Source organism: Moschus berezovskii, chromosome 1 (assembly GCF_049115385.1).
Source record: "Moschus berezovskii isolate FMDL1 chromosome 1, NW_MosBer_1.0, whole genome shotgun sequence".
NCBI lineage: Eukaryota > Metazoa > Chordata > Mammalia > Artiodactyla > Moschidae > Moschus > Moschus berezovskii.
The window spans coordinates 69,520,215-69,592,303 of record NC_142460.1 but is presented as its reverse complement, the minus strand read 5'-3'; positions in this window follow the sequence as shown (position 1 = coordinate 69,592,303).

The window sequence follows — 72,089 nt, the reverse complement described above, 5'->3', positions numbered from 1 at the left end:
GTTTATTATTTACTTGGGTAATTTTTACTAATGAGATGATTTATTTCATTTTATATAGCTGATTATGTATTTTATTTAGGAAAGTTGCATTTAAAATATTTTGTAATGGACTAAATATTTTAATTCTCTTTTTTGAACTGTTCAGAGGTCCAATCAAATATACAATATTAAAATGTTTTCTCTTGTTTTTTAATATTTATTTCATTGTTTTACTTCATTTTGTCATTGTTTTAGGGTGATAGTGAGCTTCCTAAGTCTTGTTTTTTATTCTTTATAGAAATGATTTTCTCAGTGGAATATTTAAACATTAACCATGACTACTGCTTTTGGTTTGATACAATGCTAATTTTATTATGCTGGAGCAATAGCCTTTTCTGTTTTTGTTATATTGTTAGAAGTGAATGTTGAATTTGATCAAATCTATTTTTAGCTTGTTTAATCTAATTTGTAGTTAATGAATTTCCTAATTGGATCATCTTTGAATTTTAAGGATAAACCCAAGTTGATCCTGGTATATTTAATTTTTAAATGATACTAAATTTAATTCACAAGTATATTATGCAGAGTTTTGTCTGTGTTTTTAAAAATGCTTTCTACTGAAAAGGTATATGCTGAGTTCAAAAATGCAATGAGAAATAGTTTTAATTGGTCTGTGTGTTCAAGCAATTTTAATAACATAGGCTTAATCTATTGCCTAAAAATGTTATAGAAATCTCACCTAAAACAGTATGGACTCAGCATCATACAGGAATGTTGAAAGATAATTTGCTGTTGTGTTTGCTGATATTCTTATTGACATGATAGACAAAGTTTACTTATCAAAGAACTAATTCATTTTTTAATTCATAATTCATCAATTATCTTTTCTTAAACTATATACAGCTTACTATGATTTTCAAATTAATTAGCAAACTGACATAACTCTTTCATTTTTAAAATGTATTTAATCTATACAGCTACACTTCATCATTGATACTATGATGTGTTTGTGACTTTATTTTCCATGATTTATTTGTAAGAAATGCCAGGTGGTGCCAGTGGTAAAGAACTTTCCTGTCAATGCAGAAGACTTGTAAGAGACATGGGTTTGATCCGTGGGTGGAAAGATCCCCTTGAGGAGGGAATGGGAACCCAGTCCAGTATTGTTGCCTGTGGAACCCCCATAGACAGAGAAGCCTGGCAGGCTATAGTTCATAGCATCACAAAGAGTAGGACATGGCTGAAGTGACTTTGCACACACGCATAAAATTTTCAGCTTTTAGAGGACACATTTTCTGGATTTTCTATTTGTGCTACTTTTTGTCCTTTTTGTCTAAATTATTCTTTTTTTTTTTTTGCTGTTGCAATTATTCTGTTATTTTAACTATGCTGGATTTAAAGAATTTATTCCTTTTTATTTTATGTTTAAAATGTTTAGGATTATAATATTTCTTTATATATATATGCCTGCTGGTGATTCATCCAGTCTGGCATTTCACTTGATGTACTCCGCATATAAGTTGAATAAGCAGGGTGATAATATAGAGCCTTGATGTACTTCCTTTCCCAAATTTGAATCAGTCTGTTCTATGTCTGGTTCTCACTGTTGCTTCTTGACCTGCATACAGGCTATGGAGGAGATAGGTAAGGTGGTCTGATATTCCCATCTATTCAAGAATTTTCCATAGTTTTTTGGTAGACTGTGATCTACACAGTCAAAGGCTTTAGGGTAGTCAATGAAGAAGTAGATATTTTTCTGGAATTCCCCTGCTTTTTCTATGATCCAACAGATGTTGGCAATTTGATCTCTGGTTCCTCTGCCTTTTCTAAAACCAGCTTGAACATCTGGAAGTTCAGGGTTCACGTACTGCTGAAGCCTAGCTTGAAGGATTTTGAGCAGTACCTTGCTAGCATGTTAAATGAGCACAACTCTTCATTCTTTCTGGAGCTATTTCTGGGTTCTTCCTCGGTAGCATATCGGACACTTACTGACCTGGGGGGCTCATCTTCCGGTATCATATCTTTTTGCTTTTTTGGTTCTGTTCATGTGGTTCTCAAAGCAAGAATGCTGGAGGATTTTGCCATTCTCTTCTCCAGTGGACCATGTTTTGTCAGATTCAAAGGGCTGACTCAGTGGAAAAGACCCAGATACTGGGAAAGATTAAGGGCAGCAGGAGAAGGGGGTGACAGAGAATGAGATGGTTGGACGGCATCAGTGACTCAATGCACGAATTTGAGCAAGCTCAGGAAGATAGTGAAGGACAGGGAAGCTGTTGTGCTGCAGTCCACGGGTTGCAAAGAGTTGGACATGACAGTGACTGAACAACAACAATCCTCAGATGGCTATGAGAGAGGGGGCTGTTATTTCATATGTGAAGACAATCGTGTCATTGTGTTTATTACATAGAGAGGTGTTCTAAAGACTGAGGGAAGGAAATAAATCTAAAAGGGCTTCAGCAAGAGTGTTGGAAAATAAGTCATGTTTTTAGGGTTATAGGGAAAGGGTGGTTGATAATACTGGAAAAGTAAATTTATGGTTTTTGTTTTTTGTTTTATTTAGTAGTATAAAAATGAGGAATTTGACCCTTTACAATTTTAACTGAAATTAGACCATTAATCCCAAAATATTTTATAGGATAAAGAGAAACAGATCACAGGGGCTATATTGTAAAGATAAATTTTTAAAAATATATTATTAATATGGATAATATGGATATATAGAAAATTTGTGTAACTTAAAGTATGATAGCAAAGTACCTCTTTGAATGTTAGGGCCTCTAATTGATATTCTAGATTAATGGTATAGACTATGGAATGGCATTAATAGAGTTGGCGATCTTAAAAATTTAAAGGTGAGGGAACAAAAAGGGGAAATCTCTGGTCAATAACAGTTTGTACTGTAATGAATTTAGTTGTGCTGATCTTGGGATCAGTTAACATTTATTGAACATATACTATGTCCAAAGCACTGATCAAAGCAATTTATATGTGTTAGTTGTTAGTCTTCCAAATAACTGTATTAATATAAAATGGGTTCTATTATTACTGCAATTTAACAGTTGAGGGAATCAGCACAGTGAGATGAAATGATGTTCAGAAAATCATAAACTGCTAAAGTAGCATTTGAACACAAACAGCCTGACTCCAGAATCAACAGAATCTACCACCCTACTGCCTGACACTCTATATTACAGAGATCTGAAAATTAGATTATCTAATAAAGTATATTCAGTAGCAGTAACCTCTAAATTAGAGTGTTTTGAGAATTGGCCCCAGGTTTCTAGAGTCTTGAACTACAATGAGAGGCCAGAGGACAGTTTCATTATTTTCTTGGTAACCTCACACTCCCCCCAGGCAGTCAGGGCCCTTTTCAGTTAAGTGCTCATTGAGCAACCCAATAATTTGGAAATTTGGATTTTGGTATTCTACAAAATCTACAGTATTCTACCCTGTAGTTCATCAACATTTCCTGTAACTCATGTTCTTAGTGGTAATAAATGCCATGATTTCTATTGTGCTATTGTTTTGTAGTTGTTTTAGTTGCTAAATCACATCTGACTCTTTTGTAACCCTATTGACTGAAGCCCACCAGGCTCCTCTGTCCATGGGATTTCCCAGATAAGAATACTAGAGTGGGTTGCCATTCCCTTCTCCAACTATGCTATTATGAGTAATAAATAATACAAAGCCAGACAAATTAAGGTTCTGTCAAAAGCACCATATGAAATAAACATGTTCAAATTTGCTTTACACTGTTGTAATTATACCTCTGGGTAGATTAACTTGCTTTTCTCTTCATCCTGTCTCCTTACATATGTAGGACTTACAAGCAGGTAGTTTACTGCCAAATGGATAGTCTTTGGAAGCATGAAAATAAATATTTAAAGCCACAGGTAGATGGCAAGGGATAGGGGAAGAGAGTTAATTAAATGAATATCAGAAGTGTCACAAATTCCAGGGACATAGCAGTAATCACAAGAATTATGAATCAGGCAGAAATACAATTTGAGCTATTAGTCAGTTTCTTCTTTCCTTTTTGTTTTTCTCTAAAGTAGTTAAAACATACAAATGCATATCTAAGGACTAATCACAATTCCTTTATAAATTAAAAGCAATCCCCCCAATAGGCTACCAGTTTGGAATTGTTCTTTAAGAACTGGATCCTTCAGAAACAAGCTTTCATCATTTAAGTGGTTCTTTCATTCACGTTCCCTAAATTCAAGTCTACATTTAGTCTTATGCTGCACTTGTAGCATGTTGTTGATACTAATTCAACATCTTTGTTTGTAATTGAAAATCTCTTAATATATCTATAACTTATTTATTTTTTATAAAATATAACCATGGACTCTGTAATAAAAATAGTCTTTGCTTGCACATGAAAAATTTTGAACTCACATGCAAGTGCCATTAGTGCAGAGATTAGAAAACTTTAGACTGTATTATAATAACTGAGAATCAGAAAAAGAACAGCAAAACCAAAAGCATTAGGGAAAATATAGAACAAGTCTATATATGTAGCTCTCTGCAGCTGGAAGCAAATAGTGAGTAGAAAATATAATGAATATTCTAATGAAATGAAGAGAAAGGGGTAAAATTGTGTTTATTATTGAAAAAGTACTATCTGTGAATATTTGTAGGAGAGAGAAGGCAATTGATGGTATTATAAAAATCATGTTAAGGAAAAAGTTATGTATGAAAAAAGACACAGAAAGAGAGAAATCAAGCCTCATAATCATGAATTGTCTCGATCTGGAATAAGCAGTCCCTGGCCTCTGAAGAACAAATTTTTTTTTTATCTCAGGCTGTTTCTGTATACTGTGAACTCCAGACCAGTGACTTGACCATTCCAATGTTTTCCAAAAGTCATTAGACATACAATTTCCTTGTTCAGTTTCCCTTACTTCAGGTTCAGAAGTTGGTCGTATAACTTGCAATGCCTCTCTTTGCTCTGATTTTGGCTACTCCGGTCCTTGACTTTTGTTTGTACACTACTCTGTGAAACTCTGTGATCAGCTATATACATTGTTTAATTTTTCTTAATAGTTATATAATCACTTAATGGGTGACACAGAAAATTACATTGACCATAAAATAATACTGTTATCTGTTCTTTGTATCATTTAGAGATTCTAATTGTATTACTTTTTCTTGTAAATTCAAATACCTGTTTTCCCCAAAAAATTACTGGGTGAGAGGAAGTGGGGTAGAGGCATATCCAATGAGACTTTGAGGAATGTGCTCCAGTGCAACACTCTGATGTTCAGTTAGGTTCAGTCATTCAGTAATGTCCAACTATTTCTGATCCCATGGACTGTAGCAGGCCAGGCTTCCCTATGCATCACCAACTCAATGAGATTACTTAAACTAATGTCCATCAAGTCGGTAATGCCATCCAACCATCTTATCCTCTGATGTCCCCTTTTCCTCTTGCCTTCAATCTTTCCCACCATCAGGATCTTTTCCAAAGAGTCAGTTCTTCACAACAGGTGGCCAAAGTGTTGGAGTTTCAGCTTCATCATCAGTTCTTCCAGTGAATATTCAGGATGAATTTCCTTGAGGATTGACTGGTGGGATCTCTTTGCAAGTCCAAAGGGCTCTTGAGAGTCTTCTCCAATACCACAGTTCAAAAGACTCACTTTTTTAGTGCTCAACTTTCTTTATAGTCCAACTCTCACATTCATACATGACGACTGGAAAAACCACAACGTTGACTACACAGACCTTTGTTGGCCAAGTAATGTCTCTGCTTTTTAATATGCTGTCTAGGTTGGTCATAACTTTTCTTTCAAGGAGTAAGTGCATTTTAATTTCATGGCTGCAATCACAATCTGAAATGATTTTGGAGCCCAAAAAAATAAAGTCTGCCGTTGTTTCCACTGTTTCTCCGTCTATTTGCCATGAAGTGATGGGACTGGATGCCATGATCTTTGTTTTCTGAATGTTGAGCTTTAAGCCAATTTTTCACTCTCAGTTTTCACACTCATCAAGAGGCTCTTTAGTTCTTCTTCACTTTCTGCCATAAGGGTGGTGTCATCTGCATATCTGAGGTTATTGATTCCACATTGTGCTTCATCCAGCCCAGAATTTCTTATGATATACCCTGCATATAAGTTAAATGAGCACGGTGACAACATACAGTCTTGACGTACTCCTTTTCCTATTTGGAACAAGTCTGTTGGTCCATGTCCAGTTCTAACTGTTGTTTCCTGACCTGCATACAGGTTTCTCAAGGGGCAGGTCAGATGGTCTGGTATTCTCATCTCTTGAATAATTTTCCAGTTTATTGTGATCCACATAGTCAAAGGCTTTGACATAGTCAATAAAGCAGAAATAGATGTTTTTCTGGAATTCTCTTGCTTTTTGGATGGTCCAATGGATGTTGGTAATTTGGTCTCTGGTTCCTCTGCCTTTTCTAAAACTGGCTTGAATATCTGGAATCATAGTTCATGTACTGTTGAAGCATGTCTTGGAGAATTTTGAACATTACTTTGCTAGCATGTGAGATGAGTACAATTGTGTGGTAGTTTGAGCATTCTTTGACATTGCCTTTCTTAGGAATTGCAATGAAAAGTGACCTTTTTAGTTCTATGCCACTGCTGAGTTTTCCAAATTTGCTGGTCTGTGGAGTGCAGCTCTTCCACAGCATCATCTTTCAGGATTTGAAATAGCTCAACTGGAATTCCAACACCTCCACTAGCTTTGTTCATAGTGATTCTTTCTAAGGCCCACTTGACTTCACATTCCAGGATGTGTGGCTCTAGGTGAGTGATCACATCATCGTGATTATCTGGGTCATGAAGATATTTTTTGTATAGTTCTTCTGTATATTCTTGCCACCTCTTCTTAATATCTTCTGCTTCTGTTAGGTCCATACTATTTCTGTCCTTTATCAAGCCCATCTTTGCATCATATGTTCCCTTGGTATCTCCAATTTCTTGAAGAGATCGCTAGTGTTTCCCATTCTATTGTTTTCCTCTATTTCTTTGCATTGATCGCTGAGGAAGGCTTTCTTGTCTCTCCTTGCTATTCTTTGGAACTCTGCATTCAGATGGGTATATCTTCCTTTTCTCCTTTGCTTTTGGCTTTTCTTCTTTTCAAAGCTATTTGTAAGACCTCCTCAGGCAGCCATTTTGCTTTTTGCATTTCTTTTTCTTGGAGATTGTCTTGATTCCTGTCCCCTGTACAATGTCATGGACCTCCATCCATAATTCATCAGGCACTCTTGTCTATCACATCTTGTGAATCTACTTGTCACTTCCACTGTATAATCATAAGGGATTTGATTTAGGTCATATCTGAATGGTCTAGTGGTTTTCCCTACTTTCTTCAATTTAAGTCTGAATTTGGCAATAAAGAGTTCATGATCTGAGCCACAGTCAGCTCCTGGTCTTGTTTTTGCTAACTATATAGAGCTTCTCCATCTTTGGCTGCAAAGAATATAATCAATCTGATTTCGGTGTTGACCATCTGGTGATGTCCATGTGTATAGTCTTCTCTTGTGTTGCTGAAAGAGGGTGTTTGCTATGACCAGTGTGTTCTCTTGGCAGAACTCTTTTAGCCTTTGCCTTGCTTCATTCTGTACTGCAAGGCCAAATTTGCCTGTTATTCCAGGTGTTTCTTGACTTCCTACTTTTGCATTCCAGTCCCCTATAATGAAAAGGATATCTTTTTGGGGTGTTAATTCTAGAAGGTCTTGTAGGTCTTCATAGAACCGTTCAACTTTGGCTTCTTCAGCATTACTGGTCAGGGCAGAGACTTGGATTACCATGATATTGAAAGGTTGGAGACGAACAGAGATCATTCTGTCCTTTCTGAGATTGCATCCAAGTACTGCATTTCAGAATCTTTTGTTGACTATGATGGCCATTCAATTTCTTCTATGGGATTTTTGCCCATAGTAGAAGATCTAATGGTCCTCTGAATTAAGTTCACCCATTCCAGTCCATTTTAGTTCACTGATTACTAAAACATCTATGTTCACTCTTGTCATCTCCTGTTTGATCACTTTCAATTTTCCTTGATTCATTCCAGGTTCCTACATTCCAGGTTCCTATGCAATATTGCTCTTTACAGGATCAGACCTTGCTTCCATCACCAGTCACATCCACAACTGAGTGTTTTTTGTTTTTTTGCTTTGGCTCCAACTCGTCATTCTTTCTGGAGTTATTTCTCCACTGATCTCCAGTAGCATATTGGGCACCTACTGACCTAGGGAGTTCATCTTTCAGTGTCCTATCTTTTTGCCTTTTCCTGCTGTTCATGGAGTTCTCAAGGTAGGAATACTGAAGTGGCTTGCCATTCTCTTCTCCAGTGGACCACATTTTGTCAGAATTCTCCACCAAGACCTGTCTGTCTTGGGTGGCCCTACATGGCATGGTTCATAGTTTCATTGAGTTAGACAAGGATGTGGACCATGTGATTAGATTGGTTAGTTTTCTGTGATTGTGGTTTTCAGTCTTTCTGCCCTCTGATGGAGAAGGATAAAAGGCTTATGAAAGCTTCCTGATGAGATAGACTGACTGAGGGGGATACTGGGTCTTGTTCTGATGGGTGGGGCCATGCTCAGTAAATCTTTAATCCAATTTTCTGTTGATGGGTGGGACTGTGTTCCCTCCCTGTTATTTGCTGCTGCTGCTTCCCTGGTGGCTCAGAGGTCAAAGCGTCTGCCTCCAATGCGGGAGACCCGGGTTCAATCCCTGGGTCGGGAAGATCCCCTGGAGAAGGAAACGGTAACCCACTCCAGTATTCTTGCCTGGAGAATCCCATGGACGGAGAAGCCTGGTAGGCTACAGTCCACGGGGTCGCATAGAGTCGGACACGACCGAGCGACGGAACGGAACGGCTGCTGCTGCTAAGTCACTTCAATCGTGTCAGACTCTGTGAGACCCCATAGATAGAAGACCACCAGACTCCCCCGTCCCTGGGATTCTCCAGGCAAGAATACTGGAGTGGGTTGCCATTTCCTTCTCCAATGCATGAAAATGAAAAGTGAAAGGGAAGTTGCTCAGTCGTGTCTGACTCATAGCGACCCCATGGACTGCAGCCTACCAGGCTCCACCATCCATGGGATTTTCCAGGCAAGAGTACTGGAGTGGGGTGCCATTGCCAAACCATGGTGGAGGTAGAAGATAATGGTGACCTCCCTCAAAAGATTCCAGGCGTGTACTGCTACAGTCCATGCCCCCAACCCTGCAGCCGGCCACCACAGACCCACACTTTCACCAGAGACTCCTGGACACACACAGGCAAGTCTCCTGTGGGGTCATTGTTTCTTTCTCCTGGGGTCCTGGTGCACAAGGTTCTGTTGTGCCCTCCAAGAGTCTATTTTTCAGTCCTATGTAAGTTCTGGCAGCTCTATAGTGGGGTTAATGGCAGCCTCCTCCAAGAGGACTTATGCCATACACACCCAGAGCCCCTGTCCCTGCGGCAGAACACTGCCAACCTGTACCTCCACAGGAGACGCTGAAACACAGTTCTGTCTCAGTCTCTTTGGGTCCCTGGGTCCTGGTGCGCACATTGTTTGAGCCCTCTGAGTGTCTCTGGCGGGAAAGGGGTTTGATTTTAAATGAATTCGCCCCTCCTACCGTCTTGCTGGTGCTTCTCCTTTGCCCTTGGACATGGGGTAGCTCCTCACAGCCGCTCCAGTGCCTACCGTCTTACTGGGGGTTTTCTGATCTTGGACGTGGGGTATCGCCACATCGCTGCTCCAGATCTTGAACGTGGGCTATCTCCTCAGGGCCGCTGCTCCTGACCTTGAATGTGGGTTATCTCCTCTCTGCCGCTCGCCGCTCCAGCGCCTCGCAGCCACGCTGTATAAATGGAGCCAAATGACTGAATTTTATCAAAGGAATGAAAGTAGAAATGATGTGGTCTCAGTCAAAATGGCTAAAAGTAGATGTGCTTTCTTTAAGCTCTTGCTCTTTTCCAGTTATCTAAGGCTTCCCTGGTGGCTCAGAGGTTAAAGCGTCTGCCTCCAATGCAGGAGACCCGGGTTCGATCCCTGGGTCGGGAAGATCCCCTGGATAAGGAAACGGTAATCCACTCCAGTATTCTTGCCTGGAGAATCCCATGGATGGAGAAGCCTGGTCGGCTACAGTCCACGGGGTCCCAAAGAGTTGGACATGACTGAGTGACTGAACGGAATGAACGGAATGCTGCACAACAAATCACGTCCAATTTTAAAGCTTTGAAACAATTTTATTACTCTCATTGTGTCTATAGTTTAGCAATGCGGACAAAGAATATCAGGGATGGTTTGTCTGTGTTTTGCAAGTCTGTGTCCTTATTTGGCAACACTAGATGGCTGGAGATGATTCTATATCTGGGAATTCATCTAGAACTCTGTACCAGAAGACTAAAGCATTATCACTTTATGTGCCCTTGGCTTCCTCACAGCACAGATGTTGGAGCATCCCATGCCAACCAGACTTAACTTTGAAAGTCACAGTCACTCTGGTCATACTTGTATATATACTCAATTCAAAGGAAGGGAAACAGATTCACCTCTGCTTGAAGATATGTCAATATCACTTTACAGGAAGAGCATATAAAAGGGGAGAAAAATTGTTGTGGTTTGTTTTTGAAAATAATATCTACCACAATCTTTTTCCTTATTACCCAGGTGAATGCAGATGATAATAAAATTGGAAGGATCCCCCTCGACTGATTCACACTGGTCTCTGATATGTCTGAGAAAACAACTTTTATTGAGTTAAGCCACTGCAACTCTCTGGGTTTTCCTTTTTGTTTTGTTTTTATTACAACAGTACTCTATTTGGATTTACATAGAATTCCGGGAGTTGGTGATGGACAGAGAGGCCTGGTGTGCTGTGATTCATGGGGTCACAAAGAGTCAGACATGACTAAGCGACAGAACTGAACTGAACTGAACTGAAGGATGGAGAAGACTCTTAGGAGTCCCTTGGACTGCAAGGAGATCAAACCAGTCAATCCTAAAGGAAATCAGTCATGAATATTCATTGAAAGGACTGATGCTGAAGCTCCAATACTTTGGCTATCTGATGCAAAGAGCCGACTCAGTGGAAAAGACTCTGATGCTGGGAAAGATTGAAGGCATGATGAGAAGGAGAAAACAGGGAATGAGATGGTTGGATAGGAGGCTGAGTAAGCTCTGGGAGATGGTGAAGGACAGTGAAGCCTGGTGTGCTGCAGTCCAAGGGGTTGCAAAGGATCGGACATGACCAAGCAACTGAACAACAACAAGAGTTAAGGATAATATATAATGGAAAGAAAGAGAAAGAAAATGCCAGCCACTCACAGATGTTTTTGTCAAAACTTAATTCACAGAGCTGATAAATTTTAAAGATCTTAAGAAGTAAGGGAATTTGCCATATAGATATCAGGTAGTAGGAAAAGAAGCACAAAGATATTAAGTGGGAGTGTCAGACTAACTGCAAAGAGGACAGTATGGGTGAAGCAGAGGGTGTAAAAGGGTGAGTCACAGAAGATGAGAGAAAGCAAGTAACAAGACCAGATCACTGGTGCTGAGAGGGAAGGCAATTAGAAGAAAATCATGATCTGACATATTTTAATAGGTTCACTTTGGCTATTGAAAAAGAAGTTGCAAGGGAACAGGAACAGAATCAGAGAGACCTGTTAGAAAATTATATTGTAGGAATTCTAGCAACAGATGATAGTGATCTAGCTTAGGGTGTTGAGAGTGATAGCAGTTAGGAGTGGTCAAAAATTTTTTTTTTAATACTTGCTGAGGGTTTTTTTTTTTTAATTACTTTTAATGGTAGTGAAATACACATAACATGAAAATTACAATTTCAAACATTTTTAAATAAACAATTTGGTAGAATTTCATTCATACTATTGTGTGACCAACCTCCAGAGATCTTCTCACTTTGCAAAATTGAAACTCTGTACCTTTTAAACAACAAGTTGGATATATTTTGAAGGTAGAAATTACAGATTTTGTTGAAATAAACAAATGTGGCAGTTGAAGAAAAGACGAAAAAGAGGCATCAGAGATGACAAAAATTTTGGATTAAATAACTGGAGGAATCTTGTTGCTATAAACTGAAATTTTAAGACCTAAGAAAGTACAGGTTTGGGATATAAGGGGAAAGCACAATTTCAGTTTAAACATGTTAAACTGGAGATTTCTATTATATATTGAAGTGAATATATCTGTGTGTGTGTGTATACTTACATACCACAAACATAGATCTATGTATTTCAATTTCAGGACAAGGTTTTGGGTTGAAGTTATATATTAAGTATTCACAAACATAAATGGTATTGAAAGCCATGCACCTAGATAGGCTCACCAAGAGACAGAATATAGACAAAATAAATAAGAGGTATGAAAACAAGCACTATAACATTTTAGTATTTAGAGGTTTGAGAGGTAAAAAAGTACCGGTGAAAGAAATTGAGAAGGCACAGAATGTGTGGTCTCCCAGAAACAAAATGTTAAAGTATTTCAAGGAGGAGTGGTTAATTGATTCTATATAATGCTATCTGCAGGTCAAGTAAAATGGATACTGAGAATTAACCAAAGGCTTTAATCATTTCAGAATCATTGGTAATCTTGGGAAATACAGTTTCTCTCATTTGTTGGATTTAAAACCCTTATTGAGTGGGTCTAAGAAAATTCCAAGGAAAAACCTTGGAAAAAGTAAAGGTATATAATAATTTCAAGAATTTGTTCTGAAAAGGAAGAAAATAAATAAGGGAGTTCTTGGATGGGGAAGTGGGGTCAGAGTTCAGATATGCAAAAAGTAGTACATAACTTCACAACATAATTACTTTTATAAAATAAGATCTTGAAACATAATATACCCATCACAACATTTTGAAATAAAAGAGCAGTACTGATGAACAGTGTCTGTATCACACAATGGTAAATTAATGATCTCATGACAAAGTTTTTAAAAGAGTTATTGAAAATAAGATGAATTATGCTTTTCTAAATTTGCTGATCTTTTCTATAATGAAAATAACTATAATTTTTGACATAGCAGTGCTTTTAAAAAATAAACATGATCTGTCCCATGGTAAAGGTGACATTTTAACAATAAATGAGAAACTAACTGCTCTTTGAAATTGCTCCTTGTGAATAATTTCCTTTCCAGGGTGAGTATCAGTTCAGTTCAGTCGCTCAGTCATGTCCGACTCTGTGACCCCACGAACCACAGCACACCAGACCTCCCTGTCCATCACCAACTCTTGGAGTTCACACAAACTCATGTCCATCGAGTTGGTGATGCATTCCAGCCATCTCATTCTCTGTCGTCCCCTTCTCCTCCCACCCTCAATCCCTCCTAGCATCAGACTCTTTTCAAGTGAGTCAACTCGTCGCATGAGGTGGCCAAAGTATTGCAGTTTCAGCTTTCATCAGTCCTTCCAATGAACACCCAGGATTGATCTCCTTTAGAATGGACTGGTTGGATCTCCTTGCAGTCCAAGGGACTCTCAAGAGTCTTCTCCAACACCACAGTTCAAAAGCATCAATTCTTCGGTGATCAGCTTTCTTCACAGTCCAACTCTCACATCCATACATGACCACGGGAAAAACCATTGCCTTGACTAGACGGACCTTTGTTGGCAAAGTAATGTCTCTGCTTTTTAATATGCTATCTAGGTTGGTCATAACTTTCCTTCCAAGGAGTAAGCGTCTTTTAATTTCCTGGCTGCAATCAGCATCTGCAGTGATTTTGGAGTCCCCAAAAATAAAGTCTGACACTGTTTCCACTGTTTTTCCATCTATTTCCCATGAATTGATGGGACCAGATGCCATGATCTTTGTTTTCTGAATGTTGAGCTTCAAGCCAACCTTTTCACTCTCCTCTTTCACTTTCATCAAGAGGCTTTTGAGTTCCTCTTCCCTTTCTGCCATAAGGGTGGTGTCATCTGCATATCTGAGGTTATTGATATTTCTCCCAGCAAACTTGATTCCAGCTTGTGCTTCTTCCATCCAGCATTCCTCATGATGTACTCTGCATATAAGTTAAATAAGCAGGGTGACAATATACAACCTTGATGTACTCCTTTTCCTATTTGGAACCAGTCTGTTGTTCCATGTCCAGTTCTAACTGTTGTTTCCTGACCTGCATACAGGTTTCTCAAGAGGCAGGTCAGGTGGTCTGGTATTCCCATCTCTTTCAGAATGTTCCACAGTTTATTGTGATCCACACAGTCAAAGGCTCTGGCATAGTCAATGAAGCAGAAATAGATGTTTTTCTGAAACTCTCTTGCTTTCTCCATGATCCAGCGGATGTTGGCAATTTGATCTCTGGTGCCTCTGCCTTTTCTAAAACCTGCTGGAAAATCTGGAAGTTCACGATTCACATATTGCTGAAGCCTAGCTTGGAGAATTTTGAGCATGACTTTACTAGCGTGTGAGATGAGTGCAATTGTGTGGTAGTCTGAGCATTCTTTGGCATTGCCTTTCTTTGGGATTGGAATGAAGACTGACATTTTCCAGTCCTGTGGCCACTGCTGAGTTTTCCAAATTTGCTGGCATATTGAGTGCAGCACTTTCACAGCATCATCTTTCAGGATTTGAAATTGCTCAACTGGAATTCCATCACCTCCACTAGCTTTGTTCGTAGTGATGTTCTCTAAGGCCCACTTGACTTCACATTCCAAGATGTCTGGCTCTAGGTCAGTGATCACGTTATCGTGACTATCTTGGTCGTGAATATCTTTTTTGTACAGTTCTTCTGTGTATTCTTTCCACCTCTTCTTAGTATCTTCTGCTTCTGTTAGGTTCATTCCATTTCTGTCCTTTATTGAGCCCATCTTTGCATGAAATGTTCCCTTGATATCTCTAATTTTTTTGAAAAGATCTCTTGTTTTTCCTATTCTGTTGTTTTCCTCTATTTCTTTGCACTGATTGCTGAGGAAGGCTTTCTTATCTTTCCTTGCTATTATTTGGAACTCTGCATTCAGATGCTTATCTCTTTCCTTTCCTCCTTTGGTTTTCACTTCTCTTTTCACAGCTATTTGTAAGGCCTCCTCAGACAGCCATTTTGCTTTTTTGCATTTCTTTTCCATGGGGATGGTCTTGGTCCCTGTCTCTTGTACAATGTCATGAACCTCTGTCCAGAGTTCATCAGGCACTGTATCAGATCTAGACCCTTAAATCTATTTCTTACTTCCACTGTATAATCAAGGGATTAGATTTAGGTCATATATGGTCTAGTGGTTTTCCCTACTTTATTCAATTTAAGTTTGAATTTGGCAATAAGGAGTTCATGATCTGAGTCACAGTCAGCTCCTGGTCTTGTTTTTTCTAACTATATAGAGCTTCTACACCTTTGGCTGCAAAGAATATAATCAATCTGATTTCAGTGTTCAGGCCTTCCCTAATTCCCATGACATGTTTGGATAGCAGTTAACAATTAAAACAGGTCTTTACTAAACACATGTGGGTAGTAAAAGGGAAGTATGAAACAGTAAACCGATATAATTGCTACATGTGACATATTCTGCTCAAGGGCCCAGTCTTTTATATTCTGGCTCCCCGAAACCCTAAAATTTAGACAGCTCACCTCATCCCACACATCCCTCCCAGAAAATGTTCCAGGCCTTCCCACCTCTTGGAGTCCACTGAGACATATTTATCACAGGCCCAAAGATGGGAAAAGGTTATCCTTCACCTAAACTTCAGGATATAGAAGAGAGCCTATGTGTGTCTACAGAAAAGCACACTTGATTCCTTCCAGAATAAAACAAGGGAAATGTCTGTTTACTTCATCACAAAGTCTGGTTTGCTACATAGATATGAAAATTATAAAAATAGTTTAGCACTTGTATATTTTCTTAAAGCACCAACTTCATTCAATCTCTTTATCTACAAAATAAACATTATTATTTTGTGGAATGACTTTGGCCTGTCAGAAGAGAAAAATAAAGTACTATTTAAAATAAGATTTTACTGGCAATAAATTTCAATTTCTGGCATGTCTTTTGACATCTATCATATCATTTTCCAAATCTATGTAGAAGTAGAACATTAAGCTTTTAAGTGTCTTAGCAATGTTACATATTGGTTAAGAGAAGGACATAGAAGTCAGCCTTTTACTGGGACAAAATCACTGTTCCCTCACACAGAGCTTTTTCTCTCATCAAAAACTTCCTGACCTTTAATATCAGTCATAATACTATCTATTTCATGAGCTCTTGGTAAAAATAAATATGATGATGGAAATATCATCTGAGCTTTCAGAATAGGGTCTGCCACATTGTAAATGATCAATAATTAGTATCTGTTATTGCTAATGTTGTTTTCAATACTGTAGAATCCTCTAATTAACTAATGCTTCAGTGTTTTCTCCTATAGAGCTACCATATGACGCAGCAATCACACTCCTGGGCATACACACCGAGGAAACCAGAATTGAAAGAGACACATGTACTCCAATGTTTATTGCAGCACTGTTTATTATAGCCAGGACATGGAAGCAACCTAGATGTCCTTCTGCAGATGAATGGATAAGAAAGTTGTGGTACATATACACAATGGAATATTACTCAGCAATTAAAAAGAATACATTTGAATCAGTTCTAATGAGGTAGATGAAACTGGAGCCTATTATACAGAGTGAAGTAAGCCAGAAAGAAAAACACCAATACAGTATACTAAGGCATATATATGGAATTTAGAAAGATGGTAACAATAACCCTGTATACGAGACAGCAAAAGAGACACAGGTGTATAGAACAGTCTTTTGGACACTGTGGGAGAGGGCGAGGGTGGGATGATTTGGGAGAATGGCATTGAAACGTTGCCGGGAGCCAGCGAGGGAAATCCTACCCGTGGCAAAGGTCAACTGGGGAAGAGGCCTGACGGGCAAAGGCTAATCAGGACTCGAGGAGCCCCCTGGACCTACCTGAGCATCTACCCCAAAGAAAACCGGAATCTGACTGCTTTACTATCTTACGCCTCTTACCAAGTCCTCTAATACTTACGGGGGTTTTCCCCCAACCACCTTTCTCTGAAAACATTAATTCAGAGCTGTAGTTTAAAAGTTCTCCTCGGCTTAATAGGAGTGTTCCAATCCAAGCCCCTCTGATAGCTTTCTAACTTGCATGACAAGTTTGTCCGGGCTCTTACAACTATGAGTGTGACTGTTTATAGCCTCCCAGCCATGCAAGGACAGAAAGTCTGATATTCTAAAATACAGAAATCTGTTGAAGAAGTTAAAATCATTAGAATAGTACTAAAAGAGATTTCATTGTTGAATCAATGCTTGCTGCAAAGTTTCCTGTATCTGTTGTATCCTTGGAAATATATTAATCACATATAGAGAATATAAGTAGTAGCCTTTGATTTAACCACATCAGATCTTAAGTTAATAAATTCCTTTCTTGTAGCTCACTACACCTGTACCTTATAGGAATGTAACCTTGTCATGTGTATAGCACCTGACTTTAGGAAAATCAACTTAAAAGAATATAAGCCTTTTTCTAGCTAACTAACCTTTGTTAGGAGAGAGGGCCATAAACTGTTAGCAGGCCACCTGGCCAGAAGATGATGTAAACCACCCAAAACTTTTGTATATCACGAGACATACAAAAATGAGCCCTGATCCTGATAAGGGTCAAGACTGCTGACCCCGCGTGATTTTGGCGTGACTCTATACCTCTCTTTCTCTGTTTTTTATGTGCACAACTTAGGGTATAAAAGCAGCACTGGAAAATAAAGTTTTGGGCCTTGCTCACTGAAGCTTGGTCTCCCCGTGTCGTTCTTTCTCTTTTTCCATCCTTTTCTCTATTCTCCTTTTTCTGGTTGAGATCCTTGGAGCGCTGGGCCCTCTGAGTTTACTTATCTGCCTGGGCTTCTAAGACCCACTCGAGGGGGTGCCCTGGTGGGGTGCCTCAAGTGATTCGAGAGGGCGCCTGCGGCCTACGTAAACAGAGCAAGCCCCGTGCTTGGGTTTTATTGGTTTCCAGTGTAAACCAAGGAATCATCAGCCCCTGTCTCTCTCTCTCTCTCTCTGACGCCGACGCCGTTCATCCCGAGGATACCCTGGGTCATATCGGGGCTGGACCCCGATAAAACGTGTATAATATCATATGTGAAACGAATCACCAGTCCAAGTTCGATGCATGATACAGGATGCTCGGGGCTGGTGTACTGGGATGGACCAGAGGGATGGGATGGGGAGGGAGGTGGGAGGGGGGTTCAAGACGGCGAACACATGTACACCCGGGGCAGATTCATGTCAGTGTATGGCAAAACCAATTCAATAATGTAAAGTAATTAGCTTCTAATTAAAATAAATAAATTTTAAAAAATTAAAAAATAAATAAAATTAAAAAAAAAACTTTCTTAAAAAAAGAGTTTCTGCTAATGGAAAAGGAAACCAAATATTTTTACATGAATCTGGAGCCTAACTTAAACCTTCTCTCCTTAGTTCCATTCACTCATAATTAGGGCACTTGTAAAAAGTCTCATGTTTCACCTTTTACAAATTGTGTTAATTGAATCTACTAATCACTAAATGTGTGTTTGCATTGATAAATGTCTTCCAACTCACTTATTAAATATACTATTTTATTTCCTCCAGATGCTTAAGTAAACACAATCCAGAAAAACTAATCATGCTTATCATGTGTCCTATAGCTTTATTCCCAAGGATTTCCACATGCCTTGTTTGAAAAGCAAGAACCTCCATCATACAGGACACTCGTATCTACATAGCATTAATGCCCACATCTGTCACATGGCACCTCAGTGGCTTTATATTCTGACATTTTCCATCTTCTCTTTTACTTTCCACTTGTGTCAAGTTGCCTGCACATTCCTAACTCTGTTCTTTCTCCAGCTCTATATATTTACTCCTGCTATTCCTGATGAAAGCACAACTCATCCATATACTTGATACTTAAAAAAACAGAAATATATTTTCTCACAGTTCTAGATGCTGCCTCTGGAGAATTGAGCAGAGAATTCTTCCTTGCCTCTTCCAGACTCTAGTGTTCTTTGATTGCAACTACATAACTCTAATTTCTTTCTTCATCATCATATGTCTTTCTCCTTTGCATGTGTCTCTTCTCAGTGTCTTTTTTTAAGTATGTATTTTAATTGGAGGATAATTGCTTTACAATATTGTGTTGGTTTCTGCCATAAATCAATGTGAATCATAGGTATATATATGTCCACTCTGTCTTGAACCTCCTTTCCACCTCCCAGTTAGTTCTACTCCTCTGGGTTGCTACAGGACACTAGATTTGAACATACTGTGTCATACAGCAAATTCCCACTGGCTATCTACTTTTACATATGGTAATGTGTATGTAATTAAAAGATGCTTACTCCTTGGAAAGAAAGTTATGATCAACCTTGCTTATTTAACTTATATGCAGAGTACATCATGAGGAACGCTGGGCTGGAAGAAGCACAAGCTGGAATCAAGATTGCTGGGAGAAATATCAATAACCTCAGATATGCAGATGACACTACCCTTATGGCAGAAAGTGAAGAGGAACTCAAAAGCCTCTTGAAGAAAGTGAAAGAGGAGAGTGAAAAGGTTGGCTTGAAGCTCAACATTCAGAAAACAAAGATCATGGCATCTGGTCCCATCACTTCATGGGAAATAGATGGAAAAACAGTGGAAACAGTGTCAGACTTTATTTTTTGGGGCTCCAAAATCACTGCAGATGCTGATTGCAGCCATGAAATTAAAAGACGCTTACTCCTTGGAAGGAAAGTTATGACCAACCTTGATAGTATATTAAAAAGCAGAGACATTACTTTGCCAACCAAGGTCCGTCTAGTCAAGGCTATGGTTTTTCCTGTGGTCATGGATGGATGTGAGAGTTGGACTGTGAAGAAAGCTGATCGCCGAAGAATGGATGCTTTTGAACTGTGGTGTTGGAGAAGACTCTTGAGAGTCCCTTATACTGCAAGTAGATCCAACCAGTCCATTCTAAAGGAGATCAATCCTGGATGTTCATTGGAGGGACTGATGCTAAAGCTGAAACTGCAATACTTTGGCCACCTCATGCGACGAGGTGACTCACTGGAAAAGACTCTGATGCTGGGAAAGGTTGGGGACAGGAGGAGAAGGGGACAACAGAGAATGAAATGGCTGGATGGCATCACCGACTCTGTGGACATGAGTTTGAGTGAACTCTGGGAGTTGGTGATGGACAGGGAGGCCTGGCGTGCTGTGATTCATGGGGTCGCGGAGAGTCAGACAAGACTGAGCAACTGAACTGAACTGAACTGAGATAGCATATTAAAAAGCAGAAACATTACTTTTCCAACATAGGTCTGTCTAGTCAAGGCTATGGTTTTTCCAGTGGTAGTATATGGATGTGAGTGTTGGACTGTGAAGAAAACTGATCACTGAAGAATTGATGCTTTTGAATTGTGGTCCTGGAGAAGACTCTTGAGAGTCCCTTGGACTGCAAGGAGATCCAACCAGTCCATTCTAAAGGAGATCAGTCCTGTGTATTCATTGGAAGGACTGATGCTAAAGCTGAAACTCCAATACTTTGGCCACCTCATGCAAAGAGTTGACTCACTGGAAAAGACTCTGACGTTGGGAGGGATTGGGGGCAGGATGAGAAGGGGATGACGGAGAATGAGATGGCTGGATGGCATCACTGACTCGACGGTCATGAGTTTGTGTGAACTCCGGGAGTTGGTGATGGACAGGGAGGCCTGGTGTGCTGTGATTCATGGGGTCGCAAAGAGTCGGACACGACTAAGCGACTGAAATGAACTAAACTGAACTGAATGTGTACGTTTCAAAGTTTCTCTTTCAATTTGTCCCACCCACTTTTTCTCCCTCTGTGTCCACAAGTCTGTCCTTTATTTCTGCACCTCCATTGCTGCCCTGCAAATAGATTCATCAGTATCATCTTTCCAGATTCCATATATATGCATTAATACACAATATTTTTCTCTTTCTGACATATTTCACTCTCTATAATAGGCTCTAGGTTCATCCACCTCGTTAGAGTTGATGCAAATATGTTTCCTTTTATGGCTAAGTAGTATTCCACTGTATATATATATCACAACACCTTTATCCATTCATCTGTGGATGGACATCTAGGTTGTTTCCATGTCCTAGCTATTGTAAACAGTGTTGCAATGAACATTGGGATACATCTCTGTGTCCTTTAATGATATATATCATTGGACTTTGGGCCTACTTGTGTAACCCAGAATGATCTCATATCAATTCTTTTGACTACATCTATAGAGATCCTTGACATTCAAGGTTCTAAGGTTTAGGACATGAACACATTGTTTTAAGATTACCATTCAACCCACTGTAGGAGAGATGATGACTATATCTTTTATAGTTAATCTGATTCTTGAAAGGTTATAGGATATTTTTCATATACTGCAGACAATAATCATGAAGAGACAAATATCACTAAAAGTACATTTGCTTGGCTCATGGCCAATTATAATAAAAATATACCTCAATATAAAATATTTAAATATTTAAATGTCAGAATAATGGAAATTAGCACTGCAAAAGAAAGTTTAGAAAAAAATATGTGAATTTTAAAGTGATGAAAAATATTAACTCAATAAGGAATAATGATGATGAAATTTGACTTCAGAGGAAGAGATGGTTTTCAAACATGTATTTTCCCTCCAATAATTGACTTTTAGTATTCATACACTGTGTCATAATTTATCTTTTCACCGGAAGATGGTGTACAGAAGTCATGAATCTTAATCAGAGGTTGTCCCATCTCCTCAACACTTTTATGGCCTGGAAAACACTTAACCATTGTAAGAACCTGGTAAGGCAGGGAACTGACTCCTGTGTTTGGATTGTCTTAGAATAGTCCTCAGCATAGTCCCTTGATTTTTCAAATGGGATGTGCAGAAAAGGGAGTGATAGGAAAAGTCTCAAATGAATGATTTTGTTGAGTTTTTCAGTCAAGAGAAAAGGGAGATCTCCAGAGAGGAAGTCAATAATTAGCTTTCAAAGCTTTCTTGGTAGCTCAGATAGTAAAGAATCTGCCTGCAATGCAAGAGACCCAGGTTCAATCTCTGGGTCAGCAAGATCCTCTGGAGAAGGGCATGGCAACCCACCCATGTATCCTTGCCTGGAGAATTCCATGGACAAAGGAGCCTAGCGTACAACAGTCAAACACAATTGATTGACTAATACTTTCTGAAACTGCAAGATTTGGTAGACTTCACTTTGATCAGAAAAGTCATGTCTGCTATTGTTTAACTCACAGTGAGTTTTGAAAGTCTCAGAAAGTGTAACAAATAGAACTGGCATAAGGGGCAGGGAAGGGATGAGGCAAAAGTCATGGACACAGTTCAAAATCAAGGTGGATATTCTAAAATACAGAGCATATAAAATGACTACAGGGTGATGTCAGGAGAAAAATCAGAAATGAAGCAATGTAAGTTAACACAGTTTTACTTAAAAGTTAGAACTTTAACTTGCAGAGTCTATATGTATCAAATAAAATTAACCTGCTATACATAAAATAAGAACATAGAGAACCAATGGAGACAGACTGATAGCAAGAAAGAGTAATAAAAGAAAGATGTGGTTCTGTTGGGAATAACTGCTCTAATTCCCTCCCACTCATTTCAGTAGTAAAGAAAAAAAACTGACTTTCTTAGCACCATCTGAATCTGCTAATTAGCAAAATAATTCCGGCCTGATGTTCATTGTCTCAGTAATGGCTTTCCTACATTAACTCTCAGTATAGGAAGCAAGCAAGTAAGCATGAGGTATGGAAACATCTTAAGCGATTTCTAAAGTTTTAGGATATCTGGACTGAAAGTATACTGCTATTCACGAATTAAAAAGAAAGTCAAGCATAAGAAAATATCTTCAGTCAACAGACAGAGAATATAGAGAAAGGTAAAAGAGGTAATAAGGGAGTGAGTGATTCTGTTTATAGAATTGACTAGCATGCAATTATGGGACCTGTTTCCAGTGTGTTTTCTGTAACAAGAATTGGTGTATACCACATTGGGATCTGTTTTAAAAAATGGGATCTCCTCAGGAGGCAGAATAATGACAGCATGGAACAGCAGCATAATTTAGCATGGTGAGTGCTAGATGTGGACACCATTAGCTGCAGCATTTCTATGGCACACAGTACTTAGAACAACTGCTCTGCTTGGATAAGCAGTGCAAAAGGTAAATGGAATGGCAGCTTGTTGTGTCATGGGTCCAAATGAGCTAATTAATTAGTCTGCATGTCTGCATTAGCAGTGTCTCAGCAGAGTGCTATGGAGATGGGAAGACAGAAAAAGCTTGCTCTTGAAGAAAACATACATGCAGACAATGGACCACATACTGAGTACAGCTCAATGGCAAAAAGATAATTGGAATTTTTTTTTTAAAAAAAAAAAAGCAAATGTAAAGGAACCTGTCCATTGGGACAGTAGGGACAGCTATTTTGATATAATATATGTTGGTTATCCATATAATGACATAATTTATTGTGAAATCCCCAAATAAGGATAAATCAGTCAAAGCAATAAGAACAATCTTTATTGCATTTGTTCTCAAACTTAGACTGACTTTAGATACTATCTGGGAAACATTAAAACTACAGATGCCTAGGTCAAACCCAGGGATTTTGATCTAACTGCTGTGAGTTAGAGTCTGTCTATGGGGATCTTTTGAAGTTTCTGAGGTAATTCTTAAGTGTAACCAAGGTTGAGGACCACGACTCTAGTTTGTTCAGTTATCTGCACCAAATGAATGGTATGCAACCTTCCTGATTTGTTAAAATCACTTCAGTTCAGTTCAGTCGCTCAGTCATGTACGACTCTTTGTGACCCTATGAATCACAGCACACCAGGCCTCCCTGTCCATCACCAACTCCTGGAGTCCACCCAAACCCACGTTCATTGAGTCGGTGTTGCCATCCAACCATCTCATCCTCTGTTGTCCCCTTCTCCTCCTGCCCTCAATCTTTCCCAGCATCAGGGTCTTTTCAAATGAGTCAGTTCTTCCCATCAGGTGGCCAAATTATTGGAGTTTCAGCTTCAACATCAGTCCTTCCAATGAACACCCAGGACTGATCTCCTTTAGGATGGACTGGTTGGATCTCCTTGCATCACAGTTCAAAAGCATCAATTCTTCAGCACTCAGGTTTCTTTGTAGTCCAACTCTCACACCCATACATGACTACTGGAAAAACCATAGCCTTGGCTAGATGGACCTTTGTGGACAAAGTAATGTCTCTGCTTTTTAATATGCTGTCTAGATTGGTCATAACTTTCCTTCCAAGGAGTAAACATCTTTTAATTTCATGGCCGCAATCACCATCTGCAGTGATTTTGGAGCCCAGGAAAATAAAGTCAGCCACTGTTTCCACTGTTTCCCCATTCATTTGCCATGAAGTGATGGGACCGGATGCCATGATCTTAGTTTTCTGAATATTGTGTTTTAAGCTAAAATTTTCACTCTCCTTTTTCACTTTCATCAAGAGGCTCTTTAGTTTTTCTCCACTTTCTGCCATAAGGGTTAAAAACAATCAGATTTTAATCAAATTAAAGACTGAGTTTTGGAAGTATTTAAAATTATTAATTTATTAAAAGACATGTAATAGTTACCAAAATGCACCAAGCTCCACACTTAGCAATAAGGAAACAAATGCAAGTTTGCTCCTTGTTCAACAAATGTAAGTATTTCTAAAGTAGTTTATGGTTTAAAAAGAATTTATAATTGATAGGTTGAAGATTATTGAAAGATGATCTCTGCCTCTTGCACAAGGACTATTCCCATAGAAGTATTTGAAAAATGGGGAAAACTTTTTGAGACATACTATCTTATGATTACAAATCAGATTATAAATCAGAAAGGCAGAATGAAAGTACAGAGAGCTCTGAGTGGGAATTAGACAGATCTGACTTTGCCACTAGTTTGTTCTGCATCTTCAGGAAAGTTATTTGATTTTAGATTTATACATCAGAGAAACAATGTTTTCTCCAACTATCACACAATCCTGTTTTGGATATTGAGTCAATTCAATCAAATAAGGTAAATGATATCTAAATGCTTTGCAATAGATCAAGATTTACAAAAGTATTTTCATGATTAATGTGAAAATGGTGATAAATCAGACCAAAGTCATGAGTTTGCTATTGAGAAAAATCCATCAAACTGATAAAATATGTGTGCTGTTTATCATGACACCCTCTCATTTCAAAGTACTTCCATAACTTGCTACATGTACTAAGATTAACATATGTTTAATATCAATTATATAGTATATTTAAATGACTTCATGGTGGTGTGATGAAACTTTTATATTAGCATAATAAATTACTTTTAATTAATTATATAGATTATTATTAAACTTGTTATATGAAATGTTTTGTTTCAAGAACTAGCAATATATAGTTAAAGCACACTTTCTGTTCTTTAAGAATCATAGTCTAGTTTGTTGATATATACACACACATTTATCTATTTACCATCTATCTATCTATCTAATACTACAGTGTAAAATTCAGTAGGTGATATGAATTAAAGGGTTAAGGAACCAGAGGAGGTAAAACTCACACTTTTGGAAGCAGGTTTCACAGATAAAATGACATTCAAATTGTTCTCAATAATGAGTGGGAGTTTGCCAGACAGGACAAAGAGCCTCCTAAATAGGAAAAACAGCAAGTGAAAACACAAGGAATAGTAAAAGTGTACAGTGTGTCTGTAATGTCACAATCCTCCTCTTGAAACTTTCTTTGATATGGTTAATCTAATCTAAACTGTGTGGATTTTTTCCAAGCATCTTTCAAATGGACTGCTACTTTTATGTCTTTATGGATGGTCTGTTCTCAAGAAATTAATTGTTCAAATATTGAAATAAATTTTACATTTTAGCCAAATACCTTTCTGACTACTGACTAAATATTCCAGTATACTTTGTAGGTCAACTCTTGTGGTAACAGCTATCTAATTTGACCTTGAGCTCAACTCTACATCATTTGGAAACATCTATACACACATGGAATGATTTGGGAGTCTGAATGACAGAATCTGAATGTAATGCATTTTAAAATTATACTTTATTAACATGAACATACAGAAGGCAGTATGGTAGTTTATTGATTTTGTAAAGGTATAATCATAACTTTTCTACATATGTAAACTGATACATATACAATTCACGATCACTCCAATCTAGCAGCAAGTATGTTTTTTTGCCTTGAATGGAGATTCCCCATTGAAGAAGAGGCAACAGTATTTTCATCAACATATTGCCCCTTAGATTTCTATGAGGCTGTAGTTCTGTACCTGGCAGATTGTGCATATAATATATTTAGAAAGAGACAAGATAGAATTGATAAAAATGTAAAAAAAAAATACTACAACCATTTAGAAGTATAAATATAAACAGAACTCATTGACAAGAAAACTATGAAATACTGTTGGGAAATGTTTTCTTTCATATTAATATGGAATGAAGAGATAAATCCAATTTTTTGAATTGGGTTTTTACAGTTCTAAAATAGGTAGATGTGGCAATTAGAGAAAGTAGATCTGTTCATTAGAAAAAGTTACCTACAGAGCCATTAAGTTACAGTTGCTTTATTTCTTTACTTCCTTTTTTTTTTGCATTTGTGAATATATATATTTATTTTTTGTGTGTATTTCTTTTATATTATTATCATTATTTAATTTATTTATTTTAATTGGAGGCTAATTACTTTACATTATTGTATTGGTTTTGCCATAAATTGACATGAATCTGCCCCCAGTGTACATATGTTCCCCATCTTGAGCTTCCCTCCCACCTCCCTCCCCATACTTTACTTGCTTTAATTTATGAAATATTTGTAGTTGTCTAAAAAGTTTTATAATAAAGATCAACATTTTGTGGCTGTAATCTCTACATGCCTGGTCTCAATTTCCAGTTATAAGTTTCTCAACATTTTTTTCACTTTTCCTATCATGTTCCTTCAGTTTTCCAGATATTTTGCTAATGCTGTTATTTTATTATTTACACAATCTAGAAATAATATAAAAGTTTTAATATGAGAATGAATTCATCTTCATAGTTCTTTTATCCTGTTTCTTATCTATGTTCACCAATCCCTAGCAGTACATTTTTAAACTTTTTCTTTCCTTTATTGTTTATCACTATATCATTATATGATATACAAGTGGGATTCTAGAACCAGTGTCTTAAGCAGTGGTGGATGAAACTGTGGTCAACTTCTCTGTAGCTCTGACAGAACTCCCTTCTGCCATGCTTCTGTACTTGACTGGGCTGTTCTGACTACCAAGATTCCCTCTATGCCCACATTCCAAATTGATTCCTTATTCCAGTAATTCCAGTATGAGCTACTACTACTATTTCTATATTTTTTATTTGCTGAATTATCCATGATGATTTGCATTTAGTGTATCATTTATTGCTGTGGTAGCTTACTTTTTGGATAAAAATAATAGCTGGTATCTTTCCTCTAAAAAATATTTTAAAATTAGGATTCTTTCATCTTCTGTCTTTCATTTCTAGCTGACTAAACAGACCTTATTCTACAGAGAGGCTCAGTCTTTCCCTTTCAAAAAATGAAAAGAGAGAGAATTATCAATTGCTCAGCTCTTATAATAGCTCAGTTGGGATATAATAATATGAGTCCAAGTGAGAGAGTATTGAATAGAGAAGCAAGTGACAGAACTTTGAGGATGAGGGGAAAAAAAGGAAAAAGCAAAGGAAGAGAAAAAGATCATCCATAAAGAATGAAAATAAACTAGGGGAACATGGTTCATGAAAGTCAAGAATTCAGATAATTATAAGAACAAAGAAGAGGTCATAAGTGATGATTTCCAGAATTTTTAAAGAATATAAGATGCTGAAAGAAATTTTAGCCTTCAGTGACAGACACATCCTTTGCTACCATCAAGAAAGGAGTTTAAAAAAGAAATGTGGTAGCAGAAGACAGATTGCAAATATTGTGAGGCATATATTGTATAAGGTAGTGTAGGGAATAACCTTGCTACTATAAAAATAATAAATGTGACAGTGTGATATGGAGTGAGGCAGAGTTATATCTAAGCCCAATTCTACCACTTACTTGTGACATTGGGCAAATCAATTAACCCCTAACCCTCTAGACCTTAATTAACTCATCAGTAAAACTTGAAGTATTACATCAGCTACAATGGATACCTAATGTTTTCAATAAATACTTATTGCTCTCCTTAAATGGAGTGACTGAAAGGAACTTCCGACCTTTTTCTTTTCTTTTAATAGGAGAAATGAGCATTTTATAGCTGATTTGGGGGGCAAAAACCTGTGAGAATACAGAGTGAAGAGGAAAAAAATAAAATAGAAGAGAAAAAGGAGTGTGGTAATTGATGGAGTAAGGTAGGTGTAAAATTTTAAAAGCAATCAAAACTAACTAAACCAATAGCTCTGTAAATAAAGAGATGTTTTTTCATGATGCAGGAAAGATGAACAATCTATTGATAAAGATAAAAATTTACAAAAGTAAGCTTAAGGAGTCTCATATTAAATGACTTCTGTCTCAAATTTAAGAAATAATGCCAACTATATGTATGAAAATTAATAGAATTACTGAAAATGTTTGTAATAAATGGTGTAGGGAATGAAAAAAAATTTGGAATAATGGTGACGGCAGAATTATTACAAAGAAAATGGTAAAATGTAGTAGTAGAATCAATGATCTTTCTAATAATTTTAAAGTATATTTCAGTGTAGATTCATCTATCTCATGGTACAATATTATAGCAACAGAAAAAATTGGAAGCTGCAATACCTTTTTAGTGGTTCTAGCACACATTTGGATATTGATTTGTTGACTAAATTCTCAGTTACAATCTTTATTTTAAAATTTAATTTTGTTTTGTTTAAGGTTAATTGTACAACATTCTGAAGGAGGATCTGAAAATGGACGTTGGTATCAAAGTTTCTTAGACAGTAAAAATAAATATTTCTCAAGATACACTTATGAATAGAATAAATAGAATTTGGAGTATGAAATCAAGGGTTATTTTCATTGCTTCATTTCCAGTTATAATATGTATTTTCAACTGGTAAGTTTCTGGAGAATCTGGATATGGAAAGAGAAATTCCAATTTTCCTAATTATCACATTAAATAACACAAGCTATACTGATTTGCTATACACTTGTCTCTCTCAGATATTGTTGATAATCAACTTGATGGGTTAATAGGGTTAAGAATCAGTTCTTATCTCTTTCTCTACTTGTCTCTTCTTTGTTTTCATCTATCTTTATCTTTTCAGCTGATTGCATTTCTTCATACTATTCATTTTTTTAAGTTATTGAAGAGGACAGTTCCTGATTGGAAAAGTGCTAGTGATTAATGAAAATAAAGACAAATATAACATTCAGTAAAAACAAAAAAAAAATAATCATGTTTGTTTTTATTGTACTTTTAAATTATTTTTCATGTTTTCAAATCTCCTATTTTTCTTGTTCCTTAGTCACTGATTTGCAATAAGTTAACAAAAATTTCCTTAGTTATTGTTATTAAATCACTTAGAGGTAAAAACGTATGTTCATCTATTTAGCATTAGAATGCTTATTTTATATCATTTCCTCAACCAGGTGTATAAATAGAAGAAAACAGGTATGGAATATTTAGTTCTACTTCATACTCTATCTTCTGATTTTTTGAAACTCAATCATGGAATAATTCTGCTTGATTAGAGGGAAGATAAAAGACAGATGAATATACCCTTTATTACACTGGTATCTTTTAAGTTAGCAGTCTTGAGAAGACATTCATTATCTATTGCTCTATCTAGCATGCTTCTTCTTTATAGCTGTTCTTCAAATAGGACCATGCCAAATCTGGTAGATTCTACAACATTCTAGAAAAGATTTTTGGAAAGCATACATCTTTAGTTATTTAGAATATGTAATTTCATTAAAAAAATAAGACTCTAGAATCAAGTTGGTAAAGAAAATCTGAGGAAGAAGGGAATTAGGTTGGAGCTCAAGGTGAAGATGGGTTAGTTTTGCCTCAGCTCATCTTTAACAGAAGCACTAGAGTCAGTGATATTGTCAGTGTTTTCCATCATTTTATACCTCTTGTCATTGTGATTATGTAACCAGTAATGATTCTCTTTAAACAAATAAGATTTAATAGTCCAAAATGGTGTATCGGTTTTAATTACCTTTTATTTGCTTATAAATGACATTGTTTGCTGTACCATATCTGTTATTAGAGCAGTATATTTTTCTTCTTTTATTGATTTCTTACTTTGTCTGGTGTCGTTTCTACTTTAGTTTTGTCTTATTCAGGTGTATGAGCACTTTTATAGACATTAAAGTTGTCAACTCTTTCCTTGCAGTGATTTCCCAAGTGGGAATATTCTAATGATATAATTTTCAAAGTTATATTATAGACATTATCAAAACTTTCATTCTGAATTTTTAAAATATTTTGCTAAAATATTCCCTATGGTATAGAAATTTAATAAATATTTACATATGGAGTCCCTTGGACTGCAAGGAGATCCAACCAGTCCATTCTAAAGGAGATCAATCCTGAGTGTTCATTGGAAGGACTGATGCTAAAGCTGAAACTCCAATCGTTTGGCCACCTCATGTGAGGAGTTGACTCATTGGAAAAGACTCTGATGCTGGGAAAGATTGGTGTCAGGAGGAGAAGGGGACGACAGAGAATGAGATGGCTGGATGGCATCACCGACTCGATGGACATGAGTTTGAGTGAACTTCGGGAGTTGGTGTTGGACAGGAAGGCCTGGTGTGCTGTGATTCATGGGGTTGCAAAGAGTCTGACATGACTGAGCGACTGAACTGAACTGAAATGAACTGATGTAATGTTATATATCATCTTATATGTTTATAATTATATTACAGTAATACATTTATATATAGTAACACATTTATACATAGTAAGGAAGTCTTCATATTTCCAAACTATATCAAATTTTGGAAAAATAATTTTGTCCTCTGAATTACTTTTCCCTGATAGCTCAGTTGGTAAAGAATCCGCCTTCAATGCAGGAGACCCCAGTTCAATTCCTGGGTCAGGAAGATCCGCTAGAGAAGGGATAGGCTACCCACTCTAGCATTCTTGGGCTTCCCTTGTGGCTCAGCTGGTGAAAAATCCTCTTGCAATACAGGAGACCAGGGTTCAATCCCTGGGTTGGGAAGATTTCCTGGAGAAGGGAAAGGCTACCGACTCCAGAGTAAGACATGACTGAGTGACTTTCTCTTTCATTTCATTACTTGTATTTTTCATTTTTCGAGACATGCTTGTGTCATCTTGTTAATGTTCTTAACAATAAGAACAATAATGTTCTATCAATAAGAACTGTTCTTACTCCCACCTAATCCCAGGGAGAAATAAATCCTAAAGGTTTTATAAACCACTGAGAGTGCTGCAATTTCCTCTGAGTCTATACTTCTTACATTAAGATTTGTAGCCTTAGTGCAGGAGTTGAAGAAGTGGTATACAAGAGAAACACACTGAAGCGAATGGGAATGCCAAAAGGATATCTGGGATCCAGTATCTAACATCTTAATTTTTCACTTTAAATAAATTAGCATAAACCTCTCTCCAAATTCTGTCCAAACACAATGATTGGGCAAAAATGTAAGTATTATACTTCTTCCATTTTTCTCTTCTCCTTTATATCTAACTAATGTATTTATTTTTTCCTGGCTTAACTTTTATTTCTACAGGAGGATGATTATATACTATCAAATAATATATTTACATTGCTCCCTCACCAATAACCTCACTTACATCTTGCCCTCCAGCTGCTGGGGGCTGCTTCTCTCCGTTAAGGGCTCACTTCCCCAGAACTTTGAATAACATTACTATTAAGAATGCTATTATGTTTAAACTACCGCACAATTGCACTCATCTCACACTAGCAAAGTAATTCTCAAAATTCACCAAGCTAGGCTTCAACAAGATGTGAACTAGAACTTCCAGACACAAGCTGGATTTAGAAAAGGTAGAGGAACCAGAGATCAAATTGCCAACATCCACTGGATCATCAAAAAAGCAAGAGAGTTCCAGATAAACATCTTCTTCGCTTTTATTGACTATGCCAAAGCCTTTGACTGTGTGGATCACAGCAAACTGGAAAATTCTTGAAGAGATATGTATATTAAACCACCTTACCTGCCTCCTGAGAAAGCTACATGCAGGTCTAGAAGCAACAGTTAGAACCGGACATGGAACAACGAACTGGGTCCAAATTGGGAAAGGAGTATGTCAAGGCTGTATATTGTAACCCTGCTTATTTAACTTATATGCAGAGTATGTCATGCGACATGACGGGCTGAATGAAGCTCAAGCTGGAATCAAAATTGCCAGGAGAAGCATCAGTAACCTGAGATATGCAGATGACACCACCCTTATGGCAGAAAGCTAAGAGGAACTAAAGAGCCTTTGGATGAAAGTGAAAGAGGAGAGTGAAAAAACTTAAAACTCAACATTCAAAAAAGGCTTAAAGTTCAACATAAAAAAAACAAAAAAACTAAGATCATGGCATCAGGTCCAATCACTTCATGGCAAACAGATTGGGAAACAATGGAAACAATGACAGACTTTATTTTCTTGGACTCCAAAATCACTGCAGATGGTGACTGCAGCCTTAAAATTAATATTCTTGCTCCTTGGAAGAAAAGCCATGACAAACCTAGACAGCATATTAAACCACAGAGACTTGACTTTGCCAACAAAGGTCCATCTAGTCAAAGCTATGGCTTTTCCAGTAGTCATGTTTGGATGTGAGAGTTGGACCATAAAGAAAGCTGAACGCCGAAGAATTGATGCTTTTGAACTGGGGTGTTGGAGAAGACTCTTGAGAGTCCCTTGGACTGTCAGGAGATCAAGCCAGTCAGTCCTATAGGAAACCAGTCCTGAATATTCATTGGAAGGACTGATGCTGAATCTGAAGCTCCAATAATTTGGCCATCTGATGCAAAGAACTGACTCATTAGAAAAGACCCTGATGCTGGGAAAGATTGAAGGCAGGAGGAGAAGGGTATGGCAGAGGACAAGATGGTTGTATGGCATCAACGACTCTATGGACATGAGTTTGAGCAAGCTCTAGGAGTTGGTGATGATCATGGAAGCCTGGCGTACTGCAGTCCATGGGGTCTCAAAGTATCAGACACGACTGAGTGACTGAACTCAACTAAACTATTAAGAAAGCCCTTCTACACAAGTGCCCTGTTAAATTAAATATCCTGATAATGAGACAGGTTAAATCTGCTGTAACGGCCTTTAATTATTTTAATATGCATCAGTGGATTTTAAAGAACCAAAAAAAAAAAGTTGGATCTATATGGCTCTTGGATAAAAATGGGGGGAAAAAGCCATTCAAATTATATTTTAGTGTCAGAGAGTGAAAGAAACGTGGTTACTACTTTAAAAGGCAATAAAATATGTACATCTCCAGGTGAAATTGCACTGAATGACTCATGTAATACATTAAAAATATAAATGTACAGAGTTAATTTATTTTCTAATTAAACATCTATGTTTGCTTTAAATTCTAGGGCCTCTAGAGTCATATCTACCTCTAAGCTGTCAGATCATCCATAAATGAATACAAATTACAACTGTAACTATTATCTTAAATCTTGGGTCTCTGAGACATTTGTTATATTTAAATATGTCTAAAATAATTAAAAGCACATGTCACTGAATAGGAGATAAAACATGGTGTAAAGTTCCATATAGCTCCTTTAAATGTGTAAAATAAAATCTGCTTCATTTTCTGGTTGAGGTCATTCACTCAATCAGGCAATGGTTAGACCCAGTATCTGGGTAAGGAAATGAACACAAACTAGGAAATGTGCATGTTTATTTATGGTAACTAAAAATATCAAAGTCACCTGGAATGTTTTGCAGCTGTGACCTCCATGGCAATTTCTTTCTCTGAAACCAGGAGTAAAGTACTAACCAGTAACTCATAATCATACACATTCCAAGAGATAGAGCTGTTTATTTCTCATTCTGTCAGGTTAGATTTCTTGGCAACTCAGAGTCTAAATGTGCCTTGAAGCAGTAAAACAATTGAAACTTCTAACCTATGCATGAACTCCCCAAGGCAATGGGAAAAATTATGGTAGACAATGTGGCGGGGGCAGAAGGAAAACACAGATTAAGTGAACTACAGTAATTCACTATTCAGCAGTGATGAACAGCACGTAGCAAAATTTTAACCATACTTTTAAGGCCAGGCAATGCTATAGTTCAGCACACTGAAACTGCTCATGCTAAGAAAACACCAAAATATTTCTTCCTGGGCCCAAGTCCTTTAGTCTCCCCAAAGTAATTAGAACCACTGTTGCCTGGATAAGAGAAATTTTAAGGGGGCATATCCACAGTTAGTTCTCAGCTAATCTGCTTAAGTTCCCTTTACATCTTGTATAACATAATGTTTCTTGAGGCCCAAGTCTGGGCTGAGAAAATGTAATCCTCACAAAATCTTACAATGTGGAGTGCATTAGTTTCCTATTGTTGCTAACAAATTACCATAAATATTGTGGCTTATAAATTTACTGTCTTACATTAATGGAGATCACAAGTATGAAATAGGTATTACTGGCTAAAATCAAGGTGTTGGCAGGGCTGCCATCCTGGAGACTCTAGGGAAGAATCGATTTCTTGACTTCTACAGCTTTGAGAGGACACCTACATTCTTTGGCTCAGGGTCCTTTTCTGTCTTCAAAGCTCACAAAAATGTGTCAAATCACTGCAAGCTCTATTTCTGTTGTTACATCTGCTTCTCTGACTCTGCTTCTCTTGTCTCCTTTATAACTAATAAGGACACCTGTCACTACAATATGCCCAACAGATAATCCACGATAATCTCCCCATTTCAAAATTTTTAGTAACCATGTCTTCTAAGTCCATTTGCCATGTAAGGCAACAAACTTGTAAATTCTCAGGATTGAAATGTGAGCATTGTTGATGGCCCATTATTTCCCCTTTTATAGGGTACCCCCACTCTTGTATAGGAAATGTTCCAAGAGAGTTGAAGTGACTTGTCACTCAGTCCTTAATTCTTAAAGCCAGAGGACTGCATGACTATATCATTTTTGTACTTTCTATTGCAGTGCTTCATGCATGAGGTGCTTTGGTCCAATCCTCTGGCAACCATTAGAAGTTCTAGTTTGCCCAAAAGTTTACAATAAAAGGAAAAGCCAAGAAAATTTGGAGTCCAGCTTTAAGGCTCTGTGTGACCACCCATATTTCCTGTGAATTTTTCTGACTACAGCTCTATTAAAGAGTTTTCAGATATCTGATAAAACCATATTGACACAAAAAAGATGACTCTCTCACTGTGGAATACGTTTGTCATGAGCAAGAGTAAAAATATTCGATAATCATTTTTGAGTTAAGTTTTGGCATTAATCTGTTGGAACAGGTAATTTTCCCCTATAGATAAATAATAAAAATAAAATGTGAAGGATATTAAATTGCACAAACACAAATTAATAATTGTATTTCTCATTTCTTGACTTCCAGAAAAGGTTAACATTAACACTGAATTTATAATTTCTCCTTATTTTGCCAAATTAGGACATCATAAAATTCCTCTGTTTATGTCAAGAACATAAAATATAATTATAGTACCACATAATACTCATCTTGAACTATAAGAATTACCAAGAGTAAAATATGATCAGGAAAAGGAAAGATCTATTTCTCCTAGCTAAATCATAGGTTTCCATGATACTTAATAAATTTTCAAAAATATGATGAATTCTAAACTTGACCTCCCATTTATTGAGACTATTAAAGTACTATGACAAAATGTAAGGGCACTTTACTCTCCATGTAACTACATGCTGTACATGTCCTTTGTTGAAGCTATTACTAGGGATGAATCACTAAAAGAATAAAAGAAGTATTTAGGACAATCTTTTTCTTTATACACAAACACATATTTTTAAAACTTTTACAAGGCCTAAAGGTGATTTTTAAAGAGTGAATTGTAGCTTTTATATATCATTTTGTACATGGTCTTTATTAAAATGGCACTAGAAGCAACATTTTCCAAATTCAAGGGGAATATGACACTTATGGTGGTTAAAATGAATAATGTGATCACATTAAGTATTATGATGACTAGAGTTTTAAAAGGTGATGATGTTTTAGAGTACAGTCAAAGAATCTAATTAAACAAAGGTCTCCCTGTACCTAATCAATAGAAACTGCTCTGGTTTCATTTATTCTTAGTTGTAACTTATGCTGAAGGATCATTTCAGGAAGAAAAAAAATGGCTTGGTACAAGAATTCTGATCTTATATTAGGATTACAACATTAGTTACCAAGATAATTATAAGGTACATATTTTCCTCATATAAAATGATTGTATGTATCGGACTTCTATTTTGTCCAGAATGTGGTCTTGAGAATGAACTATTTAAGAATGTGGGCAGTTCACACAAAAGATTTAGAAATTGATGACAAACAGTAAATTAGAAAATGAAGAAAATAAAGAGGATTAGATGTTTTATTTCTGTCATGTAACTCTGAAATGTCTCTTTTTCCAACAGCAGTGTCCAATTTTCAACAAGTATATTCATTATGCCTATCTGGAAATAATATTTATAATAATGGTAAACATCTTTTCTCATGATAGAACTATCAAACATAAAGCCTAAATTATTATCATGTTTGTTTCCTTCCTTTATAATCTTTGTGAATGACTATTGCACACATAAAAAAAATCTAAGAAATTAAATCATAAAAGAAATCTCCTTTTTATACCAAATTATTATACACAGTTGCAGAGGGACAGACACACTTAGCAACGGAGCACGCATGCATTATACACACCCTAGTCCCCATCACCTGTCTCACCTCATCCCCTAGCATTTTTCACATGCCCCACCATCCAGTCATATCAGCTTGCTTTCTCACACTCAACAACAGCTAAACACAGCACACTCAGTGCCTTTACATTTCTTGTTTCCTCTGTCTGGAATGTTCTGTTCATATGGATATATGGATATCTTGTTGATATCTTAATTAAAGTAAAATATTTTCAGAGAGATTTTCCCTAGCCTCACTATCTACAATTGTCTCATTTCACTTCAGAATATCACTCTCTGTTACTCTGTTTGGGTTTCTTTTTTACCACCAGGTCTGGTTACATAACTTGCAGGATCCATTGGAAAAATAAAAATACCAGAATCCTTGTTCAAAAACTACTAAGAATTTTAAGACAGTGAGAGCAGAATATTAAACAAAATGCATAGCTTTTCTAGGTACAGATTCCTATATGTCTGCTCAGATTGTAAGCCCATGAAACCAGCCCTCCATAGTAATTACCACTTGAAATTAACCTCTTAATCACACTTGTTTAATCTGACTCATCTGTTAGAATGTGCACTCTGTAGAGCTCAGATCACAATTGTCATACTATTATATTTCACATGTTTTGAACATCCTCCAAAACCAAAATTATTTTCTTTTCAGCAAACAAATGCAGACAGGCAGAGAGAGGAATTCTATCTCATTTAACCCTTTTCATTCTACGGACAGATTAGATGAGGTCTACCCACATTAGGGAGGGCGATTTGCTTTTTTCATTCTACCAATGCAAATGCTAATGTCATCCAGAAACACTCTGACACACCCAGAATAGTGTTCAACTAAACAGGGCACCCTGTGGCCCAGTCAAGCTGACTCATAAAATTAACCATTGCAAACTTGTTGTTGTTCCATCACTAAGTTGTGTCTGACTTTTTGCAACCCTAAGGACTGCAGTACTTACCAGGCTTCCCTGTCCTTCGCTATCTCCCAGAGTTTGCTCAAGGTCCACTGAGTCAGTGATGTTATCTAGCCATCTCATCCTCTGCCACACTCCTCTTTGGCTTTCAATTTTTCCCAACATCAGGGTTTTTTCCAAAGAGCTGTCTCTTCACTCAGTTGATCAAGGTATTGGAGCTTCACTAGTCAACCATACTCATCTCCTTAAACTCCCACTTAACTTCCAAATAAAGACAACAACAAGAAGGGTTGTAGCCAGGTTGTAGCCTTGGTAAATGGAAGTCAATGATGCTAAACCCATGCATAATCTCCATCCTTGCTATCACAGTCACTTTGTTCATGAGTCCATTGGATATAATAGAAGTGGCTAGGGAAAGAAGAAATTGACTTGTATCCACAGAATTGGTGATGTTATCTACTTGATTATTGAAGTCCTCCTCTGCTGAGGTGACTCTCCAGTGAGCATTCACATGGAACACAAATATCTTTACATTATCTGACTGCTCAGAGGGGAATATTCACATACCTCTTTCCCAAATTTTCTTGTCATCTATTTTCCAATCCTGAAAAAGGCTTTCATCATAACTTGACCCTGATCTTGGATTTCCAATCATCAGAACCATGAGAACTAAATTTTTATTGTTTATAAGCCACCCAGTCTGTGGTATTTTGCTACAACAGCCCAAATGGACAAAGACATCTGATTTCAGTTTCAGTACAAGAGAGGAATTTTGCCTCAGGATGAATCATGTCTCCAGTCTTACTCATATTTAATTTAGATGATATTTACACAAGAATGTGGACTTAAAATTTTAGATTTGATACTGAAGTAAGTTAAGAATTTTGGAAATGCTGTTAAAGAATGAAATTATTTAATATGTGAGAAGGATGTGAATTTTGGAGACTGTCATTGACCGAATTGTGTCCCCCCAAAGGTATACGTTGAAGCCTAAACCAGTGTGATGGTATTAGGAGATGGAATCTTTGAGAAATAAATAGGTTTAAGAAAGACCATGAGCTAAGAGTGGGGCCCTCATGATAGGAACAGTGCCATTATATGAAGAGGAAGAGAACTATGGCTTTCTCTTTCAGCCAGGTGAAGACACAGGCAGAGACACCTGTCTGTCTGAAACCAGGAATAAGAGAGTACTCACTCAAATCCTACCATGTTGGCATTCTGATCTCTGCCTTTAGAACTGTGCAAAACCACTTTTCCATTGTTTAAGCATTCAGTCTATAATACTCTGCTATGGCAACCTGAGCCAACTAAGGCAGTTACTAGCATGCTACTATGTAATTATGGCAAACTGTAAGTATAAGCATTTTCTTATCAAATCAAATAGACTGTGGCTAGTCAAGATCCATGATTGTTAATTGAATCAATCAGAATGTTCATTTGTAAGATGGTTGGGAATACTATACTTTTGAAACAAATCTTAACATAACAAATCGGGAAAACAAAGCACCATTTTTGTGTATTAAATAAATCACACACCTAATTACAGAAGAATTAATTTCTCTTGAAGGCGGAAAAATAAATTGCAGGAATTTTTTGGAATTCATCTCTGATTAACTTACTCTCCCTGCTCATGTCAAAGTATACTCATTGTTTGGTTTTCATCTCAGTGGGCATCTAGTTTAATCCTAAATTCTAATTTTCTTTCCTGCACAAAGGGATTTCTACCAAGTCTTTATACCCAAATAAATATTTTTTGGAGCTTCCCTTGTGGATCAGTGTTAAGAAATCTGCCTGCCAATGCAGAAGACATGGGTTCAATCCCTGGGCCAGGAAGATCTCATATGCTGCAGAGCAACTAAACCCAGGTGCCACAACTACTGTGCTCTAGATAGACCCCAAGCGGCACAACTACTGATCCCAAGTGCCATAACTACTGAAGCCAGCATACATAGAGCCCATGCTCCACAACAAGAGAAGCCAACACAATGAGAAGCCTGTGCACCGCAACTATAGAGTAACCCCACTTTCTGCAACTAGAGAAAAGCCCATACAGCAACAAAGACCAGCACAGCCAGAGATAAATAAATTTAAAAATAAAAAATAAGTAAATATTGTTTAAAGTTAGGAAACTCAACATTTTCTAGGAAAGCTCATATTTTCAGATACTGCAAATAACTAAAAATTTTTATTGCTTCCCTTTTTCTTAAACTATAGTCCCCAAGTATGATAGGTATGTGCCTATTTCTCTCACTATAACAAATGAAGCATTCCAAATGAAGCACATTGACAATAATTCGATAATAAAAACACATATTTGCAGAATACCTTAGCTAAAAGTTGACCTCAATTATATAAACAACCAGTTCACATTTACTAGCAAAAACATTAATAATGTGAAGTGTAACTTCACAAGTTGAAAACATGATTACTTGAAAGAAACAAGAGCTAAGGGTTAAAAATTGCAAGAGAAACAAGAAAATGAATGTCCTTAATTGATAATACCTTTCTATTTGTTTTAGGGAGTGCCAGATTAAGAATAAGAAAAAAGTTATCAAATTTGATTAGACATGTATGCTAATCCATGCTTTGAAAATTTAGTACTTTGAAAAGAAAATCTTTTAAAAAAAACAAAAGTAGAAATCTAACACCCTATTTCAAGTGAACAAATGTGTTCATTCATTCAGTTGAGATTTCTGAAACCACTTGATTTTAGTCCAGACTCTCATTGTCTCTGATATTTGCAGCATGTCTTTTGCTGCTGCTGCTGCTAAGTCACTCCAGTCGTGTTGGACTCTGTATGACCCCACAGACAGAAGCCCACCAGGCTCCCCCATCCCTGGGATTCTCTAGGCAAGAACATTGTAGTGGGTTGCCATTTCCTTCTCCAATGTGTGAGCTCCTCCATCCATGGGATTTTCTAGGCAAGAGTACTGGAGTGGCTTGCCATTGTCTTCTCCGAGCATGTCTTTTAGTCAGTCTTTTTGTCCAGATCTGCTTGCTTTTCTTGTTACCCACTACTTTATAGGGGGTAACAGATTAGATTGCCAGACCAATCTGCTGAAATAACAGTAAATATGATGACACTGATCTTTAGTCACTTACAAGAACATCCTATGACTGACTGAGTCAAGTGTAAATGCTTCTTGAATTTCAAAATATTCTGAAAGTTGTTCTTCCTTTATCTACTCAAACCCTATGTCCTTATAGGAACTTCACCTCTACATATATTACACATATTCTACTCAAGGCTTACTCTGGGATAACTTACAATTTTTATTTTTAAACTCATTCTCATTTTATTTCAAAATCCGGTCTTCTCTCAGTCTGCTTTGGAATTTTTATTTTATAAACTTCAGTTTTACTTATTATCTATGTCATATAATTTAGAAGTTATTTTCTAATTAAAAAAGTATATTTCCCTTTCAACTAATTTACAAGCTTTTTGAAAATAAACAATCACTTAATTCTACAGAGGCCTTCATGCACAAAACATGGTGAACTTATTTCACAGCAAATATTTCATTGTGCTTTAGGAGCTAAGAACTGAACTGAACTGAGGATAATACAAAGACAAAAAAAAAAAAAAAAAGAAAGGAAGTGTCCTCAATTGGAGTGTAAGTGGAGAAAACAGTAAGTATAAAACAATGCTTGTGATAATTCTTAGTTCAAATTCTTAAACATAAGATATTACAGACTGAAACAGAGACAGACATGGATACTAAGATAAGAGGAATGAAAACAGTAACTCATGATTTCTGATTTTTGTATAACAAATGGGTTAATGATGATGATGATGAACAACCCAATTTTCCATGGAAAACATAGCTCTTCTCCTTTTAAAATGAAAGTTACGTAAAACACATGCATGTATGTTAAGACACTTCAGTCATGGATGTTAGAGCTGAACTCTAAAGAAGGCTGAGCACTGAAGAATTGATGCTTTTGAATTGTAGTGCTGGAGAAGACTCTTAAGAATCCCTTGGACAGCAAGGAGCTCAAACCAGTCAATCCTAAAGGATATCAACTCTCAATATTCATTGAAAGGACTGAGGCTAAAGCTGAAAGTCCATTATTTTGGCCGCCTGATGCTAAGAGTCAACTCACTCTAAAAGACTCTGATGCTGGGAAAGATTGAAAGCAAAAGAAGGGAGCAATAGGTGAGGAAATGGTTAGATACCATCACTGACTAAATGGACATGAATTTGAGCAAACTCCAGGAGATAGTGAAGGACAGGAAAGCCTGGCGTGCTGCAGTTCATGGGGTCACAAAGAGTCAGACATGACAGCAACTGAACGACAACCGCAAGAACAATAAAGAAGAGGATTTTAGGGTTTTTAATATTAAATTAAACATATGACATCTGCTTTACTATTTAAAGCTTATTTATTGTATTTACTGGGAACAAACCTGGAACTTTTTGAAATTACGTAAACTAAGCCTATTGGTCAATATTTGCTCTATGACTTAGCCACACTGATTAAGAAATTCAATTTTATTTAACATGTAAAGAAAAATACAAGGTGATGATAACTTGTAGTCATGTTTTATCAAATGAAGTAGACTTATTAAATTTATATTCCAAATATGCAAAGTTCATATTAAAATAAAAATTCAAATTTTTAATTATAAACTTGAATTATTAATCATTGGAAGTGCCTGAAAATAGTACAGTCTACCTTGTGATTTGATGAGTTTACTGACTTTGAAAACGTGAGACAGTCTATGGTTGTGTGCTCAATGAGTGGTGTAGATAGTAAGTGGTCAAGGGAGGAAATTACCACTTTCCATTAAGGAAAGCAAAACACTTTCATTGAAGAGGTCAGAATTGATCTGGGCTTTCTTTTAAGTTGTTCAAAATTTATAGAAAATTAAAAGCCAAATTTGTTGAAACTCATGAAAACATTTAGGAATTAAAGAAAGTAAAGCTGAGAGACAGATAGACACAGAGACAAAGAGGCAGAGGAAGAGAGATGGAGAAAGACAGTCACAGAGATACAGAGAGACAGGACAGTTGTCAGCTTCCAAGGGTAAATAGTTAGATGGAATTGAGATTTGAACACTGGTGGTCCAACACCTGAGTTCAAATCCTTAACCTCTATTCTGTACTACTTACTAGGCTGTATGTGCAAGATATAGTAGGTAAAATGGAGAAAAGAAAGATCAAAAAGCTTAGCACAACAAAAGTAGAGCATACCCATTTGAAAGAATGGAGAAAAATAATTGTAAATTATGTTGGGACCATATTGCCAGTGTAGATCAAAATGTCCTAGCACTACAAAATGTCACAGTTGTTCACTATGTTTAAGAGTTAAGCTGCTGTATTTTGCACAGTGTAAAATGTCTGGAGGTTTTTCAAGAAAAGTGTCATTTGTATTAGTTTTCCAACTGAGAGTTAACAAAGACCAACATACCATTGGGAAAACTGTATCTTAGATATAGCAAAACTACATACCAGTGATTTCTTAAATAAAAGAAGGTACAAGTCTTGCCAGCTTCCCAGGTGTAAGAGCAACAACAAATATGAATCAGATGTAAAAGCAAAATGGGAATTTTGACTTCTTGAATACTAGACTGTTTTTCTCCACTAAACCTTTGCCACTTTCACTTTTGTCAGAATTGATTTTCAACTGATTTCTCATTCAAGCAGTAACAAAGCCCTTGCTTAATTTGGGGTTCTTCATTAAAAGAGATTGTAATTCACTCTACTTGTAAGGCTTGCTAACTATGTGACTTTGAACATGTTGAGGAACCTGTTCAGCTGTGTTCTTTTTAAGTTCTTATCTCCTAGATAAGGAAATGAATATAAATTATTTTTTCACAGATGTGATATATGTAAAGTACTCAGCACATATTTAATGTAATTATTATTATTTTCTTTTGATTTTCTTGGACTTTCCTGGTGGTTCAGAGAGTAAAGCGTCTGTCTACAATGTAGTAGACCTCTGTTCAATCCCTAGGTCAGGAAGATCTCCTGGAGAAGGAAATGGCAACCCACTCCAGGATTCTTGCCTGGAAAATCCCATGGATGGAGGAGCCTGATAGTCTACAGTCCATGGGGTCGCAAAGAGTCAGACATGACTGAGTGACTTCACTTTCTTTCTTTTGATTTTCTTAAGCTCTTCAAAATTAATAAACAGTAACTGATCCATGAATAAGTTTGGTATTAAGGAAAATATGTGGATTAAAAATAAATTCTAAGACTAAGATTCCAACCTCAAGAGTTAAACATACTGATCAAAATACTAGTTTTCTCAAGAGAGTAGTATCTCCTCAATCATACTGCTAAAAGACCAGTGAATTTGTCTGACAGTATCTCGCTAAAACCTTGCAACATCCCTGTGAGGTAGGTATAAAATAGTAGATATTATCCTGGTGTTACAATTCAGCACACTGAAAAAATTTACCCAAGGTTCTAGAAAAGTTAATTAGAGGCAAGTATCAAATCTTCAGATTGCCAGCCCAGTATTTTTTCATTTGGCTGAAACCTTGTGTATAATGTGAAAACAAGATCAAACGGGGATCTAGATAATCTCTGGAATATTGCACAATTTAAAAAGTTCCAGCAAAAATTACTTAATAGATTTCTCTCCAAAAGATAATTTGAGAGTATATGTAATAAATATTACATCTGCATTATTTAAAAATTGTACTAACCCAGGAATATCAGCACAATATAAATGATAGTATTCCTTCAACAGTATAGACTCTGGAGTTAGACTACTTATATTTAAGGACCAAACTCTGTTGCTTTAAAGTAAATAACTTAATCTGTGTAAATCTTAATGACCATGTTCAGAAACCAGGGCTAACTACCTTACAAGATTTAATCTACCTTGAGGATTTAATTAAATGATGAATATAAATATTTTGATAATAAATAAGTGCCTAATACATACTAGATATTACTTTTACCTGTTAAATTTATTGTTAAACACATTTCTTCCAAAACAATAACTAAATTATTGTTTTAAGACATTTATTAATCTTTCCAATCAAGCTTTAAAAATAAAATTAATTTTTCAAAAGAATGCATCTAACACCAAAATTTATGCTCCTTTTGTTTTATATTTTTTCAGTAAGGAAAATAAACTTTCAAGACAAAGAATTAAGACTGGAATTATAAAAAATACATGAATTATAAAAATGCATGAAGACAGTGTAGATTTTCATGAAATAAGAGAAAACTAAGACATGTCAGTAATGAGATCCTTCAGTAATTGTTTAGTAGAAATTTTCTTCATGTACTTATTGAGTTAAAAAAAAGTGTAACTGAACAAATGAAGTGAATTATATCTCTTTCAGACAAAACTGTCTTTAACACTGAGAGAAAAACAAAAAAAAACATTCATTATGCAAATAAATTTACAGTTTCACCTAAAAGAAAAAAATATATATAAAGTTCAGTTTGTTTTATGAAGAAGTGTAGTAAGAAGCCAGTAATATTTTAGGAAATGTGTCTTTCAGGGGACTTGGTAGAGTGGTAGAGACAGCTCAAACCAAGTTGACCCCAGAGGATTTGGAGATGATGCTGTTCTTGAGGTTTGAGAGTAAAAAGAGAGCATTACTGACCTAAGGAAGTGAGATATAAGTATTTTTTTAACGTTATCAAAAATATCTCTTAAAAGTTGACTAAGCAATCTGTTTTCTATGTTTCCATATTAAGAAGTAGTACATGGTAAAGCACAAATTTTATATCCTGAGTGGCAAAACAGAACAAAGCAAAAAGTTCCAAAAATGTAATGGAGACATAGTAAAAATAAGAAAGTTAAGAAAGCTTGGGTAAGGTCTTCATACATCTCTCAATATCTTGAGAACTCTGCATAGAAACAGAGAAAACCCAAGAGAACACAGTGGAAAGTAAAAACTGAGACAGATTTTCAAAGTTAACTGCCCATAAGATCATACACATCAATCTAGATACAAATCAACTGGTATAAAGTGGAAGACTTACAATCTCAAGATATTTGGGGGTAAAAAACTACTCAGCGATTGACTGACCACTAGTCAACTAAGATACGGGGCCAACTTCTAAATAACCAGTTTTAAAAATAGAAGTAAGACACCACAATGAGAAGCCCATCCACTGAAGCTAGAGAGTTAACCTCAGCTCTTTGCAACTAGAAGAAGCCTGCAGACAGCAATGAAGACATAGCACTGTCAAATATAAATAAATAAAACAAAAAATAAGAAAAAATTATTAGGGACATCAATACCTGCACATCATGAAGGAAAAGATTAAATACAAGTAACCAAATAAATAAAATATTAGGAAAAGAAAAACAATCTGGAATTGTTAAACTATGTTATCTAACATAACTAGTTTTCAACAACAATAAAATGCTACAAGGCAGACAAAGACACAGGAAAGTGTGACCCATGCTCACAAAGAAAGCAGTCAATGCAAACTGTCTAAATGGGTCCCTGTGTTGGATTTATCAAGGACTTCAAAGATGCCTTTATACATATGTTAAAAGACTGAAAGAAAAACTATATTTAAAAAGGTAAAGGAAAATATTATGATAGTGAATGTCAAACAGGGGATCTAATAGAGAAATAAAAACTATTTAAAATAATTCTAGAATTCAAGTATGCAGAAATAAAAAAAAATTGACTAGATGAACTCAAAAGCAGAACAGAAATGACATAAGCAACAATCAGTTAATTTGAAATATATCAATAGAAATATCCAATATAAAGAAAGGATTGCAAAGAGATTAAATAAAAATAGAGATATGTGGGATAGCAAAAAGTATACTGATGTGTATATAATGGGATTACCAGGGAGGGAGAGGAGAAAGAATACAAATATATATATTGAAGAATTTCCAAATTTGATTCAACTTAATTTTAGTAGGACAAACAAAGGGGATTTCTTGGTGGCTCATACAGACAAGCAAAGGATATTCATAGCTAGATTATCAATAACAAACTGCTGAAAGACAAGAGGAAAATATCAAAGCAGTAAAAGAAAGATGATTCATCACTTAAAGGAAAACAATAATATGATTTACCACTGACCTCATCAGAAGAAAAAGACAGGTAGCAATGAAATCACAAAATGCTGAAAGGCAAAAAAATAAAATAAATGTCAACCAAGAATTCTATAACCAGTTAAACTGCCTTTCAAAATGAAGGAAACATGGCGGTGGTTTAGTCACTAAGTCATGACAAGAATATTGGGGTGGGCTGCCATTTCCTTCCCCAGAGGACCTTCCTGACTTAAGAACTGAACACAGGTCTCCTGTATTGCAGGCAGATTATTGACTGAATTATGAGGAAAGCACATTCACTGATAAAAAAGAAAAGCATTAGGTATTAGAACAGCTATCACCCAGTATCTAGAGGAAATTGGTTCCAGGAGCCTCCATGGATATCAAAACCTGCAGATGCTTGAGTCATATAAAATGATGTAGTACAACGAGTGGACTTGCCAGGTAGTTCAGTGGTAAAGAATCTGCTTGCCAATGCAGTAGACACAAGAGGCACAGGTTAGATCCTTGGGTCAGGAAGATCCCCTGGAGGAGAAAATGGCAACCCACTCCAGTATTCTTGCCTGGAAAATTCCATGCACAGAGGATCTAGTGGACTGCAGTCCATGGGGTCATAATGAGTCAGACACAACTGAATGACTGAGTGCATGCCCACATGCACACACACACATACACAGAGTAAAATGAATGCATTTGGACCTTTATACCTATGGGTTTTGGATCCTAGAATTCAATGAATTGGGGTTTAAGTTTCAATTCACAATTTGCTGAATCATTGATTGATTAAATCCTTGGGTGCAAAACCCAAAGATAATGAGGTAATATGTGTCAAATGGGGAGCAGAGAGGTAGTAGCATTATTTCTTAAAAGTCTGATAACTGTTTTATTTAAATCAATTAATTTAAACTTCACTCATGCCTTAATAGCCAGGCTTTAAAATTCAAAGATAATACTGACTTATAAAACTATACAAAAAGATTTTGAATATACAAGCAAACTTGTGCTTTTTTAAACCATCCCAAAGAAAAAGAAATGTTAAGAAGGTAAAATGGTTGTCTGAGGAGGCCATACAAATAGCTGAGAAAAAGAAGAGAAGCAGAAACAAAGGAGAAAGGCAAAGATATACACAACTGAATGCAGAGTTCCAAAGAATAGCAAGGAGAGATAAGAAAGCCTTCTTAAGTGACCAATGCAAAGAAACAGAGGAAAACAATAGAATAGGAAAGAATAGATAGGGGAAACAATGGACACAGTGAGAGACTTTATGTTCTTGGGCTCCAAAATCACTGCAGATGGTGACTGCAGCCATAACATTAAAATTCACTTGCTCCTTGAAAGAAAAGCTATGACCTACCTAGACAGCATATTAAAAAGCAGAGACATTACTTTGCCAACAAAATCTGTCTAGTCAAAGCTATGGTTCTTCAAGTAGTCATGTAAGCTCCAGGAGGAGAAGGGGAGACAGAGGATGAAATGGTTGGATGGCATCAACAACTTGATGGACATGAGTTTGAGTAAGCTCTGGGAGTTGATGATGGACAGGGAAGCATGTCATGCTGCAGTCCACGGGGTCACAAAGAGTCAGACATGACTGAGAAACTGAACTGAGAGATCTCTTAAAGAAAATTAGAGATAACCAAGGGAGCATTTCAATCAAAGATGAGCTCAATAAAGGACAGAAGCAGTATGGATCTACCAGAAGAGACGATATTAAGAAGAGGTGGCAACAATACAAAGAAGTATTGTACAAAAAAGATCTTAATGACCTTGATAACCATGATGTTGTGGTCACTCACCTAGAGCCAGATATATTGGAGTGTGAAGTCAAGTGGGCCTTAGGAAGCATTGCTATGAATAAAGCTAGTGGAACTGATGGAATTTCAACTGAGCTATTTCAAATCCTAAAAGATGATGCTATGAAAGTGCTACACTAAATGTGCCAGTAAATTGGAAAACTCAGCAGTGGCCACAGGACTGGACAAGGTCAGTTTTCATTCCAAAAGGGCAACTCCAAAGAATGTTCAAACTACTGTACATTGAGCTAATGTCACATGCTAGCAAGGAAATGCTCAAAATTTTTAGAGCTAGGCTTCATCAGTAGATCAAATTGCCAACATATGCTGGTAGAAAAAGTAAGAGAATTTCAGAAGAACATATACTTCTTCTTCATTGACTGTGTGAAGTCCTTTGACTGTGTGGATTACAACAAACTGTGGAAAATTCTGAAAGAGATGGGAATGCCAGACCACCTTACTTATCTCCTGAGAAACCTGTATGCAGGTCAAGAAACAACAGTTAGATCTGGACATGGAACAACAGACTGGTTCAAAATTGGGAAAGGAGTATGTCAAGCCTATATACTGTCACCCTGCTAATTTAACTTCTATGAAGTACCAGGATGGATGCACAAGCAGAATCAAGATTGCCGGGAAAAATATCAACAACCTCAGATACGCAGATGATACCACTCTAATGGCAGAAAGCTAAGAGGAACTAAAGAGCCTCTTGAGAAGGGTGAAAAAGGAGAGTGAGAAAGCAGGCTTAAAACACAACATTCAAAAAACGAAGCTCATGGCAACCAGTCCTCTCACTTCATGGCAAATAGATGGGGGAAAAATTGAAACAATGACAGACTTATTTTCTTGGGCTCCCAAAATCACTGCAGATAGTGACTGCAGCTGTGAAATTGAAAGACACTTGCTCCTTGGAATAAAAGCAATGACAAACACAGTGTATTAAAATGCAGAGAGACCACTTTGCCAGCAAAGATTCCTATAATTAAAGTTATACTTTCTTCAATTGTTACCTACGGATGTGAGAGTTGGAGCATAAAAAGGCCAAGCACTGAAGAACTGACGTTTTCAAACTGTGATGCTGGATAAGACTCTTGAGAGTCCCTTGGACAAACCAGTCAGTCCAAAGGAAATCGACCCTGAATATTCATTGGAAGGACTGATACTGAAGTTGAGGCTCCAATACTTTGGCCACCTGATGCAAAAAGCTGACTCATTGGAAAAGACCTTGATGCTGGGAAAGATTGAAGGTGGGAGGAGGATGGAATGACAGAGGATGAGAGGAGGGATGGCATCACTGATTCGATGGACATGAGTTTGAGCAAGCACTGGGAGTTGGTAATGGACAGGGAAGCCTGGCTTTCTGCAATCCATGGGATGGCAAAGGGTCAGACATAATAGCAACTGAACAACAATTATACAAGTTGTACAAAAATTATATACATATTAGGTATTAATTTTTGTATAGCTTTTCATCATCAATGAAAGTAACTAGTACAAAGAGCTAATTTACTACTTGATAAATTGGTTTGTGCCAAAAAGTAAATCATCTTTATTATTAAGCTCACACAATGTTATTTTTTCTCATAGCAAGATAGTCTCAATGAAGAAGACCGCACATTTTTTTAAAATCCTAATATAGTAAGAGTCTGTCATCTGGCAGCTGGTCTTTTGACCCTACACTGAATAACACTACATAGAAGTCCATTTATAAAACATAAATTGTATTTTAATGAATGTTAAAATTTCTTATTAGAAAAACAGCATGAAAAATTTAACCATATTTATGGATTTTTATATGTATTTGCTTCTTATTTGTTTTAATTTTTTTTTTTTTGTCCTTTTTTATTGAGGTATACTTGACTTATAATATTACTATATATTCACTTCAGATGTACAGCATAGTGATTCAGTATTTTTATAGATTATACTTCATTAAAAATTATTACAAGATAATGGCTCTAATTTATTCTGCTGTAAATGATATCTCTGCTGCTTATCTGTTTTTTATTTTATTTATTTATTTATTTTGCTAATTACTTTACATTATTGTATTGGTTTTGCCATTTGCTTCTTATTTGAACAATGATAGTCTAATAAAATGGACCAAAACTGAATTTTATTTCTTCAAAAAAGTTAAAAAAATAAAGGTCATTGTATCTAGGTAAGTGAAATTTAAGGCTGAATGTTCCATTTTTTAACCTGTGATCAATTTATTTTTATATGTGAGCCCTCCACAAATTATAGGTCTTCTTGGTTCTGATCTTTCACATATTTTATCAATGAAGGTATGAAAGTAAATACTCTCAAACCATTCTGGAACTAGTTTATATGATTTCTTACTATAATTTGACTACACATTGATGTTGTTCAGTCACTCAGTCAAGTCTAACTCTTTATAGCACATTTTTTACTGAATCATAACTATAATTCTAGTCCTAAGCTCCCTCTGGGATTTTAAAGAGGAATAGTGCATGATCTTTGGCCATAAAAAGGCTAGCATCAGACTTTAATTACAGAATTTTACAATAGATAATGTGGATATGGTATTGGAGAAATATGTATAAGAAGCAGTGTGACTTTAAGAATTCTATAATTGTACAGGTGTGACCAGGTGCACACATGAACATATGTTAAGTGTGAATAGTATATGTGACACAATTAGGAAACTGAATGGTATATTAACATGCTGATTGTGTTACAGATATACTGACATTTGATAAGTTCAGCAGAGAAGCTTCCAGAAAGTGTTAAGAAATGAAGAATGACAAATTGCTTTGGAAACAGAATTCAATATGAAATGTTGTGTGAATTGTGAGAAAAGAAACTGGCCTCACAGTAATGAATAAGAGCTTGTTTATGGAGTAAACACAGAAGTTGTTTTTACATTTTACTAAACAAAAACCTAGCTATTATAAATCTACCCCATTAATTTACCCAATTCTTACCAAATGCCAATACTTTATTAGATGGTTATTATTATTTCATCACTGATTTCCACTTTTTAAAATTATGCAATAATATAAAAGAAGCATGTGAAAATTGCCATCCTAATTCCCCAAACTGGACAAGTGAAATTCTATTTTCTTGGGATTCAGAATTTAGATAAAGAAATTATTTAACAAAGAAAGCTCATAATCAACATAGAATTAAGGTCTATGGCTGCTATTTGGCATGGGACAGGTGTGTTGGGGTTATGCAAACTGAACCATGTGTAAGTAGAACCAAAAGAGTTTGTAGAATAAGAAAAATAAGACATACGGAGGGCTAAAGCATACAGAAATCAGCAGTTTTTAGCGATCTTTGAACCACAGAGACTGAGTTTTCAACTTTTTAAGATGTGTTTGTACATTTCTATTCTGTTTCAACTGATAACTTCTGTGAACTGAAATAGAGCTTATCAAAATTACCTTTAATACTAACTACCAATTGCCTTAATACTTTGAATTTCAAAATATGTTTCACATGTAAGCCTTCTGTTTCTTTGTATTACTTGCATTTGGGGGCATTTTTCATGTTTCAAACTTTGAAGAAATATGTTGTGTTCCTTAACATTTTCTATTGTTTTTACATTTTAGAAGTGCAAAGTTATTACTCAGTTTCATTTTAATACTGAGAAAATTTCACAGAGACTGTGGATCTAGTTTGTTATACAGTCACAATTTTTATTACTATGAATAATGAATTGAGGATTTACAGTCACACTGACCTAAAATACCATGAAACTAGACCAAGAGTCCCATTATATGTGAGATACAGTAAAATATAGTTATGCTTAAATATGATATAATATTTAATGTTCAGAATTCAGATTGTCTTAAAACCATAAAAGAAGCTAGGCATGGGTGGAATCTTTCAAGATTTCAATATTTAAATAAACTGAGACTCTATGTTTATGAAATATTACATATTTCACCTCTTGAACAACTTGCTGTTTCGACAGTCAGTATCAAAAGATCAATTCCTGATCTAGGCAAAACACAGGGCATATGCAAAGAAACAGTACAAAATTTCTTTAGTCATCAACTCTAAGGAGTAATCTAAAAGTGAATTAGTCTGATAAAGGGATAAAAGGAATTCTTTATCATCGTAATTTTGAACAGGTGTGTTTTATAATCATAAGAAGCAGAAAAGCAATCTTCAATGGCGAACTCTCATTTTCACCCCAGAGGAACATGGGACTAGAACACAAAACATAGGAATTTTGGCAGGAAGTCTCATTAAAGCATCTTATGCACGTCCTGTGGACATTATCTCCCTATGACACCCTAGTCCCTTTATTTTGTTATTGTTTTAAGGCACATTATAGAGACAACAAAATAAGCATTTGCAAGACTATAGCTGTCTTCTGTGTGGCAGCAAACTACATTATCAAGCAGCCACAGGTGTACACCACATGAAGTGGTAAAATGTGATTTGTAGAGATTTTATGACAAATCTGTCACCATAAGCCTCCATCCCAGGTTGTGCCCTCCATCTGTTCTACAGGTCTTCATTTGGTTGCATCTAAAGGAAAATAAAATTCTTCATTTTGAACTCTAAAGGAGTAATCTAAAAATGAATATAGCCTGATAAAGGGAAAAAAGGAATTCTTCACATTTACTGGGCTTAAAATCTTAATAAAAGCTGTTACCTATCAAATTAATTTTAATATGCTTCTACTTATGCTATTATAATGTAAAGATTGACTACCATTCCAAATCAAAACCAGCCTCATTGGCTGAAGCTAAGATTAGCAATATCCTCTCCACTTGATAAATCTGTGTATTTTTGTTTAAATCTCTATCCTGCTTTTTCAGTGGAAGCAAAATTGAAAGTAAATTCACCTTCAGATATTTAGGGAGATTATTTCCTATAATATAAAATATTTTCCTGCCATGATCATTGCATTGTGAAATTCTAACGTTTATAGATAGATTAAATTTTTGGTTGAATATAATAAATAGAGAATAGATGAATGAACCAAAACAAAATCACAAAGATAGACAATGAATATTAAAAAACTAGTTATTATTCAGTGACAATTTTGTTTTCCTGGCTTTAGATATTGACTACATTTAAGGATAAGGTGTTATTTGGACCTCTTCTATTTGCTGAGAGCTTCCCTGGTGGCTCAGATGGTAAAGCGTCTGCCTGCAATACGGGAGACCCAGGTTCGATCCCTGGGTTGGGAAGATCTCCTGGAGAAGGAAATGGCAACCCACTCCAGTATTCCTGCCTGGAGAATCCCAGGGATGGAGGAGTCTGGTAGGCTACAGTCCATGGGGTCGCAAAGAGTTGGACACGACTGAGTGACTTCACTTCACTTCTATTTGCTGAAAATGGAGTCATATAACCAGTAATGTCTTCCTCCTTTATCTCCCACTCCAAATTGTATCTATAGCTTAATATTTCTTTTTCCTCAGTTTACCCATAAAAAACTTACCATAGTGAGTTAAATTTTATTTTTGAAAAGCATAAGAATTAATAATTTCATACTTTGATACTCATTCATTTACATGTATTATATGTATGGGAGACATCTGATGAAATTCACCTGGATTTGGAGAAATGGTGGTTATACGTAAAGGGCATGCCAGTACTTTAAGCCTGAATTTGGATACTGACTTCAGAAATTTAATAGCCAAAGCTTGATTTGCATAAGAAGATAAATATAGCTAACACTTTTTAAAATACAATTTTCCCTATAGAAATAAAAAGACTCAATTTATCTTACTTTAAAAATTAAAAATGCCATACTTAATAAACATTATTATTGTCCAAGTTTTTAAATGTTAAAGACAGTAATTGGATTGGAATAATAGAAATAGAAAGAAGGGAGGCAAAAGAAATGTCATTAGAAATAAATACAGGTACAACAAGAAATACAGTTATATATCAGTTCAGAAGACAGAAATTATACCAATAAAGTGAACAGGGGAAATTTAATATTAAGAATTGCTGACTAATATAAAGAGATTACTAAATAGGATAAATAAAACTTTTAGGAGTACAGAAACAGCAGATATATAAATTTGTTCCTAGCTATAGGGCTGAGGGAAAGTAAATAAGAAAGGAACTTAAAAACTTATTCTATGGTGGTCCAATGGTTAAAAATTCACCTTGCAATGGAGGGGATCCAGGTTCAATCCCTGGTAGGGAACTTAGATCCCATATGGCGTGGAACAACTAAGCCCTTACAACCCAACTAGAGAGAGACTCTGAGCACTGCAACAAAGATCCCAGGTGCCACAACTAAGACCCAAGGCAGACAAATAGGTAAATATTAAAATAAAGTAAAAGAAAACATGATAGAGACAGACTCAAGGCCGGGGTGAAGTGTGGGAAAGGGACACAGACTCTAATGGCAAGTAAACTAGCTGACAGGTGTGGGCAATCCTCCAGGTGGTAAAGAAACTTGTACAACTGTGTGAGCTGTAGCTGGTCCAGAGCAGCAGCCTGCTGGGTGTAGGGAAACCCATCAGAGTGTTTGGTCTTCAGATGGTTCACAAGGGCCTCTGAGGTTGACACTACCTGGCCATTTCATCAACATCCTTACATTAACATTCCAATCCACTGCCTGTCAGGTGGAAAACAGCTCAACCCCTTCATCCTGCTTTAGCTTTGCCATTTCCCTCTAGTATCGTTTCTTGAAAAACCTGAATATCAAAATCACGTGTCAAAAGATTAATGTCCAGGTCTAGTAATAACAATACATATGAAGAAAAGATTGATCTGAAGCTGGCAGTCAATAAATTGATAACACTTGCATTCTATGCTGAATTCCATACACATTTTTACACAAAAGTTTGAACTTCCATAAAGCAACAAAAGCAACTTCATGTTTCTACCTAACCACATATAGTTATTCCTTATACAAAGGATGGAATTCTCACCCTCTCCCAAAGTAAGAAGACACAAAATCCTAATTGTCATTGGATCCCATCACTGACTATATTAGTTACTACTCCAATCCAGTCATCATTTCACTGAATATTTGTTACCTAAGAAAAAATGAGAGTTAAACTTTCAATAATATTTGTATTTAACCATATGAGCAAAGAATAAGAAGAATATAGGTAATACACATAGGGAAACAAATATATATAGATAATAAGTAAAATATATGTATATATATATACACACGCAAAACTACCAATCCCAATCCAATTACTTATGTAATTGATTATGAGGCTGTCTTTGATATCTTAAAATCATTCTCTTGTTACTTAGCCCATATTGTATTTGCTTTCAGCTAGAACGTCAGTTAAGTGATGTTCTATACCAGCTGTGACAACTCAAAACCTTCATTTTTGCAGGATTTGGGTTCCCAATAGTTATCCTTTTTTTTTTGGATGCTCTAGTTTTCCTTTTACCTTTCCTACTATACATAAAATTCTTAAAAGTCCTCTGTGTTCCTACAGTGTAGAAGCAAAACCTTTATCTATTGGTAATGAGTCAGCTGATCACCAAAGAACTGATGCTTTTGAACTGTGGTGTTGGAGAAGACTCTTTAGAGTCCCTTGGACTGCAAGAAGATCCAACCAGTCCATTCTAAAGGAGATCAGTCCTGGGTGTTCATTGGAAGGACTGATGCTAAAGCTGAAACTCCAATACTTTGGCCACCTCATGTGAAGAGTTGACTCTCTGGAAAAGACTCTGATGCTGGGAGGGATTGGGGCAGGAGGAGAAGGGGACGACAGAAAATGAGATGGCTGGATGGCATCACCAACTCAATGGACATGAGTTTGAGTGAACTCCGGGAGTTGGTGATGGACAGGGAGGCCTGGCGTGCTGTGATTCATGGGGTCACAAAGAGTTGGACACAACTGAGCGACTGAACTGAACTGAACTGAACTGAGTAATCACCTCAGTCATTTAGAGTAACATTTTTCTCTTTGTTCAATCAATATGGAAACAAAATTGTGGGTGGCAAGTTTGTTTTCCAGTTCAATAGTATCAGTGTTGCCCTCTCATAAAGGAAGCATTCCCCACTTGAGACTTAAGTCTGTATTACAAGTGGAGCTTGAAGCTGCCAGACAAAAAGTGAGGAGTTATTGAGTATAGGAATAACAGAGAAGACAATCCCTTGATTACTCCTTGCTTTCCTGACTCCTGTATTCTATCTAAAAGGTGAAAGTATCATACGATGGTCTCTAATTCAAAGCATAAAACACATCCTGTAAGGAATATCCCCATTCTTTTAATATATTGTCTCCCAACTAATGCCATGCTTGAGTCTTCAGTAAGCCATTCATTAGACCAGTCACTTCGTGGTAATGAGTTACTTGGTAAGTCCATTAATTGCATGGGCATGTTCTAAAATCCTTGTAATAAAACTGAGTGTAGGAAACAACTGAGGGCAGTGCTTTTCTTGAACACATACTGTGAACTTCTAGAATTCTTGAAACCACATTTTTAAGAACAATGGTTTTCAACAAAATCTAGATAGTCATTCTAGATCCTTTTTACTTTTCTATTATTATTATTTTTTTTTTATTGGAGGCTAATTACTTTACAATATTATATTGGTTGGTTTTGCCATACATTGACATGAATCCGCCCTGGGTGTACATGTGTTCCCCATCTTGAAGCCCCCTCCCACCTCCCTCCCCATCCCATCCCTCTGGGTCATCCCAGTGCACCAGCCCCAAGCATCCTGTCTCTTGCATAGAACCTGGACTGGCGATTCATTTCACATATGATGATATACATGTTTCAATGCCATTCTCCCAAATCATCCCACCCTCGCCCTCTCCCACAGAGTCCAAAAGACTGTTCTATACACCTGTGTCTCTTTTGCTGTCTCATATACAGGGTTATCATTATCATCTTTCTAAATTCCATATATATGCGTTAGTATGCTGTATTGGTGTTTTTCTTTCTGGCTTACTTCACTCTGTATAATAGGCTCCAGTTTCATCCACCTCATTAGAACTGATGCAAAAGTATTCTTTTTAATGGCTGAATAATACTCCATTGTGTAAATGTACCAAAGCTTTCTTATCCATTCGTCTGCAGATGGACATCTAGGTTGCTTCCATGTCCTCGCTATTATAAACAGTTCTGCGATGAACAATGGGGTACAAGTATCTCTTTCAATTCTGGTTTCTTCGGTGTGTATGCCCAGGAGTGAGGTTGCTGGGTCGTATGGCAGTTCTATTTCCAGTTTTTTAAGGAATCTCCACACTGTTCTCCATAGTGGCTGTACTCGTTTGCATTCCCACCAACAGTGTAAGAGGTTACCACCTTCAAAAACCTCTTATTCTCCTGATTTGGCGTCTGTACTAATAAGATGTCCATAGTGTTTCCTTTAGCATAATTTGTAGTGTAAATGGTTCTGACACTTAACTTTATAAGCTCCACTTTCTGGTGTTGCATCTTCATAAGAAATAACAACTGAAGTTTTCATGTGATGGGTCTCATGCTAAGTCATTTCTGATTGGCACATGAAGTATGATTCAGTTGGTATAACCAACACACTACCAGTTCCTTGAAAGACACTTGGCAGATAAAGTTACTCAGTTATATTTGAAGAGGGCATTCCAACCCAGTAACTGAAAATACGTGTCTAGCATTTATAATCTAAATTCTACCATATATAATAATTTCAGTTCTTCCATGACTTATAGGTGAATAGGAAGAATAGTGTGGTGTTACATACACATAGTTTTGTTATATCACACATACACATTCTGCATTATACTCTTTTTAGTTCATTTCTACTAGAAAATATAAATTTTTGTAGGGATTCATGAAGTCCTAGCTACTCAAAAGTGATATTTTGATTATATCTTTTACAGATTACTCCTACAATAGAAATGCCATTAAAATTTAATTATTTTGTCTATTCCCTCAGTAACTTGTCTAAATCTAGTTATTCTAATCAGAAATGACAGTTGTTCACAGTAGCACTGCAAGCAGTATTTTTGTTATTATTCTTCAGTCGTTATGTCCAACTCTTTGTGAGTCCATGGACGTCACACCAGGCTCCCCTCACCTTCACTATCTCCTGAAGTTTCTTCAAATTCATGTCCAGTGAGTCAGTGATGTTATTAACATATAACCATCTCATTTTCTGCTGCCATCTTCTCCTTTTGCCTTCAATCCTTCCCAGCATCAGGATCTTTTCCAAGGAGTCAGCTCTTTGCATCAGGTGGCCAAAGTATTGCAGCTTCAGGTTCAGCATCAATCCTTCCAATGAATGTTCAGGACTGATTTACTCTAGGATTGATTGGTTTGATCTCTTTGCAGTTCAAGGGGCTCTCAAGAGTCTTCTCTAGCACCACAATTTGAAGGCATCAATTTTTTGATGCTCAGCTTTCCTTATGGTCTCTCACATCCATACATGCCTACTGGAAAAACTGTAGCTTTGACTATATCGAGTCTGTCAGCAAAGTGATGTTTCTGCTTTTTATGCTGCATGATTAAATACATTCTTGTCCAGGAGAGTGAACCAATTTTACATTGGTTTTATATCGAAATTGGTCTTTGCTTTTTGCCTCACTAGATGTTCAAAATATATATGCAACATTATGTCATATTTTGCTACTGTTACTGTTTATGACATAGATAATTTGATTTCTTTTGCCACGGAGATACCAATTCTGTCTCAATCAGGTGATTTCTGGGTTCCCCGGCAGGGTTGCTGTACTGATGAATGAATATAGATCTGCTTCTTTGTGAATCATTTACACTTTGGATTGAACTTGCTTTAGTCAACAATCTCATAAATGTTTGCCATAGCACAGTTAAGACAAGGGGAAACTTTATGGGGATGTTAGTGCTGAAGATTAATCAGTAGCATCTTCACCTTTAAGAGGATGATGTTGACCAGTTATAGATGTCTTGAGAGCAACAAGCAACATTTAGAATAATTTTTCCAGATAGAACACATCCAGGGAAAGAGAATTTTAAGATATTTTAAGTAGATAGATATTAAGGGAGAGTGAAACTTCAAGATTTAGATTTAAGTGGCTTTGTAGAGTATGCTTTTGAGTTATTGTCAGAAGGGAAAGTCTACCCACTCCAGTATTCTGGCCTGGAGAATTCCATGGACTGTATAGTCCATGGGGTCACAAAGAGTTGGACATACACTGAGCAACTTTCACTTTCACTTTTCAAGCGTTTATACCTGCATCAAAGAAAAGTGCGTGCATGTGTGCTAAGTTGCTTCAGTTGTCTGACTCTTTGCAATCCTATGGACCATGGCATTCCTGGCTCCTCTGTTCATGGGATTCTCCAGGCAAGAATACTGGAGTGGATTGCCATGCACTCCTCCAGGGGATCTTTCTGACCCAGCATAGAACTGTGTCTCTTACCTCTCCTGCACTGGCAGCCAGGTTTTACCACTAGCCCCACCTGGGGCTGAGAAAGGCACCACACCTATGCTAATACATGCCAAAGGTAAAATCATAATTCAATTGATCTCAGTAGCCAGTGTCAGAAAGGAAGAATTAGTGGCAGGTGCAGTGATATTTGGCCCCAGAAAATGACTCAAGATTTTTCTCAATGATTGAAAAATATGGTTAACAACTAAATAATCTTTAAAAAAAATTATCCCAAATAGGTAGCCTATTTTTCTTTCAGTGGTGAGACCTAATCAAAAGTCCAAGTATGAGTTAAAATATTTTAAGAATTCACAAATTTTGTCCTTCCTCTGCTTAAAAGATTATTCTTTAAAAGGATAACTAATAATAAGATACAGAATGTATCAAGTTTTCCCCTGTTGTAGTTTGGTCATGATTCTAGGAACTCAGAAAAATGAATTCACCCTTAATGGGTGGAGTGTTTGTATTGCCAGCAGCACTAAACTTAGTCATATTACTGTCAGCTTCAAAGTACAGAATTTTCAGTGATGCAAATCATCACTTCTCTATCTCCTCTTTCATATAATCACTAGTAGTATATTATTAGTGATTAATGTTACCTCATAGGTTTTTTAATATGTGTCTGAAATCATAATAAACCTTTATAACACATCACTCTTTCTCTATTTGTAAATTCTCTTTCAGACCTCGGTTCAACACTTACATTGAAAAAAGTTATAGGCTTTAAGAATGTGTCAATAAAGGGGAAAACCAAAACTAAGTGACATTTGCAGTGAGAATATTCTAATACAGTGTTTGAAAATAGGATTTATATATTTTTTTTTATGGAAACAACCTATAGTATCAGTGTAAGTAAAGAACAGTCATTTATTCACAATGGCAGGTTTATCCTCAAGCTAACATGACATTAATCTGCCTCTTATTTTCTTGAGTTTATGAAAACCTATTACCTTTTAGAGAACTCATCATTCATTGCTAAGTAAGTTATTTCCAATCACCTTATTAAATAAAGCTAATGTCACTAAGCAAATTGTGGATCAAATAAGCAGAGACAGGCAAGAAAATCCTCCACAGAAAACATTCATCTCTTTACCCCCACGGGGAGGCACAGACTTTGGTAATGCCAGCATTGCTTGTTGGTCTTATTTTACACAAATAGTCATCTGTAAGACCATATTTTGTCATTAAGTCTGGTGACAGAGATTCAACTTCAGTTTGAGTTGAGAAAACAAGCATTTGAATGGATCTTCTTTACTCCTTCACTATAATTATGTTGCCCTTTTCAGGAGCCAAAGTTATAAGAAGATGGATGGAAGAAACAAGAGAAAAGGAGAGGAGAAATACAACAAATATGTGACAGAAAAGCACCTGGAGAAAGAGAGGTAGAATTAATATTGATAAGATGATTGAAAGTCTGTTTTTCTTTCTTAATTATCTGTGTCAAATTTGTCCAGGTCTAAGTTATGAGAAGAGAAGTGAAATTAATTCAGGTCTTTATCTCCTGTCCTAGCCTTAGCAAAGATCCCTCAGGGCCTTGTCTAGTACCTCCTGCTTCTAGGTATATCCATATTTTATGCTGTGCATTTAGGTTATGTATACAGGAAACCTATGAGATTAAATATGAAAGAACAGATAAAAAGATTTATATATCAGGCTATTATTTCACAAAACTAGATGCTGCCCAGACATTTAATGCTAGCTTAATTCATTCATTACAACCCCATCTTCTTCGACCAAAATTTTAGGAGTGAAAAACTCAATGTCATATCTATATTTCATGTCTTCAAAAAATACATGTACTATAAATTTGGAAATATATCTATTAGAAGAATATGTGGTACTATCACAGAAAACAGAAGAAAATGTGAATATGTGAGTCAAAATAGCAGATAATGATCATAAGAGTAGCACCTGGTTTTGATTTTTATCTTTATGATCCATTCAAGAAAACACATACAGCAGAAAAATTGAAAGGATGTGGAAAAGATTCAATGAACTCAAAACAAAACAAAATCTTCATCTATAACCTGTTAACAGTCAAGATTATATTTGTCATTTTCATCACCACCTGGATTTAAAATTTTTAATGGCTGGTTGATACTTTATGACTCGTTTATATTTCCACGAGTAGGACTATTCACTTTCAACAAAGTTTTGATGCTAGAACTCATAGAATGGGTCTGGTCTCTAGCCTTTGTGTGTGATGATGAAGTAATTTGAATAAACATCATTCACAGGTCACAAAGTGAACGTTATCAACCAATGGATTTTGTTCTGTTATGTTCATAACAGAATTGCAACCTTCAGCTTTCAATTTCATGTCACTTCTGGTTAAGGCTCTAATGCATTCAATTTTTAATTTACATTCTGTGATAATTTATCACACATATTCTTCTCTATTTTTACAGGTTCTTTAAGAAGAAATACAATTAATTTCATTATGAAATCAAGTGTCCTAGTGCCAGTCACAATTTATAAGCATCACAGTCTCATCCCTGGCTCATGTTCCAAACTCTTGTGATTCTAATTATCCGTGTCACTTTCTTCAAGTTGTGTTGTGTCCACGTTGAAATTTCCTATCACCTAGGTTGCCTGTGTTGTGTCAAAGTTCATGGAATAATGTATAGCTGAATTTAGTTATTTGATCAATTTACATTTATATTTGTTTTACTATAAGGTATTTGAGATTACATAAGAAAATATTATTTCAAGAAAATATGCAAAAATATAAGCATATAGTAAAACATATATAAATGTAAATTGATCAAATAACTAAATTCATCTATACATTATTCCAAGAACTTTGACCCAACACAGGCAACCTAGGTGATAGGAAATTTCAACGTGGACACAACACAACTTGAAGAAAGTGACATGGATGATTAGAATCACAAGAGTTTGGAATATATACTCTTGCCTGGAAACTCCTATGGATGGAGGAGCCTGGTAGCCTGCAGTCCATGGGGTCGCTAAGGGTCAGACATGACTGAGCGACTTCACTTTCACTTTTCACTTTCATGCATTGGAAAAGGAAATGGCAACCCACTCCACTGTTCTTGCCTGAAGAATCCCAGGGACAGGGGCACCTATTGGCCTGCTGTCTATGGGGTCGCAAGGAGTCGGACACGACTGAGTGACGGAAATGAACTGAACTGAACTGATATGCTTATATATGTATGTTATTATTTGATGACCATTTTAATTGTAATACTGATGCAAATTCCATTAATTGCAATGAGTTAAAATTATAGCTCATGGCTAATGTGTAAAGAGTGCAAACACAAGTGTTTTTTTAAATAAGTTAAAATCCAACTATCACATAAATGCTTATGATTCAGTTCAGTTCAGTCGCTCAGTCATGTCCGACTCTCCACGACCCCATGAATCACAGCACGCCAGGCCTCCCTGTCCATCACCAACTCCCGGAGTACACTCAAACTCATGTCCACAGAGTCGGTGATGCCATCCAGCCATCTCATTCTCGGTCGTCCCCTTCTCCTCCCGCCCCCAACCTTTCCCAGCATCAGAGTCTTTTCCAGTGAGTCAACTTCACAATTAAATGACAAGGCTAAAGAATAAGCTACACGAAGAAGAAAGAATATTACTTGTGAAAAAATACATCAATTTCTTTAAAACTACTGAAAGAAACAGAAGTTTCTCCTGAGCTGTCAGTCTATATAGATAGATTAATTGAAAGAATATATATATATATATATATATATATTCTTATTTGACTCATCTTGCTTTTGGGGCTTCCCTTGTGGCTCAATTGGTAAAGAATCTGCTTGCAACGCAGAAGACCTGGGTTTGATCCCTGGGTTGGGAAGATCCCCTGGAGAAGGGAAAGGCTACCCACTCCAGTATTCTGGCCTGGAGAATTCCATGGACTGTCTAGTCCTTGGGGTCACAAAGAGTCGGACACGACTGAGTGACTTTCACTTCACTTCACTTCACTTCACTAAGGCTAAAGTATTATACATTAGTTGGTTCCAAGTAGATACTTTTACATACTGTTGATTGCTTATACAAGAGGAGATTTAATTCCACATCTTTATCTTCATATCTATCAATAGTGAATTGGTTCATGTTTCCAAGATGTTCATTGATTACACTATAGTCAGTCCATTTTACACTAACAGCAAAACTATTCAATTTATCAGTCACTTCATGCAGTGTTCTATAGATGTGCTGACCTGAAAAGGGGCCTGTAAAAAGATGTAGAGTGGCAAGAAATGAAAGGTCATAAGCAATATGGTAACATAAGCTTTGCTCTAGATTTTCTTTTCAGATTACCTTCTGTTGCTCAAGTCCCATAATTTGTAAATATTTAGAAAGAATCATGAGGCAACAAAACTGCTATTACTTGTGGGGAGAGATTTCCCCAAGTTATAATAGTAGTTTGAATATCTGCACGATATAGTACCATGACTGCAGCATTGCCATCACATTACTGTAATAATTTTATTCTATCATTGAATGTATTTCTTTAGGTTTACCTCTAAATAATCCCACCTTAAGAGCTCAGATCTTTAAATTTGATCTTCTCAGTCTGAGCAAAGAAGGAGCTAACTGTCTAGGTTGAGAACACTGTTTTAAGCCTGTTACAGTTGTGTGTAAATATTTATGACCCAATTCAAAACAACAAACAAACAAAAATAAGGGTATGATTATATTTAATATAAATTATTTTAACACCAAAATCTCTTCTAGTCATATTTTCACATTTGTGATGATTCAATTATAACACTCATAATGATTCAGTCATCATAAAACTACTAATAAATAAGAAAGATAAGAAAAAACATAAACAAACAAATGAACTAACAAGTGTGATTCAGATTATGAAGATGGTTAGATAAATATTTTGAGTTAGAAACTATTATTACTTATAACTTTGTTTAAACACAATAAATAGTATAATTGTAAAATTAAATACTAAGAAGTATTTCCCCAAAACATAGAGGAATAAAATATAATTTTATCAAATGATATTAAAATTGCAGATAATTTCAATAAAATTTTGTAAGTGATCAGATTTTGTATGTGTGATTTTGTATGACAACAACATCTTAAGGGTATTGATTAGCTTATTAATTAGTTTATCATTAATTAATTAGTTTCAGAAAAGGTGGGGAACTCTCCTCTCTGTCTCTCTTTCTACATATATATATATCTGTATATTTCCCTGGAGGAGAAAATGTCAACCTGCTTCAGTATTCTTTCTGGGAGAATCCCATTGACAGAAGAGCCTGGTGGGCTACAGTCCCATGAGTTCACAAAGAATCAAATAGGACTGAGCACAAACACACAATTTATATATAAAAAGCAGCATAGGAAAAGTAGGTACACTGTCAAATAAGAGATAAATTATTTATAAAAATTAACTACATATTTCACCTTTCTCCACATGAAACACCATGCCCAAAATCAAGTTAACAAAAAATTATGGCTTATAATATGTGGAATTAGAAACATTTCTCCAAGAAAGACCTAAGTTTTTCAGTTTATGTTAAAAGTATCAATCTTACAAAAGAAGCATCGATAACAAATAGCAAAATTGATTGAAAATACATTACAAAGATGCTGTAGAAAGAAAGCAAGCATGAAAATATTAATGAAACTTGGAAAAATATGAGATAAAATGAGGAAGAGGAAATATTTAATATTCATAAAAGTTATAAGCCACCAAGAAAATATAACACTGATGAGTTTTACATACTGAGAAAAATTAAGCAAAATTGAGAGAATTAACAAACTTCAATTTTTTTTTTTAGGACGTGCTATTTCTTATTTCTCTACAGTGCTCTTATATTATCTATATAAAATTAAATAAAGCTACAAGATATTTGTAGAATACAATAAGTGATAAGTGCATCTTTTTATTAAAACAGCTGAGTTATTTGATCTTCAATTCTCTCTGAAACATTTACTTACAAAAACTATGAATTTGTATACAGGAAGAGAGATACTAAAAATTTGTAAAAATTAGAAATTGTGTAAAGGCAATATTTTCTGAACATTTTGCTATTAAATTAGTAGTTAAAAATTAAACAATGAGCAGTATTGTGTTCTGCTTTTTGTTCTTTTTTAATGACTTTTTTTGAATCACATATATGAAAACAACTTGAGCCAGAAAAGAAAATAGAAACTGAAATGATAGACTATTATGAAATAAAAACAGAAAACATTATAGCCCAAACTTTTTAGAAGTCAAATAACACTTACAGATAACTTTTTGTAATAACAATAATTATAATTAAGAAAAGAAAATTATTTTAAAATTAAGATAATTATTTATCAAAGTTAAACACATAAAATAAATGTAAGAAAAAGGATAAAGTTAACAATCATAAATTGAAGAATTAATACAACTGAAGAACAAAAAGCTCCTTAACAACAACTACCAAAAAATCTATATAGGAAGATTAATATATATATGATTTTGCAAGACTGATCAATGACTGGTGGCTCAGACCTCAAAGAATCCACCTGCAATGTGGGAGACCTGGGTTTGATCCCTGGGTTGGGAAGTCTCAGAACCCACTCTAGTATTCTTGCCTGGAAAATTCCCACGGACAGAGGAGCCTGATGGGCACCTCCGGGGTTGCAAAGAGTCAGACATGATGAAGCACACACAGTACAATCTTCAAATTCATTTTAAAAATATTATCCAAATAAAGCAAAATGCAGGAGTAAAACAAAGTGGGAAATATGACAACTTATATTTTTTGTTGTTTTGTCTCTCAGTCGTGTCCGACTCTTTGCGAAACCATGGACTGGAGCATGCCTGGCCTCCCTGTCTCTCACCATCTCCTGGAGCCCACCCATGTCCATTGAGTCAGTCATGTCATCCTACCATCACATCCTCTGTCATCCCCTTCTCCTGCCTTCAATCTTTTCCAGCATCAGGGTCTTTTCTAATGAGTCAACTCTTTGCATCAGGTGGCCAAAGTATTGGAGCTTCAGCATCAGTCCTTCCAATAAATATTCAGGATTAATTTCCTTTAGGATTGACTAGCTTGATCTTCTTGCTGTCAAAGGGACTCTCAAGAGACTTCTCCAACATCACACCTCAAAAGCATCTATTCTTTGGCATTCAGCCTTTTTTATGGTCCAACTCTCGCATTGATACATGACTACTGGAAAAACCATAGCTTTGACAAGACAGATCTTTTTCAGCAACGTAACCTCTGTGCTTTTTTACATATTTCACTTTCATATGTATTTTTACATATTTCACTTTCATATGTATTTTCATATTTCATTTTCACTTATATCAGTAGCTCGGTGATAAAGAATATACCTGCAGTGCAGGAGATGTAGCTGATACAAGTTTGATTCCAGGGTTGGGGAAATTCCCTGGGGCAAGGCATGGCAACCCACTCCAGTATTCTTGCCTGGAAAATCCCATGAACAGAGGAGCCTGGACAGCTACAGACCATAGCGTTGCAAAGAGTAGGACACAACTGAAGCAATTGACCATGCATGCATGCTCATAGTCCACAAAATGCATTATATGATTTTGTGTACATGACCAGATGCATTTTCTATATCATCTATTTCCTCTATTTCAATGGAAAATTTGAGACTTTAAGAATTTGGGAAATATTCATGTATATGTAGAAAAGTGAAATATTGCCTTGTAGTGTTAGAGAAAAGACAAATTTTGTTATAGCAAATTGAGCTTCATTTTTAGAAAGATAAAATATCTCTGTCAGAGAACACGCAGAATTAATGGAGATCAATTTAACAATGAAAAAAAAGAAAAACTATCGCCAAGGATCCTCCCTGAATTTTGTATTTTTACCTCTCACTATGAAAAAGGCAAGTAATATGGGAGAAAAGTGCAGATGATGTTGGCTATTTTGCATTTCACAAGATGCCTCTCTATTTGAATGTGAAGAGTAGAAGCATTAGTCCCTCAGTCCTACCAAACACTTTGCATTCCATGGACTGTAGCCCACCAGGCTCTGCTGTCCATGGAGTTCTCCAGGCAAGAATACTGGAGTGAGCAGCCATTCCCAACTCAGGGTTTGAACTGGGGTCTCCTGCATTGCAGACAGATTCTTTACCATCTGAGCTACCAGGAAAGCAGAATTAATTAGTATATATGCTTTAATTTGTGAGGAGAAACAATATATTTAATGGGAAAGGATAATGAACTGAGTGTAAAAATATTTGAAACATAAGTCTGGCTATGCAACTATCTAGCTTTGTACTATGAATTATTTATCTAATCCATCATTTCCCTCTGCCAGAAGCTAGAGGATTAGTGTAAATTTACTTTTAGGATCCCTGTTAACTCAAATTCTTTAAAGTACACTTACTTTGGCAAGTGATGATAACAATTTTTCACATTTTTCTTTAAATCATTTTTTCATTAATTTTCATTTTAACTGCTTTTGATTATTTGATATGTTTGCAACTTATTTTGATGTATTTAAATTTAATATAAGATTTAATTTAATATAATAGAATGTAAATAGGAACTAAAGAGCCTATTTGTGAGAGTGAAAGAGGAGAGTGAAAAAGCTGGCTTAAAATTCAACATTAAAAAAATACTAATATCACAGCATCTGATCCCATCACTTCGTGGCAAATAAAAGGGGGGGAAGTGGAAGCAGTGACAGATATTCTTTCTTTGGCTTCAAAACCACTGAAGATGGTGACTACAGCCATGAAATTAAAAGATACTACTCCTTGGAAGGAAAGCAATGACAAACCTAGACGGCATATTCAAAAGCAGAAACTTCACTTTGCTGACAAAGGCCTATATACTCAAAGGTATGGTTCTTCCAGTAGTCATGTATGGATATGAAAGTTAGACTATGAGAAGGCTGAACCTTAAAGACGCTTTTGAACTGTGGTGCTGGAGAACACTCTTCAGAGTCCCTTGGACTATAAGGAGATCAAACCAGTCAATCCTAAAGGAAATCAACTTTAAATATTATTTGGGAGGACTGATACCAAAATTGAAGGGCCAACTCATTGGAAAAGACCCTGATTCTGGGTAAGACTGAAGGAAAAGGAGAAGGGGGTGCAGAGGATGGAATAATTATATTCACTGACACAATGGACATGAATTTGAGCAAACTGCAGGAGACAGTGAAGGTCAGAGGAACCCGGTGTGCTAAAGTCCATGGGGTCCCAAAGAGTCAGACACAACTTAGGACTGAACAACAACAACAAAATATATACAACAGTTAGAACTGGACATGGAACAACAGACTGGTCCAAATAGGAAAAAGAGTACGTCAAAGCTGTATATTGTCACCCTGCTTATTTAACTTATATGCAGAGTGTATCATGAGGAACGATGGGCTGGAAGAAGCATAAGCTGGAATCAAGATTGCTGGGAGAAATATCAATAACCTCAGATATGCAGATGACACCACCCTTATGGCAGAAAGTGAAGAAGAACTAAAGAGCCTCTTGATGAAAGTGAAAGAAGAGAGTGAAAAGGTTGGCTTGAAGCTCAACATTCAGAAAACAAAGATCATGGCATCTGGTCCCTTCACTTCATGGGAAATAGATGGAAAAACAGTGGAAACAGTGGCTGACTTTATTTTTGGGGGCTCCAAAATCACTGCGGATGCTGATTGCAGCCATGAAATTAAAAGACGCTTGCTCCTTGGAAGGAAAGTTATGACCAACCTTGATAGTGTATTAAAAAGCAGAGACTTTGCTTTGTCAACAAAGGTCCGTCTAGTCAAGGCTATGGTTTTTCCAGTAGTCATGTATGGATGTGAGAGTTGGACTGTAAAAAGGCTGAGTACTGAAGAATTGATGCTTTTGAACTGTCGTGTTGGAGAAGACTCTTGAGAGTCCCTTGGGCTGTGAGGAGATCTGACCAGTCCATCCTAAAGGAAATCAGTCCTGGGTGTTCATTGGAAGGACTGATGTTGAAGCTGAAACTCCAATACTTTAGTCACCTGATGCGAAGAGCTGACTCATTTGAAAAGAACTGATGCTAGGAAAGATTGAGGGCAGGAGGAGAAGGGGAGGACAGAGGATGAGTTGGTTGGATGGCATCACCGACTCAATGGACATGGGTTTGGGTAGAGTCTGGCAGTTGGTGATAGACAGGGAGGCCTTGAGTGTTGCGGTTCATGAGGTCACAAAGAGTCGGACACGTTTAAGCGACTGAACTTAACTGCCCAAATCTACCTCTATTTATGGGTTTTCCAGGAGGCTCAGTGGGTAAAGAATCTGCCTGCAATGCAGGAGATGCAGTTTTTATCCCTGGGTCAGGAAGATCCTCTAGAGGAGGGGATGGCAACCCACTCCAGTATTCTTGCCTGAAAAATCCCATGGGCAGAGGAGCCTCTCAGGTTCATTGGGTCACAGAGTCAGACATGACTGAAGCAGCTGAACAAGCAGGCAAGTTCAGTTCAGTCGCTCAGCATGTACCTATATTTATATCTTGTGATATTTACTGTAATATCTCTTTATGTCTTTCTGTTTTTCTCTCTCTCACTCTTCCATTCGTCTTGCTGTGTTTTCCTTCTCATGCATGAGCTTGGCTATATGTGTGTGTACAAAATTTTTCCTGAAACACTTGAGCATAATTTAGTGACTATTCCTTTTTATAGAACAAGGGCATTCTGTTATATATCTACAATACGGTGATTAAAATTAGGAAATGTAACCTTATATAACATTATTATCTAATATACTGTCCATATTTGAGTTTCCTAAATTATCACTTTATAGCTATTTTTCCCCCTGTTAGATCCAAGGCCAATTCTAATAGAGGGGCACTGAAGTCTCCAATCATCAGAGTAGATTATTCAATTTCTCTCTGCAATTATTTTCTTATTTGCATCATTTGATTTGACACTCTGTTGTTAGGTACATAAAAGTGAAGGGTTATTTCTAGGATTTTTTGGGAGAATTTACTCTTTATTAATGCTCATACATATATCTAATAATGATTCATTCTTAAAATACTGTTTTGTCCGAAATTACTATAGTCATTCATGCTTTCTTTTGATTGATGTTAGCAGAGAATATATTTAATTCACACAATGCATATGTATCCTTATGTTTAAAGTGGGTTTCTTGTAGACAACTTAGAGTTGGCACTTCTGTTTTTATGAATTCTGAATCTCTGTCTTTTAAATGGTATATTTAGACCACTGGCTCTAGGTCAGTGATCACGTTACCGTGACTATCTTGGTTGTGAAGATCTTTTTTGTACAGTTCTTCTGTGTATTCCTGCCACCTCTTCTTAATATATTCTGTTTCTGTTAGGACCATACCATTTCTGTCCTTTATCGAGCCCATCTTTGCATGAAATGTTCCCTTGGAATCTCTAATTTTCTTGAAGAGATCTCTTGTTTTTCCTATTTTGTTGTTTTCCTCTATTTCTTTGCATTGATCACTGAGGAAGGCTTTCTTATCTCTCCTTGCTATTCTTTGGAACTCTGCATTCAGTTGCTTATATCTTTCCTTTTCTCCTTTGCTTTTCACCTCTCTTCTTTTCACAGATATTTGTAAGGCCTCCTCAGACAACCATTTAGCACTTTTGCATTTCTTTTCCATGGGGATGGACTTGGTCCCTGTCTCCTGTACAATGTCATGAACCTCCGTCCAGAGTTCATCAGGCACTCTATCAATCAGATCTAGTCCCTTAAATCTATTTCTCACTTCCACTGTATAATCATAAGGGATTAGATTGAGGTCATATCTGAATGGTCTAGTGGTTTTCCCTACTTTCTTCAATTTAAGTCTGAATTTGGCAATAAGGAGTTCATGATCTGAGCCACAGTCAGCTCCTGGTCTTGTTTTTGCTAACTGTATACAGCTTCTCCATCTTTGGTTGCAAAGAATATAATCAATCTGATTTCGGTGTTGACCATCTGGTGATGTCCATGTGTAGAGTCTTCTCTTGTGTTGTTGGAAGAGGGTGTTTGCTATGACCAGTGCATTCTCTTGACAAAACTCTATTAGCCTTTGCCCTGCTTCATTCCGTGCTCCAAGGCCAAATTTGCCTGTTCCTCCAGGTGTTTCTTGACTTCCTACTTTTGCATTCCAGTCCCCTATAATGAAAAGAACATCTTTTTTGGGTGTTAGTTCTAAAAGGTCTTGTAGGTCTTCATAGAACCGATTAACTTCGGCTTCTTCATCATTACTGTTTGGGGCATAGGCCTGGATTACTGTAATATTGAATGGTTTGCCTTGGAAACTAACAGAAATCATTCTGTCCTTTTTAGGATTGCATCCAAGTACTGCATTTCGGACTCTTTTGTTGACCATGATGGCTACTCCATTTCTTCTAAGGGATTCCTGCCCACAGTAGTAGATATAATGGTCATCTGAGTCAAATTCACCCATTCCAGTCCATTTT